At 31.4% G+C, this 72,089-nt stretch overlaps 2 protein-coding genes across 3 annotated transcripts; both read left to right on the top strand.

The window, feature by feature from the left end:
- Positions 1–22,079: 22,079 nt before the first annotated feature.
- LOC148274581 (ATPase family AAA domain-containing protein 2-like) lies at positions 22,080–53,350 on the top strand. Of its 2 annotated transcripts, none has more exons than XM_088236921.1 (26): positions 22,080–22,598; positions 25,552–25,633; positions 26,561–26,645; positions 26,729–26,886; positions 26,981–27,156; positions 27,767–28,026; positions 28,620–28,786; positions 29,930–30,049; positions 30,296–30,382; positions 30,922–31,006; positions 31,099–31,189; positions 31,811–32,089; positions 33,955–34,091; positions 37,890–38,101; positions 38,952–39,058; positions 39,481–39,665; positions 40,517–40,694; positions 41,643–41,840; positions 43,295–43,451; positions 43,542–43,708; positions 44,148–44,296; positions 46,955–47,142; positions 48,637–48,827; positions 50,232–50,503; positions 52,563–52,660; positions 52,912–53,350. In XM_088236921.1, the coding sequence occupies exons 1-26, from the start codon at positions 22,512–22,514 to the stop codon at positions 53,127–53,129; spliced, it is 4,134 nt and encodes a 1,377-aa protein (XP_088093047.1). In that variant the 5' UTR covers positions 22,080–22,511; the 3' UTR covers positions 53,130–53,350. The 2 variants fall into 2 exon arrangements, with proteins under 2 accessions (XP_088093047.1, XP_088093048.1); XM_088236922.1 differs by having other exon boundaries at positions 22,093–22,249.
- A 12,582-nt stretch (positions 53,351–65,932) lies between these two features.
- On the top strand, positions 65,933–71,189 carry LOC148274580 (monocyte to macrophage differentiation factor). Its single transcript, XM_088236939.1, has 5 exons — positions 65,933–66,154; positions 66,253–66,383; positions 68,674–68,864; positions 69,876–70,128; positions 70,542–71,189. Exons 1-5 carry the CDS (start codon positions 66,115–66,117, stop codon positions 70,773–70,775), a joined length of 849 nt encoding a protein of 282 aa, XP_088093065.1. The 5' UTR covers positions 65,933–66,114; the 3' UTR covers positions 70,776–71,189.
- The last annotated feature ends 900 nt before the right edge of the window (positions 71,190–72,089 follow it).

Raw genomic sequence — 72,089 nt, 5'->3', positions numbered from 1 at the left:
ATCACCTATTAATATTTTAAGCAATCTTTACTTTATACTCCAAAACTTAAAGCATACCAATGTAATTGTCCATTCGGTTGCAACAAATAAAAACTTAAATGTATCAAAACTAAACGTAGAAATAAAAAACAAAACTAATCTATTTGAGCATGCTAAATTTATTGGCCCAATATTTAATGACCAAATGAATTCATATTTCATCAACAATGCTTATAAAACAGAAACATACAGAATTATAGATATAATTAAACAAGAATATATATTAAATGTTTTCAGTGATACTAATGAAAATAATACTTTAGACAAAAAAAATTCTAGTGGGTCAAAAAACTTGGAAAAAGAACCGGATCAAAGCCTGAACTAACAAGTTTTATAATAAATAACCACATTAAAAACCTTAAAATACTGTACATAAATATTCGTAGTCTGAAACCCAAAATAGATGAACTAAAAGCACTTATAATAAGTGAATTTAAAAACCCCGATTTCATCATTCTAACTGAAACATGGCTCACTAATAGTGAAGCAGAATTATATGACATCAATAATTACAATGTAATAAACTCCTGCCGGGAAGGTAGAGGAGGAGGTGTAGCAATGTACATAAAGAAAAACTTAAATTACGAAGCAAAAAATATTGAAAATAACAGAGATATGGCAAACATTGTTTTAATAAGTCTCATAAAACAAAAAATAAATTTGTGTGCTATCTACAGACGACCAAATAAAACCGAAGTACATAGTTTCATAAATCTTCTAGAAACCCAAATACTTCCGTATGGAAATAAAGGAAAAACAATAATAGTTGGGGATTTTAATATCAATATATTAGAAAAAGACAATGTACTAACAAATGAATATGTAAATAGCCTAATATCTAATAATTATGTAATTCTTAACGAAATTTCACTTGAAAAATATACAAGATGGAATCACAGAGGAGAAAATTCGATTATTGATCATGTATTAACAAATTTTGTAGAAGCTAAATATACAATAGACTACAAAGATACTCCACTAAGTGATCACAGAGCACTCTATCTAAATATAGATATACCTATCGAAAGACAAAAAATATTTAAACAAAAATACACCTTAGAAATAACAGATTATGTCAAATTAAAAGAAAATCTCGTGGCGAAAATACAAGAAGTTAATAGTTTTAAACAGTTACAAGACATTATCCAAAACGAAATAAAAATGAACACAAAAACCAAGGTGAGAAACTTCACAACATCAATAAAGGAGGGTTGGCTAACTAAAAACATATTTCAAAAAATAAAAAATAAAAATCAAGTATATAAAAAAATGATTAAAGAAAGAAATAACAGTCAACTTGTAACCGAACTAAAAAATATTCAAAAAGATTTAAGAAATGAAATCAGAAAATCAAAAAAACAATATTACCAGAATTATATAAAATCAGCAGAAGGCAGCAGCAATAAACTTTGGAAAATAATAAAAAATATCAAGTCTGGAGAAAAATTGCAGTCAGCTAGTATAAAAGAAATGAATGTAAAAGATGGGATTTTCACAAATGATGAAGAAGAAATATCAAACATTATCAATGAATATTACTCCAATGTAGGCCAAAACCTTGCAAGTAAATTAGATGGACCATGTCTAAACATATCAGAAAAACGAAGAAGAAAAATAAATAGTACCTTTTTTCTTAGACCAACAACGACAAAAGAAGTGTGTAAAATAATTGACAATCTTAAAAAAAATGCATCGCCAGGATATGATAAAATTAAACCTTCACTCGTAAAAAATCTCAAAGATGTTTTAAGCCCGGTCGTATCAAAATTAATTAACATGCATATAAAGTTAGGAATCTACCCGGAAGAACTAAAGACTGCAAGAATAACTCCTATATTTAAAGGTGGAGATCGAACGGAACCTAGTAACTATAGACCTATAGCAAATTTAACTGTATTTAATAAAATCTTTGAAAAATGTATTCATAAACGATTAATGGGACATATTAAAAATCTTAATATAATATGCTTAAACCAACATGGTTTTCAAGAAAAAAAAGGAACCGGAACCGCTCTAGTAAATTTGATTAATTATATTCAAACAAATATGGATGCTAAAATTTCAACCACAGGAGTAATATTAGATTTTAAAAAAGCTTTTGATACGGTTCACATTGAGACCATGATAAAAAAATTAAATGATATAGGAGTAAAATCTCAAGAATACAAACTATTAAAATCATACTTAACTAATCGGAAGCAGTATACCTTTGTAAATGAAAAAAAAAGTAAAATACAAACAGTAAATTTTGGAGTCCCACAAGGATCTATTTTGGGTCCACTGTTATATATTTTATATATTAATGACTTATCACTGTATAATTTTAAAGGGAAAATTATTATGTATGCCGACGACATTGGACTTTTTTATAAAAATCAAACAGACGTATTAACAAACAATGACATAAACGAAGACCTTACTATATTGACTAAATGGACAAACACAAACTTACTTACACTTAATGAAAAAAAATGCAATATTATCCATTTTGAATCTAGAAAAAAATGTCACAAAGTAGATGCTTACATAAATAATGAACGACTAACTGAAATTGAACATGTTAAATATTTAGGACTAACAATAGACAGACAATTGACATGGACAATACATATCAACAATTTAATTAGCAAAGTGGCAACTTTATCGAGTCTATTTTTTAAAATCAAAAACTTTGTTCCAATAAAGGAAAAAATTTTAATGTATGAAGCATATGTTAAAACTAAAATATGTTATATGCAACTACTATGGGGAACAGGATATCAAAATGACATAAACAGACTACAAAGACAGCAAAATAAAATATTAAAGTTAGTATATGACCTTCCCTATCTAACAGCAACTAAAGAACTTTTTGAACAAACTAAACAATTAAACGTAACTGAACTCTTTAAACTAGAATCTTTAAAATTTATTCATAAATTAGCCACTGATGTAATTGTAGACGAAGAATTAAAACTTGAAAAAAATTGTAGTAAACATGAACACAATACGAGAATTTCAGAAAAATATCATATACAATCTTTTAAAACGAGAAAAGGACAATCGAGACTTATAAACCATGGACAGAAATTATACAATAAACTACCAGACAAAACTAAACAAAAGACTCAGGCAACCTTTACAAAAGATGTTAAAAATATTATTATTAACAGTAGAATTTGAATTTTAAAAGTGAAAATATTTTGTTAAATGTATGTAACCCGTAAGGGTTTATCAATAAAATTTAAATAAAAAAAAAAAATAAAAAAAAAAAAAAGTGATTAAAAACAAAACAATACATATATGTAAGTACTCATATACACACATACACATATATGACTACATGCATGTATGTATATATAATTATATAGGATGATTATTGTACTATTGACAAATAAAAAATAACCACTGAACTTCTTCATTATACATAGTCATGTTTTAAAGAACGTTCCTTATCATTCCTCGATCGAGGAGTATGCAAATGATCAGAATAAAGTTTTAATTACTCCTTCAAAACACGTAGTTCTCGTATTGTACCCCTTTCCCCGCTAACTACGGTGAGCAGCGCCATGGCGTCGAAAAGAGACAATAAAACATTTCCCGACAATGTAGGTAATGTACATAAATAATACATCTTCCTATACCTTACTTCATACTCTATTCTATACTCCCACACCCCATTCTTACCTCTTCCTTTTTTACGACCGTTTCACACCTTTGTTTACTGTGGACGTACATTTTACTTTGCGATCCAATCCAATCTTGAGAAAATATTCATCCACAAACATAGATAGATAGATTTTCTATTGTGTATAAATCTGTAAGATTTTATATTTGTTAAGTATAATGTCATCTGTACCAAAATACAGTTACCTATAAAATATTTATAAAATTTCATTAGATTCGTCTAAAAGTCTTTCCTCTACTTGTTTTTAACGGGCATTTAAATACATGTTAGGGTCTTTATTGTTGAACGGGCATACTTTGCTCCATTTTGGGAATTTCCAAACCCTTCAATAAATTCATTACATTAAAGATTCTATACTACTCTTTTGTACGCAGTAATTTAGAGTTTGCATCAGTTGTGTGGAGCCCACAGTACGTAACATACATTGAAAGGATTAAAAATGTACAAGGGAAATTTTAAAAATACCTAGATTCTAGATTATAAAAACAATCAATCGCTTTGCACCTACAGCCAATCTACTAAACAAAATGGATTTTTTACCTTTGAAAATAGACGCACCTTATGTGAAATAATAAAATCGACTTTTTAAACATAGTATCCAAAATTATTTTAAATATCCCCTTTCGCCACGAATTAAATATTTATTCCATTTACCAGTCTGTAGCACTAACTATGCACAACATTATTTCCTCTATTTTTCTTGTTCAAATTTATTTATTTTTTAAATTTATTGATACCCTTAATTTATTTTTAAATAAATTACGGCTCATCGTATCTTGTTGCGATACGCTCCCACTTGCATTTTAATGATGCACACCTGATTACACCCTCTCATACAAATACTTACAAACAAAACCTCTTACATATATCTATATATATAAATATATATACGCACGCGCACATTTAAGAATGTACCATAATTTAATGTGTTTGAATATTATATAAAAACCTCGATGGTCTGTCTTTCAACCTTATCTTTAAAATGTAATTTAATCATTGTTGACTGTACGTTTCCATTTTTCATTAAATAAGTAAAAAATAATAAAAAAAACCACTGTTTAATCGCGTCATCTGGCCAAAAATGATTAAGTAGTCTGGCATATTTTGCGTAAGACTAATCATTTTGCCTTTGTGTAATAAGTGATCGAAATACGGGACTATCAGTGTACTTTTAATAAAACAAATATAGAAATTAGATACTACATGTCATCATAATACACATCAAATTGCTAAAACAATCCATTATAATTTATCAATTCCATTTCCACCTCGCGGCGAACTCGCGTTTGCCTACCATGCAAGAGGTCTCGAGTTCGGTCCCCATATGGTTGACATTAAATTATTATTTTAAAATGTGTTTTTAAAGTATAATATTTCATAGTCCCTGGACAGGCACCTCTGTGAAACGAAAATGATCGATACGCTGCGGTTGGTGTAATGCAGTGCCCTGTGCACTATAGGGTGCGGAAACGAAATGATGATGATTCCATAGATAGATGATAGTATAGTTGTTAAACCTAACCTAAACCTAAACCTTAATATCCTCGAACGAGTGAACTAAAATGTCAGCGTCGCGTCGCGTCGCGTCGCGTCGCGTCGCGTCGCGTCGCGTCCTCGTCGCTCGCCGTCGTGCGCGGGAGGCATTACCTTGCCCCCTCCGCGAAGACGCCTCCTTTTTCTGGTTCTTTCCCACCTTTTCCCACTCTTTCCCCCGCCCGTCCGAAGAATGACATGGCAATGCGCATAATGTAATTAACGGCCCGCACGAGTGCGCCAAAATGTATTCCCTCGGATTACAGAGTGAAGTGGCGGGGGAAGGCTACAGAGTGGGAGATGGTTAGAATGATGCTAAAAGGTATGGAAAACGACTTAACCCTCTGTAAGCTACAAGACCTGGGAAGGTACTCAGCCGGGGTATTTTTTGGCAATTTCTACCTCTGTGCGTACCTGCACGGGTCGCCTAAATAGCCTTATTATTGTGTAGCCGACCGAAAATTGCCCACGGCATTTTTTTAAAAAGATTGTTTTATAATCGTTAGTTATTACTTGAAAGTATTGATTCAATAAATGTATTCTAAAACGTGTACCTAAAATTGAAAATATTTTCGAAAAAATTCAGAAGAATATTCGCTATGCACATTTAAAAACAAAATACGCTTTTCGTTGTGATTTACCCATAAACTTACCTATTCGATGGATTTACCCAAATATTTCCATTTTGGGGCTACTTTCTGTTAGTCGTAGATAACCATGTTAGAAAAATAGGAAACAAGTTGTGGTAGAGCGGGGTTCGAGGCTCGGACCTCCTGATCCAGATTCCGACCACCATCTGAAACCGCTATCTCAAAGATCGTTCTTTAAAAATAAACACTACCTTTTTCATATCCGACTCCAGGAAGAACTTCCTGATGGATTGAGTTATAGAGCAATGAAATAGCCTACCCGGAAAAGTGATTGGTGCGCGCTCGGTTGATGCGTTCAAAAACCACCTGGGCGAACACATAAATTTATAATGTTTTCCGTTTATATTTTCTGTAATAAAAACACAGTGCATTAGCTGCGGACGCATCAGCTCAATAGCTTTAAGTGTAATAATAATAACAATAATAACAACACTCACATACATATACACACGCGAAGAAACATCGTAACTGTTTTATATTTCTGTAGATATATCTCATTAGTATTATTTTCTGTTATTTTGTTTATTATATTTTTAATCTGCGCTACTGCTGAAATTCCTATAAATACATAATAAATAATAATAATACTAACCACAATCTGTCAATTATTCATGTAAATTACATATACATAGGTACATGAAATATTTCCCTTTAAAACACACATTGAAATAAATAGTATTTTGTTTTAGTGATAAAACGACGTAGGAAAAAACGCTTTTTTGTGACGCACTTCATGTTTTTATAATACTGTCAAAACGTCGGGACCCATTATATCGGGATTCTTGTATCACGTTATGTATCATATTGTACAATCTAAATACTTGTAAGCAAGTAAGTAGTTAGTAAAAAGGTGAGGTAAGATAGGTTAATTCGGAAAACCTTCATCATCATTCCCTTTCCGCACCTAATAGTGCAAAGGTCACTGCATAAGTACGAGTATACCAATCGCATCGTATCTTGATCATTTTTGTTTCATGAAGGTAAGATAAGTCTTACGCTTCTCTTGCATGGTAGGCAAACGTGCTGACCATTACATCACGAGACCGGCATCGGAAAACATAACCCACAATGAATTGGAATACTCTTTACAATAAATAGTATCAAACTAAATTTACAATAAATAAATACAGTTCTACTTATCGAACTTGTCGGACACGCATCATAGTGCACAGTAGCTAAACATACACTACATCAAAAACGGACTTAATCTAGTGTTATAAAAACAATATTTTGAATATTTCTAAATCTTTGTATATGGAATAAACCCTTGGGGATCAACAGATGTTACCGAGAAATTATTATTTGAAATCACGCATACTTTGACTATATCTAGAGGTCAATGCAATCACACTCGTAGAAGTGCCATTGCTTAATTTCGGTCACGTTGAGTTATGCGTCATAAAGCACAACAAAAAACATTATTTTATTTATTATCAGAGCACAAGTCAGTCACTTTGAGAAAATTTCTTTAAAATATGTTTATCAATCGTATTTCAAAATAGTGTTTCGGTATATTTTACAGCCAGATGTTGACATAAGCAATAAAGATTTGAGATATTTTGTGAAAAAGGTGCATTAAATCGCATAGGTAATTTGCTATTTTTTTTTATTTTAAAACTGCTATTTTTATTTGTAAATTAAGTGTCATTGAAAAATCACTACAAAAACCAACAATATTGAATTTTAATTAAAAATAAAAACACTTTTGAAATCACTTTTTAAATGTTCGACACGGTGAAAATAAAAAAATAAAATCAGACCAATTAAAAATCATAGATATTAAAAAAGCGATAAATAATAACAAAAAATAAAATTATGTAATCAAATAAATCATTTTTCCCATAGATCGAATTTCAACCCCCCTCACCACAATCACAAAATACTTCTTGACATAAAGACATCTATGATTACTAGATTTATGTACAAACTGTTAAAATTATAAAACAGAATTACATTCATTGTTTAATTATACATTGTAAGTAATAAGTGGTTAGAAATAAATCATTTTTATTTTATTTGTAAAATGGATATAAAGTAGCGCTTCACATACATTTTTTTTTTTGGCATTTCTAACATTAAAATGTGGAAACCGCAAACGTTAGGCAGTGATCACTTAAACTAGTCAATGGCAGGACATGAGTCGTGTGAACACTTACATTTCCACATTCTCTGATAATTTCGTTCGTCTCGTGAAAAATCGATCTCTTATGAAAATTATTTTCTTCCGTCATTTACTATTGAGGGTTATGAAAAGCTCGAATTTCACATCTACAGACATATGCACGGATTGTTCGGTACTAGTACTAGAGAGTGCTAGGCCGAGATATGGATTCGAATGTTTATTGAATGAAAAGGAAATGAGTCTGATTATTCTGCTAATATTGTACGTGGCGGATGGAAAGCTCCTCCGAGGAGCTATGGAGACGGGAGATGAGACACTGTGTGTGCTTCTGGATGATAATTATTAATTAAAATCACACCAGTTTCTCTTAAAGGCTTAATCTTAAAGGAAAAGGGAAAATTTTACTCGCTTCCTTCACAACAATTATACAATGTTTAAAATAATGCAGGTATTTAATGAATTGCGTATTGTGCCGATTATAAATAGCTTATTTAGCTAAATACGTCTTTGAAAACTAGTGATATACACAGTGTTTTTGGGCGAGACCGCAAATTTTCCTCATGCTGAACTTTTTTTTAATCTGATAAAGCTTTTTCAAAATGTCTTGGACAATCATCTCTTCCGCAAATCCCTACCCCTCCCCTACCTAGCTGCTTCTCTACTTCGCATCCGGTGCGTATCGCTTCGTTGTTCAAATACGTTTTTAATCTTTTTTTTTTAAAGGTACATCATGAAAAACGTTCCTCTGAAGTTTCGCGGTATGACCATAAAAAACTGTTTTTATTAAAAAAAAAACTGCTAGTCATGTTGTCATTTTAAATATACATGAACAAAACGAAATATCGATAGTTTTAAGAATTCAACCTATGTTGTTTACTGTACAGCTTATCCACCCCATCCAATATTTACGAAAAATAAAACAGAAGTAATCATAATTTTGTAGAAATGCGTGCAGGTAGAATGCACGTGAATGCATGAGAGCTCCTACCCAGTTGGAAGGCGACATAAGAGAACGATGTTGGGAGTTGATGTGTATTTATTACATGATGAATAAATGGATTAACAAAGAGAGTAACGTTTTATGTTGAATCACTGAGCACTGGACTACATGATGAAACTCATAATATGAACTGCACATCGTAACTGCATGTTGTAACTGAGGATGTTATCACTTATATGTTGTCTAGTGTTAATTTTTCTTCCTGGCGAGATTTTGAGGTCGGATACTAATTCCGCGTTTCTCAGCGATTTTTACATCCGCTCGTATCAGAAGTCTGTTAATAGTCAATTGAATGTTTTTATAATTAATTGTTTACATACAGGAAATGCATAATTCATTTTCTGCATTGTCCTTCATTCGATAGTAGGTGCTGATACTGAAAATTAATTTCTGGGTAAATCCTATAATTTCACTAACTCCATATTTTATAGTACACTGCATTAGTATACCGATTTCAGTATATCTTTATGTTGTAATGAAGTCCCCCTTACGTTTTTTTTATTATTATTGAAAAAGAAATATTAGCGTTCTTATAATTTACCCAAATATTTTAATCTTGGTGACCATTTTCCACGAGTTGTAAATAAGCCATTATTAGAAAATGGAAATCAAGTTAGGGTAGAGTGGGGTTTGAACTTCGGACCTCTGATCCGTGAGTCCACAACACTAGCCACGGGACCACAACCCGATTATATTTACTTTTCTCCACAAATTTGGAAACATCTCAAATAAATTACAATAATCTTCCACCAAGAATTTCCACTAACAAACATGAATGTTTTTATACCTACAGTTCAGGTAGAAATACACAAAAAATATTTACCTGAAAAGTATTTTTAAATAAATAAATATTTCACAATAAATTTGCTGTCAAACATGACAACTGCTACTTACGATGAAAAATAAATACAAATAATAATCATCGTCATTTTTTCCCTATTCGCACTTAGTGGTGCATAGGGGACTTCTCTGGCACTCCAATTGCAACGTATCTAGATCATCTTTGCTACATGGAAGGCAAGGTGTTCAGTCTTACGCATCAGGTACCAGTCCAGGAACATTAAAATATTACAGACTTAACTTAACCTACAGAATATTATGGAACCGACTTTAAAACCAACATTTTTCGTCCATCTTGCCAGAATTCGTACCTAGGACCTCAAGTGTTGTGGGCAAACGCACCAACCACTACACTACGAGGCGGACTTTTCTCCGCTCGATTTATTTTTTCGTGAATTTTACCTAAGAATAGCCATCGAATCAAAACCAATCATCCAGGGTTCCGGTTTCATTTCAAACCCTAAACTGTAATATTTATCCACCCGGACACAGACAAAAAATTTTTTTTTCAATATTAGCGCTTTAACTATCTAAGGTTCATTTTCAATATACTTGTATTTTAAGCGACAATTTCTATTTTGTATTGAATTAAAGGGGGTGTCCATTTTAACGTTAACGTTGTTAACGTTGTTAACTCTAAATAAAGCATAGTTTAATTAAGAAATTGTATTTATCCCAGAATCCTGAACTAGTGTTTTTGACTCGATGGCTGCTCTCAGGTAAAAATCTTGAAACAGTAAATCTTGCGGAGAATTTTCCACCTCGTACTGAAGTGGTTAGCGCGTTCATCTACCATGCTTGAGGTCCTGAGTTAGATTCCTGGGAGACTCAACATGAAATATTTGTTTGTAAGGTGGTGATCAGTGACATATTTCATTGTCACTGGACTGGAAGCTGAAGCATACGACCGATCACCTTAGATTGATCATTTTCATTTAACAAAGCATTGCCCTATGCACCACAGGATGCGGATAAGGGTTCGATGATGATGATGTTTAGTTAATAAACTACCTCAGTACAAATTTGAAAAATATGTTGCTACAATTTGTCCAAATTTTATGCGAATTTAAAGCGGCATTATTCGAGACATGTCGCGGCAAAAAACCCACCACGAACAAAACAAATTATTCCACTCATCAATAAAGAGATGGGGCGGGGGTGGTGCGCGCTAAGACGCGTCTCTATAAATATAAGGGTATAAAGTATAACGTAAGAATAATAAGAATTTTCTGAGCTAGGCTCTGATGAGACTTAGCAAAAGGGGACGCGGAACTCCCGCCCCCGCGCTATCCTCGCCCCACCGTACCTTATCACCTTGTATAAATTAAGCATTCGTTTATTCCAAAACACAATAAAATTCTTCTATTATAAATACTGCTTTCAAATATATTTTTTTGTATAAATTACATATAAATTATTACAAAATACTGAATCGAATCACTGACGCATTGACGTATAAAAAATGTACATGTTTTTTCCTTACCAACCGCGTCTTATATTTATCAAATATTGCGTTGCCCTTAAAAATTCATTTGTGTGAGAAAGAGACGTACATTTTTAAAAGTAATTTTGTTGAACTCATTACCATAGCAATGACACTGTCAGTGTATAATGTATGTACTTTAAAATTATACAAAATGTACTAAAAATATCACTAATTATTTTATTTTTCTATGAATAAATTACCGTCGGGTTAAATAGTACATAAATGACCTTTAATAATATTTATTTAAAAACATAACAAATAAAAATATTCCCTATTTTAAAAACGCAAAAAATAGGAGTATTGTGGACTCACGGACCAAACTACAACTCGATTGCTATTTTTCCAGCCCATGTACAAATTTTGGAAAATGGTCTGAAAATCTTAATATTTGAGTAAATAATAAGAACTCGAGTGTTTCTCTTTTAAAAAAGCTGGCAGTTTTATCTGAACTGTTGATTTGGGATGAGCTTTTAACTTTAAAAGTGCAATATTTCACAACTAGTCAAATGTCAACTAACCAACTTGTGCCAGAAACCCGACGTTATTATCATTCGACCGGGAAAACGTTTACGTTTAGTCGATTCCAACAGCGATGAAGAAAACAGTCAATAAATCAAGATTGAACCAATTATTTATTTCTCTTTGACACACAAACATAATATATTTTTATGAAAAAAACACTATTTTTATTTTTTTGGGAACCTAGCCCCCCTTTTTAAACTGGCTGTGAGTCTCACATAACACGGCATTTTATTAGAACGTATTTACTGTGTTGTAGGAAGGTTACCTGAATTTGTCATTTTTATTTTGGGTCTGTACTCAACAAACATATTCAATTCTAATTTAAATACAAATAGGTAATACAAATTTGTAATACAAAAGTAAACTGACTTCAAAAAGTTTTTATAACTTCTATTATTGAATATTCGCCCATCAAAATATTTTTAGCACTTCGAAGCTGTCAGTTTTTGGGAGTAAACATATTATAACCGATTTTTAGTTATATAAAAAACTGTTTTCTGGTGCTTTTGCTTTTGAGAAAGAAGAAAGTAAAACTTTTTGTTATATGGGTTTGTTAATATTACTGTATTTCACGATATTATTATTTCGATAATTTTATTACTTTTACAGGTGTAAATTAACATTTTCAGTATTTTTCTAACAAACTGCAAGACAACCCAAATAAAGGCTGGTTTAGTACTTGCCAATTATTTCTCGAAAATCAAAGGTAATACTGTCTTCTCCCAGTGAACGTAGTATATAATTCTCACCCCCTCCGCGGAGGCGTGGAGGTGGGTAAGAAACCGGCCCCAGATACTTCTCCCTTCCAATATAAAACATCGCGCGTTTTAAATCTTTCTCGGCAAGGGTTGTGTGGCCGAGTTCTTAATCAATATAAATTATGAACGGGACAGGAAATTGCTGCGAATGGTAAGGCCGACAAAAACCATCGAATCAGAAAGTGGAAATTAAAAAGCTAATTGATATTGAAGGAATTTTACGAACGTAGCTGATTTCGACGCTTTAGAAAATCCTTTAAAAGTGCAAATTTGCGCAGAATTCATTTTATTTATTTAAAAACCCAGATAAAGTTATTAAAACAATGTAAATATTTTCAATGGAATTAATACTCGTTGGTATTTTACCAAATAAGATTTGTACCAAAATCATATAAATAGTAACGTAGGAGAATATCATTACATTCAATCTTAAATACTATTTTAATTTTTAAAAATATCACTAGCATGATGATGAAATATTCATATTTTAATAAATAAAGAATGCGTATCTTTAACGGCTCACATTGATGCATATGGCACTCGTCAAAATATTAATCGCGCACTTATCTAAAATTATGTAAAAGACTTGGATACGAAAATTTTTGTATTTATTGTCATAGCTTTTTTACTATATTATGTAAAATAAGAAATGTTCCTTTTACAACAACATTTTTTTATTGATTTCGAGATGCATTATTTACTTACCGAAAAGATCGTCGATATAATTTTTACGTACTGAACAATATGAAGCATTAATATTTTAATTTTTGAACAATATTCTTATTATTTTGTAAAAATTATAAAAGTAATTAATTCATTTAAAAAAAAATTCAGTGCACTTTTTACTCCGACTTTTGATTTGTTGTTTTAATATTAAAGAATTTGTATCTACGATGTATTTCTTATATATTGTTTTTGATTCTTCTGATCCATATTGAAACATCTCTTGAAAAAAAAATATTTTTTAAAAGTAATTAGAAATAATCATCATAAGTTGATTGAATTTTTTTTTTAAACTTTTTTGACGGGTTTTTAATATTGTCAAACTGGCTTCCGGGTAATATTTAATGCCCTTTATGAACCTTAAACTAATGTAGGATACTTAATTTGTATTACATATAAATAAATAGTTATTTTAAGTGAAATGTGATTTTTGTGAAACTGTAGAACCTTTTAAAATGAATGTAACATGTAAAATTTGAATTTGAATGTACCCTTCTTTCTGAATAATCCATCTTATAAGAAATAATACTCGTTGCCTAATAGGTAGTGGGTAACTTACCCTACAAGATGAACCTACATCTTTTGGGGTTGCAATTCTTGCTTGTTTTATTTAGTTTCCCGACAGAGGATCATTCGTCAATAGCCTCGTTTTATCCATCGCCACAGAGCCGGTTCAAGATAATTTCCTAGGCTGGTGGAACTTTGAAGACTACTAAAATGCTTTAAAAGAAAATAAATTCGTTTTTTACTTAGACATTATTCATCATTATTTTATCTGCACCTAGTGGTGCACAGTGGACTCCAATGAGGTATTTTCACAAATTGGAAATAACGTTGAAAATATGTCAAATATTTTCAACGTTATTTCTGGAGTGGATTTTTACGATTCGAATGTAAAATCAAGTTCGTTTTTATAATTTTCGGGTTTAAAAACAGGATCATATAAAACGGCTCGCAGTTGGTCACGTCACTTTGACGTTACTTTTCATGCCCGCTGAGTGCGCTTCTAACATACATTGCGTACAAGTATGGCGCAGGAACGTAATACGTGCCGTTTATACCATAGGGTGCGAAACTTCTTCTCGGGTTATTCAAAATATGCGTATTTTAAACCTCAGTTCTGTAGTAAAATTATCCACCTACCAGTGTCATTTTTTGCTTTTTAAAAAAAAACAATATTTTTTTTATGTAAACAAAACATATTGTAACTATCAACGATCTTTTTAAATATTATACGCTTTAGGGCTCCGCTTACAATGGAAAGTTAAGAATTTTATATCCGAAAATTTGTATATTTGTACCAAAAATTAATATATCATCGGCGGAAACATGTAATTAAACATGTCTAAAAATACATTTTATATAAATGTTCCATTTTTCATATGGTAAATTCAATTTTACCATATAAACAATTGAAGATAACTCAGGTGGACTAATCCAGGACCTCGATTACAATCCGAACAGAAGGAGGTGTCGAAAATGCTCACTTTCGTTTACTTGACATTCCATTTTGAAGGCTTGTAATCAAATCAAATAATGTATTTAATGTAAAAGCAAACAATATTTTGTAGACCACAAAATTTTGTTTTGAATGACGTATAACTTTTACCATTTTGCTTTATTTTTGGTATTCATTTTTCAATTTCTGAAAAAACTGACACAACTTTTATTAACCTTATCTGTGAAATAAAACAAATGAGTTGTAAATATTATAGATTAGTACAATAAGTACAGGGGTAGGCGCTTGACGTGTTGTCAACTTCACGCTGCTGTAGCAACCAAACAGCTAATGACAGTGCACTCATGTTTTAATACGTGTCAGGCTGTTATATTGTTAATAATTCTACCGAAGCATATCGTTTTACGTCACAGTTAAAAAAGTTATCGAAATGAAATTCAAACTCAACAGTGTTATTGCTCTGTATTCGGCTGGAAAATCGCAACCAGCCAATATTCATGAGCTACTACATTTATATGTGAACAAAATGTTTGTGTATCGGACCATTTCACGTTACAATGATACTGGTAGCATAAAAAACGCCATGGAGGTGGACATCCAAAAACAGCAACATCGACAGAAATGGTGCGAAAGGTGAAGTCCAGAATTCAACGTAATCCACGACAAAGCGCACTTCAATTAGCGAAAAATCTCAATGTGTCTGCTCATAACATGGAGCGCATATTAAAAAATGAACTACAATTTAAAAATGATTTAACGCTTGCACAAAAGACAGTTCGCCTAGCAAGAGCAAAGGTGGTAAAACACTTGCACGTTGGTGGCAAGCTAGAAAATTTGGTCTTTTCTGATGAAAAAAAATTTACGGTTCAGCAATATGTGAACAAACAAAACGATCATGTATGGCTACAGTGCAAATTAAAAGACAAATTGCGAAAGCAAGCGCCTGCATCAGTGAAGGTTTGGGCCGCGGTAACTACCACAGGACGCTCACCACTTGTTTTCATTGAACAGGGCGTAAAGGTAAATCAGCAAATCTACCGCGAAAAGATTTTTAATGATGCGTTGTGACCTTGGGCATGTAAACAATTCAGTAGAAATCATTGGGCGTTCCAACAAGACTCGGCACCATCCCATAAAGCCCGTGAAACCTAAAGTTTTTTACAAGAAAAAGTTTCCAGCTTCATTTCATCACAGCGGTGGACTCCATATTCCTCATTTATTCATTTCGTTTAGATTAAGATGATATGTGTGAAATAGACTATTCTCCGCCGGGTATCACGGGGCTGGTTCGTTTATTTGAAAATATTTATTGTAAGAATGAACAGACTTTAACTGCATTGTTGACGATCTGAGATTTTTCTAAGTTATTATCTGATCTTTATCGCATAATTTTTAGATTTTTAGACGCATGCGATTCAGAAATAAAAATCAATTAATGAAAACATGAACGATGAAAAAACCTTTTAAGCTCTCTACTCTCTATTGCAAAGTATGTAATAGTTTTGCAGATAGAGCACTTTACGTAGTGCACGTCGATATTTTTTGCCATTCCTCGAGCCTGCCCTGGCCTCATCTTCCCATGTTCCGTGTACGATTGTACCTACATACACAAGGACGACAGATCCCGCTTGTCTTAATCGGATTGTACAACGAATGAGAAATGGTGAAAGAAAAGAACTGGGAGACGTTGAGGGGAGGAGTCGGGTGGAGAGACAGGGGGAAAGAAAGACGCGTAAAATAAAAGAGTCATCTACAGGCGCATTTTTATATATATTACGAACCATAGCTATAAGAAAACTACTCCCTATTCAGTAATACGTACACAATTGTTTGTAGCATTTTCTTTTCGCTTACTGATTATGTAATTATTCGACAATAAATGCATATTTTTAATTATTATTTTTAACCACAACAGGCCAATTACAGTAATGAATTACAACACAGAACACGCAGGCTTGAGAAAAGTTTGATTTAATTTATTTATTTATGTATTTCACAGTTTTAAAATGTGCAGAGTTTCTTTGTTTCAGGTCCCGACTAGCTAGGAAATTCCTGTGTTTAGGAAGGACCTCCTTTTAAATATGTGTTTTTTTATTTCATTAAATGATTCTCGATAAATTCAAATAATAATAACACAAAAAAATTCAAAATAAATATAAATTAGAAAATATACCATTAAAAGTTAAGAAATGAGACATAATTATTATAAATTAGAAAACATACCGATAATAATAAAAATTGAAGCATAAATACAAATTATAAAATATAGCAACTTTTAATATGGAAACTTCACTGGTCCATTAGAATTAAGTCCAATTGTGTAAAATATTAAACTTTGTAACTGTACTGTATGTTTCCTGAATAAAAGAAAATAAAAATAAAAATAAATAAATAGCATTAGTAATTAAGAAATAAAACATTAATATAAATTGAAAAACATACCGAAAATAATAAAAATTGAAGAACAAATATAAATTAGAGAATATACCATTTATAATCAAAAAATTAAACATACGCGTAAATACTAGTAATAAAAAGACAATTAAAACAAATGTAAATGAATAAACGGAAAAAGTAAAAATAACATATAAATAAAAACAATATGGAGATATTTCGCAATTGAAAGCAACACAATTTTTAGTCATGAAAATAATTTACAGGATGTAAAAAGATCTACTTCTTATCCACTTGTTCACTATTTAATTATTGTCTTCTTACCGAGAAACATCTTAACCACTACACGGTCATTTTTCTATGTACATATATTTATATACATTTTAATTAATTTATAAACCCTCATGTATTTATTACATTCATTTATCAAAATAAGTTTTCTTCTTTAATTCATACTCTACTGTTAATGAAAATAAGGGAAAACGCCCATTATCCGGATTAATGAGTACCAGACGTTATCCGGATATATTTATTTAATTATTTAAATGCCTTGTAGGCTTTTACATGTTTTACATACATGTATACAAATAAAGACAGACATGTATTTTACACAGAAGTAGCAAAAAATATCTATGATTTTTAGAAGAAAAAGAAAAATATTAAAAGTATTATCTTTACATATTAGTATAAAATACATGTTAAAATACATGAAAATATATAGTACATACATATATTGCAGTGCAAAGAACAGAAGTGCATTTTTAAATATGACGACAGAAATGCATTTTACACAAAAAAGTACCAAAAAATAAAAATGAATTAAGAAGAGTAAGAAAAATAAAAAAATACGATAAAATCATCATCATTACATATTAGTAGAAAATATATGAGTATACATAATAATACACACATATATTGCAGTGGAGAGAACAGGAGAGCATTTTTTCGTATGGGTTATATTAAAATATTTCATATTTCATATTTAAATATACATATAAACATTTTCAATAACTTGTTTACTCCTTTATTAGAAGTCCGTGCAAACCTTCAGGTAATGACTTAATAGAGTCGCCCATATGGAGAAAAACTATACCATGATTATTGACCACGAAGTTAGCTACAGATTACAGTAATACAACGGCCCGTAGGTACTTGTGTTGAAAATTTCAAGGGCAAACCGAAACCGTCCATCACACGTTTTTTATTTAACTAAAAACCTAACTAAAACCTAATCGAAAATGTGAAACGCTTTTGTTCTATGCAATAGAGCTCGCTTAGGGCTTTTCTAGAAAATTATTACTCTGAGGTGCAAACCGCATTACAAATAATTAGTAGGCTGTTTTTCTTTTCTCTCAGTGTTTTGAAAAAGTAAGTTCATTTTCTGAAAATCAGATTTCACGCACCATCTTTCACCCTCTTTACATTTTTTCACTGAAGGGCTCTTTTTTAATTACAATTCTCACAAGTAGAAACGTCACGATGTTTTTCAAGGCTGGTTTTATTCGAATTTTGTTACAAATAAACAAATCATAATGCCGTTTCCCCGTAAGGGTAGACAGAGAGGATAGAACGTCACATCACTCTGTATTTGCATTTCGATATCTTATCATGCACGCATACCGATTATTCCGACTTTGGACACATGAATTTAGTCATGCCATTTCTTTCCCGGTCTTCCTCGGTCAACCAAACACATAACTCCTTTCTCGGTTTTTTTATACTGCTTATCAGCCTTAAGTACATAATTTAAAAACCTCGACATTTGTACACCTATCGTACATACTTTATCACACATTCGCCTAAACGATCGCATTTCAACAGCATTTACCCTAATTTCAATCTTGTTTTTCCAATTCCATACTTCGCTCCTGTAAAACTGCTGATTTTGCCATCTGTGACAAACATTTATTAACAATGTTTTGAGTTTCTCCAAATTTTTGTAGACAAGAACTGGATTCAACCCCCTAGAGGGAACTGTTAATATTAACATATTACAACAAAGATGGGAACATTTTAGAGAAGGGAATATAGAAGTCTAGGCATACAGGGCTTATGACTTGTCGTCGGCTATTTCAAGTAGTCACTTTACACACTGTGTAACATTTACCATTCTTTCTAAATTTAAACATCTATATTCATTCAATTCTTCCATCTGTTATTATTTGTGAAGTTGAAGAGCTGAAACCTTTATTGATGTGTTTGAGATTCATCAGATTAAATTATTCCACCCACATACTAGGTAAATAGCTAAACCAGCCAATCACAGGCCATAAGCCCTGTAGATGCCTAGACTTCTATATTTATTTCTCTAAAATGTTCTCCATCTCTGTTTTAATAATGTTCGGCATTTATTGGTCAAGATTGATTTAAGTGCACCGTTTACCCAGTTCCCGGCACTCATCCTCCTTTCAATATCTTTCTCGGTCATTACATTCCTAGTAAACACACTTCTCAGATATACTAATTCCTCTACCTGTTTCAGTATAACGCCATTCACAGTGATCTCACATTTAGTCATACTTTCATTTCTTTATCACATTCGATTTATCGGCATTCATCAGCAAATCGTTCCTCTTGCATACATCGTAGAATTTTGTTACCAAGAATTGCAGGACGTCTTTGTTGCTAGCAAGAAGCACGGCATCAACAGCATACCCCACATACACATACTCTTAAATCTCCTAGTTCTTTCATACGGTTATCGATAGATACATTGAACTGCCATGGTGACATCACACATCCCTGTTTGACGGCTTTAGGAATGACGAAAACCACGATGTGTATGATCCATTTACCCTAACACATGCTGTGCCGTCCTTATACAGAGAAGCAATAGCCCGTGTCAGATTGCTGTTCACTCCATATTTCGATAACATAATTATTTCTGTCAATTCTATAAAACGCTTTTTGTAGATCGACAAAGGCGCAGAAAAGCTTTTGGTTTTTAGTAAGATTTTTTTCTGTCATGTTGCTTTGTTTTCCATAAGTAACTACATTAGTATACTTTGTCAAAAATATTGCAACGAATATGAATAAATGATTTTAATTAAATTGCGAATAATGCGTTTTATTTGAAATATTGTATTGTTATTGGATGAATTTATATGAACCACTGCCATCGTACCTATGTGGATTCGTCGATTAAGTTATAAAAAACTTCAAGGTAGCCACAATTGATTCATATTGTCGATAAAACAAACTCTTGGGCTGGGTTGTTAGATCATTGGTAATAGTTAAAAATCAAAAGTAATACCTAGTCAAAATTTTGAAAAACTATTCCTTTTCTCATAAAAAAAGGTCTTCACAGCAATAACAAGTGGACTTTACTGCTAAATCTTTATTTTTCTTCGAACATCTTTTCATGGCATGACACCATTTTTTTCGTATTGCCTCGATTTTCGGCACGTTGATAAATATTTTCTCAGGAGTAGTAATAGTCGTATTTTTGCATTTAGGTACAATGCAGTACTTATAGTTGACTATTTTAGCCATGACGATGGAAAAAAACACTTCGAAAGTAAAACAATAACGTATTATTAACAGCCGGTCTTCCTACTACAACGACGGCGCGTACTCGAATGTCGAACTGTCAAACCCAATCGCGGTCAATGACGTCACAGCTCAAAAACCCGGGAAGCGGAGCGTTTGGGACAGATTTTAAAAATTCAAAATGTAAATCATAATAACGAGGTAATTATGGGCTCAAAAAAAAAAAAAATTACTGTGTAAGTTTTCTAATTTTTTGCTGATTTTTTTGGAAGAAAAAAAAAAATTCGTGCACATTGCCTATTATGATCAAACAACGCGGCCTTTTAGGTGTTAAAAAACATTAGTTATTTTGCTAAGGAAAGTCTCAATAAAGGAAAATACTTTTGTTTCTTACAATTTTCATTTGTAAGTTTACTTATATTTGTAATGTCATCTAAACACTTTTTTGGGGGCTACGAGTATATTATTATATATTGGAAAAAGAACTCAATAATATTTTCTAATCTTCGTTGTATGAAAAATGTTGTAATCAGAAAATGTATACAAAAGATGTACTAAAAAAAATACTCTCGCTTATCAATATAAAGAATACCTACGTTTTAAATGGCATTTGCTATTCATTTGCATTTCTAACAGAGCAGAATCAACACCACCTAGATTTTATAAGGGTGTTGATTTAACGTTTCTTTTATAATACTTATAAACATATTTATACCCGTATGCAGAGACAAAACTTAAGGTGAGGAAAGTAAATTCTAATTTCAAATGCTGAGAATAACCCGAAGGTGAAGACAATAGAATGTATTCTCCTCACCTTAAGGTTTGTCTCTGCATACGGGTATTAATCAATTTCTGCACCTCATCGCGATTACATAGATTGAAATAGGATATTCATATATATATAGCCTATTTGTGCATTAATTACGTCAATCACGTAAAGGCACGAGAATCATTGTTTGATTTTTCAAATTTACATATTATAATATGTTCTACAATGATTAAAATACTATTATGTGGACTTGTTTTACTGTTCATTTTGTTAATATGATAATATATTATAATCGTATGATGAAGCACATGTTTGAAAAATATTACATTATTATCAAATGAAAAAACAAAATCGGTTGATGCCTAACTAATGTCTCTTCTTGGGCTAAAAATTTGCGAAGTCAATAATTTAAAAACAATTGAGTAGTATATTTAATTTTAAAAACAAAAAGTTCTTACGATTAGTTGAATTATAATATATATATTATTATTTTAATAAACATCATTATGATAATATTAATATTATTATGTATATTATTGTAACGAAAAAATAACGCTTAAAAAATATTCACAACTATCCCTGATTTTAATGCATACTTTTAAGTACTAATTTTTCGTTCTTTGCAAGCGTCGTCTAAACGTACCTTTTGTTATGAGAATTTTTGACAGTTGTGTTGTGTTATACATTAGTGGAGTTGTGTGGTAGTTTTCGGGTTTTATTACTTGTGTTTATTTAGCCTATTATATCGAACTTTATTTTACCTTTTGATTTAAATTATAAAGGTTAATTATTACTTTGGTGAGTTTGACTTTAAAAAGAATCGTAGACATACTCCATATTTTGGAGAACATGGCGTGCATTCGGGAGAGCACGGCCGTCTACGAAATAAAACGTTAATGCCGTCTTCGGTAATTGTTAAAAACTATGCGTTAGTGGAGAAAAAACTTCTCCGACTCAATTTCTTTTCATACTTATGAATAAATTTTCCTCGTTCTTTCATTATCTTCGACCAAAACTATATTTATGTAAGGAGTGGTTATAGCATTCCTAGGTTGAAACAATGGTTAAAACACGCCGAAGTGTCAACGGCGAGGTTGATGATAGAAAATATATAAAAAGATCACTTTCCAAAGATGAGGACGAACAGGTGAAATTACTAAGATCGTATATTAGCATCAGTAAATATTTTTAGTTGCATACTTCTAAAAGTAATGTTAGTGTCCTTTCGCCTCTTATTGATTTAGCTTTGGATGCATGTTAACACATTTCTTCCTTCACGACCTATTTTATAATACTTTCAATTTTATCAACTCACCTAATGTTTTGTTAAGCCTTCTTCCTACTAATCCTAGTGTATAGAAATGAAAGTGGGTGTGTTATTTGAAAGTATGGCCATAGAAATATATATTTTTTATTTAGATATACATTCCGGACTTTTAATGGTTTTATTTTATCCTTCAAACGCCTTTGATACCCATTGATTAATATCCTCATATTATAAATTATAACATAACCCCGCTCCCCTAGGTATTTTGATTTCTTAATCACATTTTTTCTTTGACTATCAACTGTGCCATACTGTTTCAATTTTTTGTTTCGTATTGACTTATCATGCATTTTGTACCCTAAATAATAAGATGTATTTATAATGTTACAGAGTATGCTTTAAAATTACAAATAACTTGAATTTGGATATTTGGCTTAGTGCATTCGTATAACCTGCAATATTTTATATCCCACTATTACCTATTGCCTATTGTCCATACTCCCTGATACTAAAATGTAATTATGTTTAATCTCTTAAGGACTTACCCATTAGGAATAATCATTTCACTTGAATATTACTTCCCAGAATTCTGGAATAGTATAAAAAATTCACACCTACTAATGCAATATTTAAAAAAATATTAAGTGCCAGTTTCATAAACAGTTCAACAAATTTCAATAAGTACTGTTCAATTGAATTGTCAATTAACTGTTATAATATTAGGTTTACAACTTTGCCTCTGCTGTTTTTTTTTCCGAATTTCGAGGCCTTGTTGTAAAAAACTGATTATACATTTATGATTCAAAATACTGTCCATCGCTGGCCACTACATTCTCCCATCTTTTGGGCAGCGTATGAATCCCGCGTTGAAAAAACTGGTCACCTTTTGAAGCGATCCACGAATCAATCCAATTTTTTACATATTCATAAGACTGGAAGTGCTAATCAGCCAGGCCGTGTGCCATTGATCGAAACAAGAGGTAGCCAGAGGAAGCAATGTCTGGAGAATATGGCGGGTAGGGTAGGATTTCCCATTTCAAAGTTTCCTAGTATGTCTTGACCACTTTTTCAACATGGGATCGAGCATTGTCATGCTGCAAAATCTTTTTATCTTGTCTCGTTGTATTGCGGCATTCTGAATCATTCCCATGGTTTTGAGCCGTTTCGAAATTGCTTGTTGAGTCACTCCCAATGATAGTGCCAACTTGTCTTGACTTTGACACCGGTCTTCATCAAGTAATGCCTCCAATTCTGCATCTTCAAAAATCGTCTCTCTTCCACCGCTATGGCGGTCTTCGGCGTGAAAATCACCAATCCTGAAACATTGAAACCACTCACGACACATTCATTCACTAATAGCGGCCTCACCATAAGTGTTTACGAGCATTTAATGAGCCTCAGCCGCAGATTTCTTCATATTGAAACAGAAAATTAAAATCTCCTACAAACTATGAGAATTTGAAACATTTTCAATCAAGAATAACTTTATGATTCAGACACAACTCGACTAATGTTTCTATGAGGTTATGTTGACAGATGCCCAAGTTTTCGAGTCGTTTTTGTAATTTCAACCACTACTTTCCGCTAAAGCCATCTACAGGAAAACGGCGGAAGCAAAGTTAAAACACCTAATATGCAAAAGATGACTAGGAGAGATAGCAGAAGATTTCGTTTTTATTTATACATGTACTCCATTTTGATATTTAAGTAACGCCTGCTGCCTACCTTTTCACGATTATCATAAAAAGATTGCGAGTCTTTCGGAGTCGTCAATGCAATTAATATCAATATACACTTGACTTGCAATTTGCATAAATTGATTCATAAAGAGACAAAGTATTTTGATTATATCAAGTAAGATAGGCTGTAGGCACTGCTTAAATTGCAATATGCATTGCATGCCCCTGACAGTGCTAAAGTAACTTATAAATAAAACTATTATGATTAAACTACGAGGTATATCTTATTTGTATTTCTTGCCATCGCAGCGCTGTGATTGCAGTTTCGCAGATGCGTGGTACTTACCCTGACATATTGAGAAGGAGTTGACGCCATTATGAGTTAGCTGAGTGTCATTCACGCTTCATGGTGCTTGTTTAAAATGCTGAATAAAGTTGGAAATCAGCCGTTTGTAAAATAAAGTCTGTAATTCATTTTCTTAATACAAGTAACGAGTTCATTTTTAATCAAAGATAGTCGCCCACTTCGCCCGTCGTCATGTACATTAACACGACCTTCATTAAACTGTATTACCCATCCCCTTACCATTAAATCACTTTTCACATATTCTCCGTACACCTCACAGATCTGCTGATAATGTGGACTGGTTTGATGTTCTTCGCATGAAGGAAACAAATTTCAGACCTTATTTCACGAACTGCGGGATTTTCAATTTTAAACAAGCACCACGAAGCGTATACTACACTTTGTTAACTCATAATGACATCAACTCCTTCTCAATATGTCAGGGTAAGTACCACACATGCGTGAAACTGTGATGGCAAGAAATACAAACAGAACTTTCCTGATAAAACCCGCAGTAAAATCACCGCATTAAAGAATGCTTACCTAGTGAACCTTCTCATTTTAAAAGTATTGTGTTTTGTTTATTAAGTATTCTAATTGTTTAGGTCTGTTTCAGAGTTGCTAACCTTGTTATTCTAAACTAAAAAATATTTTTAATTGAAACCGGCCTTAAATTGAACATTTTCAATCAAGTTTGTATCCAAATACTCTGAATTTTTTTTTGACAATGTTCAATATTTAACTATTCAAAAATTAATAGTAGTACTAGAAAAGGTTATTTATTTTGAACTTATTGTTTATGTTGAAGGATGTCCCAGTGGACAGATGGTCTCCGAGAGAGCTTCGCAGTCATTATAGGGTAACTAGGAAGAAACACTGGACTTCGAAGTGTAAGTTAAACCGCTAATACTAATCTATATAATATATACAACTTGCGGTTTAATGGTCAGTGCGTTTTCCTACCATACAAGAGGTCTCAAATTCGATTCCCAACATGGTTGACCTGAAATGTTTATTCGAAAAAGGTACTTTACACTAGAATATTTCATAGTCCGTTGGACTGACACCTGAAGCATAAGACTGATCATCTTACCTCCATATACAAAAATAATCAAGACACACTGAGGTTGATTTACCAATGCAGTACCCTATGCACCATCAGGTATGGGGAAATGATTAATATTGCATTCACATAAACTACACTATTTGACTTGAACTTGACTGTATATCGTCGTTGTGCCTTGGAAATCGGCTTTGTGTTTTTCATAAAAATGTTCTGGAGAAACAAAAAACATCCCAGACTTTAATAGAAATGTCTAGGAACATAGTTTTTTTTTGTGAATACTTAATACTGTAGTTTATTTATAAAAATTGATGCATTATTTTAATTGTGGTTATAAATATTTTTTTGCCATTTTTTGACATAAAAACGTATTAAGTAAAATGAATGCTCATAGCCGGTTTCCAAGGTGCAGCGACGATATGTAAATTGATCTAATTTATTGCAATAGATTTTTCTTGATTATGTGCCGCCTGCCTAACCTCTTTTAAGGCAGATGTTTTCATGTAGAGCCATATATTGTTAGAAAGATAAAACAAATATTAAAATATGTAAGTTTATTTAGCAGTATGTTTAAGTAATTTCTTAGATTTTTTGCCTTTCTAATTACAGTAACTATTTTTTTTTAATATTTTTATTAGGATTCATAATTTTGCAACAAAAAAAGTAGCTTCGGAATCAAAATTACAATGTTCATGAGATTAATTTTTCTGCCTATTTGCAAATATTGAAATTAATTTATTTTTTACGTTTATAGTCAGTGGAAGAATAAAGACAATAAAAATGCCTAGAATTATGTATCCCGAAAGTGAAGATACAGAACCAGAAAAATTTACTAGAAGGTAAGTAAATTTATATACTTTATTGTAGCCTATAAATATACTTTTGAATATGTTCACATTGATTTGAACAATGTATATTTCAGACGCCGTCCATTGAGGGTTTTCTTTGAAGATGGCCAAAGGATTCGCAGAAGATCTGGTCGCTCGAATCATACATCTGTTGCGGATCGCCAACTAAGACCTTTACAACCCAACAATTATATGGAAGACAGTGATAAACCAATTCAAGAAACTGAAAACCGTAATTTAATATTTTATTTCCTAACATTTCCACCTGTAAAAACATAGTATTTTAATTAAATATCATTAATCTGTTTGAATTTATAAACTTATAGATGTCCGTAGAAGTGGCCGGCAAAGGAAACTCCTTCATCATACATTTAATGAAAGCTGGATTACTAATGAACTAAAAGTCAAGGGCTACCCTCGGCTGTTCGGGCGCATCGGTCGCATGACATCATCATCGACTTCTTCCAGTGAAGATGAAAGACTTCAGTCCAAGCGACCATTGGTCTCTATTTTTTAATTCCATATATTTGTGTGATTGCGAAGATAATATTAAGAGCATTGATACTATTTCTTTTTTTTTTCACTCCACCAAATATTTTTTTTATGTCTACTCATATTATGACAACCAACCCATATTTTTTTTTGTTAAAAAATATTTAAAACATCAGAAAAAAGAAAGGTTTCACTTAATTTATAATATTTGAAAACACAAATAGTTTTATTGACATGTAAAATTTATAATACATTATTCCATAACTTAATCAAAACTGGTGTGAGAATTCTGAGAAAGTGTTATTACTTTTATAGATAGTCACTAAATCAGTATCTAATAACAGTTTATTCTGCAGTTTAAATAAAGCTACATATTTATAATTAATAACATTTATAATAATATATTAAGATGTCATATTTATAACTTTGGTAAACTATATATTTATCATGTTGTCTAAAATAAAATAAAGAGTATATAATATTATGCAGGCTATCTTTAGAAAAGGGCAGGATATTATTTAGGTACAAATGTATTTGGTGTATGTGATACCATCCTTCCAATCAAATTTACACTATACAAAATATATTTACACGTGTTTTTTGTATCTTTCTACTTTTAGAAAAAGCAAAATAATGGTCAAGTAGAATTTGAGGAAGATTTCATGGATGATGATAATTCTAGACATGGAAGAAAACTCTTAAATGAAACCACTAAAGCAGTGCCTAAAACCGAACCAAAACCTGACGAAGAAAAGAAAATATGTGAAAATGGGGATCCCAATATGGATTCTGAGAATTCCGATGATCAGAAACTTGGCAGCCTTAAGAAAAATGATATGGAATGCAATGAAAATGAAAACAAATTACAATCGGATGAAAAGTAAGTACAGCAAAACTCCAATTATCCAGATTGATGAGTGCCAGATTTTATTACTTTTAAAATAATACAGCGAGTTGAAATCACATTAAGAACTTAAACATGTCCAGCAAAGTTAATTGCTCAATTAAATTAAAATTAAAAACTATTTTCTGTTTCCTGATATTGATCAGGATCCATAATCCGAATGACTGGAGTTCGGATAAACGGAGCTCTACCATACAATATTTTATAAGGATTTATTTATTCGAGAATGGACAGTGATTTTTTTTTTTTATCCTTAATGATTTTAGAGCTGGCATTTTACTATGTAATGCAAGTGTAATGAATTCATGTTGTCATAGTAATGTTTATCTCTTGATTAGTTTTTATTTTTTGCTGTCCTTGCGTTATTCCAGGATTCTGCTTAAATAGATTATCATACCCAAAATTCATGATCACATGCCTGTAAAAAAATGATCAATTTGGTATGTGTATTTTTGCTTTTTGTTACGTTATGCTCTAGTATTAGTTCAGTCCAATTAGTGAAATTAAGAATACGAAGGGTATTTTCTGTTATTTATTTGTGACTAATAACAAGTATTATGTTTTTATAGTAATGAGACTGAAACTATTGCTCAAACTTCAACTAACCGTAACTTGAGACTGAGACGTGGTCGCAGTGGTGATACGGAAGTACGGGGCAGACCCAACACTAGCCATAGGAGAAGAGCGCCCAAGAAAGAGGATGCTGGAACTAATAGTCATAGCCAAAGGGAATCAGGTTGGTCATTTCTGTTTTAATTATCAATTTATATCACTTTGTTGATCCGGAATATAAAAAAAGATTTTCCCACACTCACAACGCGATGAAAAAAAAAACTAGTGGTTCCTTATTCGTTCCCCGAATTACGAATTACTTCGGAGAACGAACATTGAATTGCGTTATTCCAAGATTTTTCAATAATCTCCCGAAAACCATTATTAACACGGAAGATTTTCAAATGAAAAAAAGGACTGAAAAAATGCCTCCTTAAATGCCTTATAGTAAATGTTAATTTTTTTATGTATATGTGTGTAAAACAAACCTGTTTATAAAAAAATGTGTTCTACTGAAGTCTCTAGACTTAGTTGATAACCAAAATTGTAACATGTAAATAACCTTAAAATTATTTAAAAAAACACTAAACATAACTTATGTGATGTTTCAATAATGCCAAATTATGCTATGTGTTTGACTTTTTTCTGATATTTCAACAACTTATACATACATAATACACAAATAATGTATTCAACTATTTTTTTGCATTATATGACAGACCCCATGGTATAATTTGGCATAGAAGCTTATCACACACATTGCATTCTGAATTTGATTCCCAATGAAAGTAATGATTAAATGCGGTTTTTGTCAGGATGTGATGTTCTGTGCTGTAAATCACCTCTGTATACGAGGAAGTTCAGTGCTATAGGAAATTGAATATAATTTATTTTTTTTGTGAAAAATAAACTACTTTGAAACGTGACTAGTTCTTGTGCACAATAACCAATCAATTATAGAATTGTTATGTATTACGATAGATTTCCGGTTTCAGAGTAGCCATTTTTTTTTCAACGTTTAGTGTTTTTGATAGCTACTGGCTTCTACTTTCAAATGGCAGCACAACTTACCGACAACAACTCATAATGTCACTGGCGGAAAAATCATAGCGATGTTAATACAATATACAATTTATAAAAAAAAAAACAATTTGGCTTAGTTAACAAATAAAACCGTATAAAAAACTACTGAACTCCCTTATTGGGCTTAGCGGCCTTTAGTACTGAGAATTTGAAAAAAAAATCATTACTAATATGTTTCTTTTTTAAAATTTGTTATTTGTTTTATTGCACTTTATAAAATAAATGTATTTTTTTGTATTTTCAGCAAGTGATACAGATAACTCTTCTGATTCAGAAAGCGAAATAGAAGTTAGAAGACAATTGCGGAGATCAAATAGAACTAGAAAACCTAGGAATGCATACATAGAATCTCAGTCATGTGAAGGTATGAACTAGTTCACATTTTAAAATACTATAATTCAATTTAATTTTAAAGTTTATAAGATTTTCTTAGTTGATTTTCCAATAAAATTGAAATCCAGCATTTTTTAATTTGTTGGATAGATCATTGACTTGTCTTTTTGCCATCATGTAATAAGTCAATAAAAATTCCAATGTTTTCAATTAGTTAATTTGAAATACATACCTGCTTTTGTTTCTTATTTTCTAACATTAACATCTCATCTTATAGGGAAACAATACACACTGAGAAAACAGCCTTATACGAGAAAACCATATAGCCTTAGAGAAAGGAAACAACCAAAGATGATTGTAAGATGTAAGTATGAATGCTGATTTCCTTCAACCAAACTCCACACCTAGTCGTTTTAGTTAGTTAATATTATTACTACAAGCCATTCCATAATTATATTTAATTTACTTTGAAACACTTTTATTTCCAGGATTTCCATATTTTACGACAATTTTATTCTTAAAACTGAATACGGTGCGGATTTTAAAATATTTAGCAAAAATATCAAGAAAATATCGAAATTCCGAGTTATCCACGTTTGAAATTATAATATCGAAATAATACCAATATTTAAAAAATTGTGATAATCTACGCTCTAGTTATCTCCCAATATATATTTTTTAGTGGTTTGTCATCAAACGCTTTACTTTACTTAACACCAAAATTAAATTATATAGGAAAATATATTTATATCAAATTAGTATTACAATATGAGAATAAATGAGATTACCTCATAATATTCCTTCTCCCAGCAAATTTTGCATATTTTCTATTTCCTCTGTTATTTGAATATAATTTAATATGAATGTATGTATTATCAACGTAGTATGTTTTTATTTTTGCAGCACAAAGTCCAGCTTCAAGTAGTTCAACATCTTCAGACACTGAAGAGGACTTAAATGTTTCTGTCAAAAACAAAAAAAAAGCCAGGTATGTTATCAAATATGTGAACATCTTAATGTTAATATTCAATTCAATTAAGGTAAACAATCTAGTGCTTAAATTCACTGACTTATTTTCAGACAAAAATCGAAAAATCTAGGAGAACATGCTGACCGTGCCCTGAAAGAGATTCAGCCCATTGAACTGGATGGATCTGTAAGATTTTCATCGGTGAGTACTTTTCTTGCAAATTATGTTGTTTATTGTTACATCTGCTTAACAAACAATACAAATCTGTGTAAAGAGATAAATCGTTGTATTCACAAGATCGGTTGTATTTAAAAACATGACTTTGATAAAATTGGTGATTGATGTCAATAATTTTATGTTGTCTGTCCTCAATATCTCTTCTTAAACCCTCATATAGAATTTGTGGCATTAAGGTAAAGAGGTACAAATCACCATTAACTGATTATGCAGTGGAGTCATTTAAAGTTTCTTACTTATTTTATTCTTTAGCATACAAGTTTGGGTGGCGTCTTAGAATAAACTTTAGAAATACATGAAGCGGTACAAGTCATATTTGCTTTTTTCATGTTGTTAAAGGCGATTTTAATTCAAGTTACATGTACTAGTTCACCTAATAGTACTTTCAAATTATATGACATGAACTAATTTTTCCTAACTTGTATACCTTCACCCAACCTTACGGAACTACATACTTAACTCATTTTCTCAATTTTAAAGACATGTACCTCTTTACCCAAATGCCACAGAAGTTATACTTCCTCTTTCCTGAAAAATTTACATTGTATTGCCACGCTATATTTCAATATCACAAATTCTTCCTAGGTTGGTGGTCTGGAAGGACACATCCGCTGCCTGAGAGAGATGGTGTTATTCCCACTTATGTATCCTCAATTGTTCGAGAAGTTTGGTACGCAACCACCCCGTGGGGTCCTCTTCCACGGACCCCCTGGCACTGGCAAGACTCTCCTGGCTCGGGCCCTGGCCAACGAATGCTCGCTACAGGGCGGTCAAAAAGTCTCCTTCTTCATGAGAAAAGGTGCTGACTGCCTAAAGAAGTATGTTGGCGAGAGTGAACGCAATATCAAACTGCTTTTCCAACAGGTATTTAAAATAATGTAATATTTTGAGTTTGTACAAATGTTTGTAGACAAAAGACTGGATTTCACCCGCATTAGGGAATCATTATGGCTAACAAATCCTCGCTTCAGTTCGTTTTTGTCCAACAGACCAAAACACAAATCTGCAAAAAAAGAGCTTAAAAGTTTTTTTTAGGAAATAGGCCTAAATAATGACCACAACTTAAAACAAAATTCATTAAAAAAAAAAACCCTTAAATATTGTTTTTTAAATATTTTTAAAATTTTATAAATAAAGGCTTTCTCGGAACTCCTGTACGCTTAACTCAATTTTCTTTAAAATGGTCTGTTGGACAAAAACGAACAAAGCGACAAAATTACAGCAGGAATGGAGAACATTTTAGAAAAGGGAATACAGAAGTCCAGCCAATTACAAGTCATAAGCCCTATAAATACCTAGACTTCTATATTTCCTCTTCTAAAATATTATCCATCTGTGCTGTAATTTGTTATTATCTAATATGTCTTGTTTTTCTATAAAATCAATATAAAAATTAGGTGCAGACTCAGAAGTCTGAATTTTGATATCTACATCTATGTAATTTGTTTTTTTAAATATTTTTATTGTAAGATTTTCTAACTCTGTGTCCAGGCGGATAAAAAATACAGTTCTGTGTGTGAAATAGAACCAGAACCCTGGATAAGTGTTTTCAACTCGATGGCTGCTCTCGGGTAAAAATCCTGAATAAGGAAACAGTGGAGATAAGTCAGTCTCGTTATGTTGGCCTCTTAGGTTGGCGCATTCGCCTACCATTCTCGTGGTCCTGGATTTAATTGCCGATAAGGTGGATGTGAAATATATATTTAAAAGGTTGTTTAAACTGCAATATTTCATTGTTCCTGGACTGGCACCTGAAGCGTAAGACTAATCACCTTACCTTTATGCAACAGATGTTTGTAATATGCTCAATTTGGTTTACCAATGCAGTGTCTTGTTAACCACTGGGTGTGGAAAGGTGAATGATAGTGATGAAGATTTTCAAATTGTTTTAAATTTCACTAAAAGTAATGGTGGTTTATGCGTGTTGTGGACTAATTGATTAATTGAAAATTATTTATAATGCCCCGGCATTATGCTACTACTACTACCATCATGCCATTTCTCCATAAGGGTAGGCAGAGAGAATGGACTGCCACACACGTCTATCCTGGCATACATTTCTAGCTGCTTCCACATCTGGCAATGTAATTAATAACTATTTAAACTTTATTATTTATGACAGTGTATGGTCATTATAAACATTAAAGAATTTATGCCATAGCTGAGATACTGAGTTTTTGTTGAGTGATGTTAGTAGACACTACTCTGGGGCGACTTTGTGGTGTTACGAAATTTAACAGTGTAGGTACCCGCTTAATTAAAATAAACATCTGTAGTGAACAACGCTCCTCATGCTTAAAGCATCTAAATTATCGAATTGTGCAACAATCACATGGCAATATTCATAGTTTAAATAGTTATTAATTACGTTTCCAGATTTGACTTGTCTTATAAATAATTCCCTCATTAATAACTTAGTCCACAACATATTATGCACATTTTTTTTTCTTTACTTTGTATTTATGTATATTTGATTTGTGTGCTTTTGCTACCTTCTCATGACATTACAATTTATTTTGAGTCTCCTCCCATTATAAAAAATATTCTAATTTAATAACATGAATTTATTTGTTTGTCTAGTAATGTCTCATGTTGTAAGATTTATGTTTTTTGTCGAAACGCATCAAACTTTCGTTCACAAATTCTTCCGTGATCGGAGGTTTAACTATTTTATTTTCTACTACCTTACTATTTTACCGCTTTAATTAATCTAACAAATCACCTTTCAGGCCACAAAGATGAAACCTAGCATAATATTTTTTGACGAAATAGACGCCTTAGCTCCTGTGAGAAGTGTGAGACAAGAACAAGTTCATACAAGTGTTGTGGGGACATTACTAGCGGAGATGGATGGGATGTGTGACAGGTAAGAATCACCTAATATTTCATCACTGCACTAATATTTTATAGTTATAAGAATTTAAGGTCATACTCTTTTTAAGTACCTGTACTGCATAACTAATATACTGCTTAAGTATATTAGCTATATTATAATATAAATATATTGGGCAGCCCTGAAATTTTGTCACTTATTAATTTTAAAGTACCGGTGTAAGTGACAAGACGTGTATGACTGTATAAGTGCAACATTAACATCAAAATATATTCTAGCAATTCTGTACTGAATGGGCTACATGCGCTGGGCAATAAACATTCCGATTTATGTGACGTTTTTCTAACGAAATTTCCAGCTTATAAACAATTACTCGTTTCAGTGTAAACATTTCAGTGTAGAATCAATCTTTTAACTACATTCTTAGTAAGCATTGAAAATGTTACAGTTCATTAACATAATGTATTTTCCGTATTTATTTATTTATTTATTTTATTTTATTTGGGATTTTCACAGCTATTACATAAACAAAATAATTAGAAAAATCTTAACAATACTAAAGCCAATTAAAAAAATCCACTGTAAATATAATGACACATAATATATAAGAAAAGAAGTTTAGTAATTGTATTTGTGTGACGTTTGTATTCATGTGTATGTGAATGTGTGTATGCGTGAATGAATGAGGGAGAGGATACATGTGCGTGTGGGAATGAATGTATGGGTAATGTATGGGTGCCGAAGTATGAAAATAATATATTTGCTTAAAACTTATAAATTGTATTAAAAATGGTACAATAAAGAGCTTAGTAAAAAGTTAGAAACCTTTTTGTTAAAATTCAAATGACGAAATGATATGAATTATTATATTGTTATTTTTGTTTCTATTTTCTTTTTCTTTCTACAAAGATATGTATTTTGTAATTTTAGGTTTATACAATATTTTGAAATTTTTTCATTTTTATATTAACAGAATTACTATTTTTTATAACTATTTACTATTTTTAATAACTATTATTATTACATTGCTCATTCTGTATAGTAACCACATTGTGTTACGTTTTTTTTATTTTCTCGTTCTTTAAATATACCCATATTTTAGTTTTACATAGTGTTTTGTAAATTAAAGTATATTTTTTATTATCTAGTGTTAAGTTATTAAATTTGTGCACTTTACTCTATAGATATGTGCAAAATACCAATATGTATATAAATATATGTAAGTATGTAAAAGGTACTTTTACCGTTAAATCTCAAAAAAAAAAACCACCATAATATGCATACAACTTTTATGTAAAAATAAACATGCAAATTTTTAGAAGGTTATATTATTAATTCAATTAATAATGTCTTAATTTTAATCCTATTGCTTTATTTTAAACTACAAATCTGGCACTTAACAATGTCTAATAACACATTGGTTGAATTTTATACAAATAGAGTCTGTTTTTCATTTATAATTTCATTTGTGCATTTTTTGTTAAACTTAATCATTATTATTGTTAGGATGAAAGGAATACAATTTTTCATTTAAAGAGTTAGTTTGATAATGTCTTTTTACGTTGAAATGAGTCACAAATGAGTTTCAACTCAACTTCAGTTCAAGGCATCGAAGAATTAACTGATTTTATTTATTAAGTATAATCAATATCACTGGAACCTCATTTTATTCCATTTAAAAATAACACGGTACAAAAATGAAAATTTAACAATGAGTTAACGTATTTCAATATAATACATTCGATTTTAGAATTCCTCATACCGCTTTTTTACTTACTAGGCGCGGAGAGTTATGCGCAAGTAAAGAGTGATAGTGTGATAATCTTTTTTTTGATTTTTAATTTAAGTATTAAATTTATTTATTTTTTTACGCAGTACTGTATAAAACGTAGCCGTTGTGTAAAAATTGGTTATAGTGAAATATAATCTTTGAAAAGGCAATAATGTCTGGCCGAGTTGAAGGTTGAAGAGAAGCCGGGGAAGAATCCCATATAGATGGACTGACCAAATAAAGGTGGCTACGGGGCTAAAATTTAATGAGTCAGTTCGTCGGGCTGAGGATAGACTGGAGTGGAACAGACTAATCAGATGTGTTCATGGTGATCACGACCCTCAGCATTGAGGGACCGACTTGGAAGAAGTAATATAATCATTTTATGATACCGAATGAATCAACTGCGAACTCCACAAATGTATTTGAAATTATTATACATTCCATTGTTTTATTTTATTTTATTTGGGATTTTTACAGCTATTACATAAACAAAATAAGTAGAAAAATCTTAACAATGCTAAAGCCAATTTAAAAAATCCACTGTTAATATAATGACACATAATATATAAGAAAAGAAGTTTAGTAATTGTATTTGTGTGACGTTTGTATTCATGTGTATGTGAATGTGTGTATGCGTGAATGAATGAGGGAGAGGATACATGTGCGTGTGGGAATGAATGGGGGAGAGGGTGCGTGTGTGTGGGTGCGTAAGTATAAAAAAAATAATTGTTTAAAACTTGTAAATTGTATTAAAAATGGTACAATAAAGAGCTGAGTAAAAAGTTAGAAACCTTTTTGATAAAATTCAAATGACGAAATGATATAAATTGTATTTTTTTTTTTTTAAAGTACGTTAAATTTCAAAACCGTATTCTGAAAAAAAGAAAAAAAGATTTTATTTTAAAATTTAATTGATACACATTTATTAAATAATGTGCGACGAGTCCTATATAATACCGTAGGTAACCACAAAATGCAGTAAATACAAAATAATGACAACAATAAAATAAGGTTTAACAAAACGCGAACGTTTATTCAAAACGAACATACAAATGCATATTATATGCACCTACATAATATATAAATAAGAATAACATATAAGTTTAATAGAAATGATTCGGATTATAAAAATCAGGTGTCACAAACAGTTGGCCCGCAGTACGGGGATACATAATGAGGAACTTCAGCCCTACGGGAAATTGGATACAAAAAATGTTTTCTAACGCGGGGTAAAAATTAGAGCATTAAATTGTACGACAAAGTTTCTTGAAAATGTACAGAAAAAATAATAAAAAATACTTTGATAAAAACGCACTACTTTAAATGACGTCACTGGTTCATGTGAATCAACCTCTGATCTGAGAGCTATGGAAGATTTCCGGTCTGCTTGTCGCTTCTGGACCAATAGGAAGAACTGAATGAAAATAAGCGGAAATGAACCTCTGACGTTACACGCGGAGTTATTTCAGAAATACAAAACTTTGAAAAATCGTAGCGCCGATAATACGATATATAAAAAATTTTAAAAAATTTTTTTGACTTAGTTTAACAGTCTATTAACAAATAAAAAATTTAAAAAAAAACACTGAACTTCCTCATTATATTAAAAGATCTTCTCACTATAAAACTTATATTTGTTCAGGGATAGAGAGCGACGGATAGGAGGATGCGGATATAGACAATTTATTACCTATGGCAGTTTTGATAAATTTAATATTTTTGGTAAATATATCTATGTCGTTAAATTTCCTGGTATACGTATCCATAATACGGTTAATCGTAGCGTTTTTTGACGAATTTGTTATGCATTTAGGTATGTGGAAAAGTTGTGTATAACGCGTTTGTCTCTGTGGTACCTTAAGATGAATGCGGGTAACCAATTCGGGGGAATCTATTTTATCAGATAAATATGTTCTACGTTTTCAGTGTTGCCAGTCAATAGCGATCACTGGGTCGTTCTGATCCTCCACAGTATAGTGCATCTGACATGACATATAAGCTGTCCGCATCCTACAAGTCCATCACTAAGGATTTCCTAATCCGTTTGTCTTTTCCAGAGGCTCCGTGGTGGTGATAGGCGCGACCAACCGCCTGGACGCCGTGGACCCCGCGCTGCGGCGCGCCGGACGCCTGGACAGGGAGCTGCACTTCCCGGCTCCCGCTGCCCCCCAAAGGGCGGACATCCTGCGCGTGCACACACGCCACTGGCACCCCGCCCCCCCACCCACCATCATACAACACGTGGCGGACATCACCACTGGCTACGGAGGTATGACATCTACTCTTTCTTTCGTTACACTGAACTTAACGCCAGAGATACAATTTCAATGTAACATTTCTTTACACTGTACTAAACGCCTAAGCTACATTTTTGAAGGAAAGCATTTCATAATTTTAGATTGTGTTTAAATCAGTTACAAAACACATCATTGGTGGGGAATTAAAATGCATTAAGGAACAAAATGTTTCTTGTTTTATTATCACATTGACCCTTAATGTCACACGAGTCTACATCAAAATTTTGAATTAGATTTTTAAATTAAAGTATCTTGTGTTGTACATAAAAAAAGGGCATTTAAAACTGACTAAAATGACAGCACTCTCATCTCTTAAGCTCAATTAGGAGAAAGGCTATGGTGATTTCAAAATATGTCTATTACGTTTTTTGGCAGATTTTGGGAAGCTTTAAATTTCATCAAATTATTAGGTGTCAGGTTTATACCCTGTGTTGATTTGATATGGAATGACCCCTATGTATAAATTTCAAATAATAATTACCCAAATATTTAAATTTCGGGGTCCTTTTAAACTAGTTAAAAATAATTTTGATCGAAAATGGGAATCAAATTTTAGTATCAGTTTCGAACCTTGAACCTCTGATCTGTCAGTTTATACCACGCGAGCACTGCCTGCTAAATAATTTGACAATATTAGTTTGACTTAGTTTAACGCAGTATATACGTATATCATCTATGCTCACACATTTATGATATGTGAACAAACAAAAATGGAAATAAACAACAATTATTGTTGGGAAAACTTTTTTTTTATGCGTATCATGTATTATGAATTTCTATGATTACAATTAATTTGCTTACATTGAAACTCTTTGTTTTCAGGCTCTGATTTAAAAGCTCTCTGTTCTGAAGCTGTTCTCCGGGCTTTGGAGAGAACCTATCCCCAAGTTTACAAGACCCCCTATGCTCTCCTTATTGACCCTTTAAAGGTAAAACAACCAGAAAATTCTTCGAACTCTCTCGAATATTAGATCCTCTTTTGTAATATTTTAGGTACCGATTGGAAAAATAAGATTTTTTCAAATTAATTTTTACCTCTCTTTTGTATTGAATTGTTTTATTTTTTAGTCTTAAAAAACTCTTTACTAACTAAAAATGTACTGTTGAGGAAAATCTTTTTGAAATTCTCTCTATGTTTTGCTTATCTTTTTATTTTCGGGTTCTTTCTAACTTTGTATCCGACGGTAATTACTCTGAAGAGGTCATATTGAGGAATAGGTATAGATTTTTTTTAATGTACACATTCTGTTTATTTTTTTATCGTATGACATATATTGTATGTATTAAAAAAACTAGATTTTGCTAATAAAATCTCTTTTTTTTCTCTTTCTATGTTTGTCTATTCTTATAGGTGGAAGTATTAGTGGAAGATATGGTCGGAGCCATGCGCACTCTGGTGGCAGCCGGCGCTCGTGTCAGTCCACCCCCCGCCCGGGCTCTCCCTCCCCACCTCTCCCCGCTGCTGGCCAACTGTGTGACCCAAGTGTTTTCTACGGCAACACGGCTTTTCCCACTGGCGGATAAGTCATACATCATGTTAGTCCTAAAATCATAATTTTAAAAAAACACTGCATACTTACAAAAAGCTCTTTTTTATATTTCCTCATTTTAAAGAAACAATTCTTTCATCAAAACTGAATGCTAATATTAATTGAGCCCATTCCAGGTGAAGTGAACCAACTGACAAAGTGGTCAAACTTTTGTATTCAAAGTTTTAAATCTGTGAGCTTACTTAATAATGCTCTTTTTATCCTTGAAGTTAATTCAACTATTCTACTATATTGTGGTGTAATAATTCTAAAGCTACTTTTTTCTTTTTTTTTTTTACACTAAAATTTACTGTTCTTGGATTGGCACCACTTCACTTTATCTTCCTGTAACTGATGACCGAGATAGGTTGAATTTTATTTAACAAAACAGTGCCCGATGCACCATTGTGTGTGGATAATGGTCTGATGATAATGATTATTTTAATGTCGTAGAGAATATAATAATATATATTTATTTATTTAAATCTTCAAGGACAAAGAATTAGTGCTTTGACAGACTTATTGCTAAAAGCAACTTACAAGCATACAATGTACAACTTATAACCATATTAATTAATTTGTAATAAAACTCAAACACAAAAATATTAGATCTAAATTTGTTGCAACAAACATTTGGGCATACTCAAAACATTGTTGAATAATTTTTTATTTGGAGACGATTGCAAAAACAAGCTGTGATCTGAACTAGCGAAGAAAAAAAAACAAATGTTTGAGAATTAATTATTTCTGATTTCTTACAAAAATAATATTCCAATCACACAATCCACTCTACTCATTCTGCGTATACTGTGACTAGATTACGTATTCTTCCGAGTGTTTATTCAATATTATTTTCAGGGCAAGTAACCTCTACAATCAGCATATTTCATCAGTATTATTAGTGTCCGGAGAATGTTCCACCTCCCACATAGTCCCCGCCGTCCTCTCCAATATGGAGCACTGTGCTCTCAAGGAGATCAGCCTCTCCACGCTACACCAGGGAATATGTCTCACTCCGGAACAAGCCATTCTCACGGTATGTATCCAGATAAATTCAACTGAACTTCACAAATAGAAATCTGGCAAAACTGTTACGTTTAGGTAATGCTGAGATGTTTGTTTTGTTTAACTTTTGAGTTACTGCAGAAGTGTCTCTAAAATGAAATTTTTATTCATTTGTAAAGTTAATGTTCATCTTATTTTTTTTTTTTAAATCAATTTTTACAACTCTACTGATGATAAATCTTATATTATGAACTCAAAACGTTTTCTATGTGTACAGTACCAAAAATAAACCTTCGTTTGTCTATGATTTAATATATCTAAGGTTTCTGGTTTGAAATTGTCGGCCTCCGTGCTGTAGTGGTTAAGACCCTTGACTCCCGCTTGGAAGGTTCCGGGTTCGATTCCCGGTGAGAACATAATAATTTAATAAGATTTTTGTCAATCCTGGGTGTTCTGTGCTATAATTCACCACTGTAATTGGGCCTCCTGGCCTGATGTGGTGCAAAAAAAAAAAAAAATTTCAACCAATTACGATTTCCCTCTGTTCTTACACTTGTAAATTTAAGCAAAGCTCAGTGTTTTTCAACTTTTTTTGAATAGGAACCAGGACCAAATTCCTTGCTAGGGGATCACAGTCACTTCCTGACCGCTCCTGACGTTACTACGATCTGTGAGGATCTATTGTGACGGGTGCCCATGTTTTAGTTCTCACCCTCCATGCCCAGGTCTTTAAAGAGCCTGGCTACTAAATGGAGGGTGAGTTTTCATTTTGCTAAATCTCCCCCTCCAAGCCCAGATCCATAAAGTATCGAGCTATTAGGTAGGGGAAGAGCTTTTTATCATCCTCAGGTTTAACTAGCGATTCCCTGAGGAAGACATATTATTTTAATTCAACACGAGCTTTACCTGAAGATGCATACTAAAAACAAAACTATGCCGTGTACATGTGTGTTAACATGTAAATAAATCTACCCTGCAGATATTCGCCGAGGTGCGTCGATCCGGAAGCGGTGGACGCGGCTGTGTTGTGTACGTTCCCGGAGTGGATCTGCTATGGAGACAACTGGGAGAAGGCGGGACAGCTTTGTTCCTGCATCAGTGGCAGGAAATATCCGCCAATGCCAACTGTCTTCTGCTCGCCACTTGCGAATGCCAGTACCAGCATCTACCAGACCAGGTAAGATAAACAAAAACAATTATATTATTAGTTGATTGGAAGAAATGGGGTATTTTCACAAATTCAGAATAACATTAAAAATATATTGTATATTTTGATTAGATTTTTACGATTCTAATGATCTAACTATTTATCCATATAAAATAAGTTTTTATTCATAATTTTAAAAAGAGCACAATAAAACGGCTTGAAGTTGACATCACGTCACACATCATGCCCTTGAATCATGCCCAAACATTGAATACTTGGTAACACGTAATACATGCCGTTTGTCCCATAAACAACGAAACGTCTCGTTTTCAGGTAATTCAAAATACATCATCCGACGTCGCAGGGAAAAATTAATAATACCGCTGCCATTATAATGTTTTGCTTATTTTAAAATAATGATAATAAATATAAAAAGTCCTGAAAAGACCCCATTGTCATTAGGCAATAAGCCCGCCAATGCAATTATATTTGTACAAAAAGACAAATAAATCAATTAAATGATCAATAAGCATGTTTATCAATCATAACACTCCTGCATGCATGTGATTTTATGATATGAAGTACGCTACACCAATCACGGAGCTAGTAGTCAATCTTAATACAGTAAAACCTCGTTTTTACTTTCCTCAATTTTACATTTTCCCGCTTTTTACACCGAAATGTTCAGGAACCATTTTTCTTCATACATTCTCATACAAATATTCCCCCCAATTAATGTTTTTTTTTAATTTTTCATCGCCCCGGTTTTATATTTAAAAATTTTCAGAATACATTTGATGTGTCAAAAAGCCCAAAATTACGTTGTAATAATAGTGCCACGTCCGCGCGCCGTTAGTTTTAGTTTTCATTTTAACATAAATGTCATATTGACTTGTGCAAATCATGATACGCAGTTGACAAACGTTTAGGAACAATTAAGTTTTAATATCAATAAATTGCGATGTTTAAAATGTAACAATAGAAATATGGAACAATTTTTCAGCAATCTATATGACAGTTTGTTGTTTTTAGTGATGCCATAGAAAAAAAGTGATACTGTATAAATATAATTTCCCAACATTTAGGGGAAAAAATATTTTACGTTATTTTATGCAAATTCAAAATTTTATTTTCGTTATTTTAACATGCTGTTTTTAAATAAAAAAAACAGATTACATCAAATTGTTTGAAAAAAAAAAAAATTTTTTTTTGACTGAAATCATTGAAAATAATCAAAAAAATATTAACAATCCCCAATTATCACCGTTTTTACAACTTTTCTTGAAGTATATGTACACTATAGTATAGCAAATTAATTTTATTTTTATGTGTTTCCTATTTTTTCCATACATTTTTCGTTTCTTCACTTTACCGTTTTCCTCCTTGAAAAACATAAAAGGGGGGTTTTACTGTATATATAACTCAACTCGGTCTATTAAAATTATTTATGGAATGAAGTCATTAACACTTTGTACAACTTTTAGATCCAGTGCCTATTCCCAACGTATAAAGACTGCATCTACAATGTTAAGGAGCCGAGTGCCGCCGATGTTTCTAACTTCCTCTCCCCTCTCTTCACATCTAAACCATTTGAACCACCCGTTATCACCAAAGAAAAACACTTAGACGATCTTCCAAAAGGTATTTAGAATGGCTCACTTATTATTTTATGTCATTTCTATCCATTGGAATAATTTTCCCTTTAATAACAGGTGTGTTTTGTAATTTTAGCTCCACCCCTTCCCCCACCACAACCCTCGGAAGAAGAGGTACGCAAGTGCGCACGTAGAGAAGCACACTTACTACGGGAACTTCGTATATTCCTGCGGGACGTGTGTCGAAAGCTCGCTGCCAATAGACGCTTTTACAAATTCACAAAACCTGTGGATCTTGAAGAAGTATGTATTTATCATTGTTACTTAACACTCCAGAATAACAACACAATTCATTTTATAATATTTTTTCATACGTTTTCAACTTAGAAACTTTTATCCAACTTATTTTTCATTTTCATCCAACTCGATTGGGTTTGAATCCTTCAACATATCGTTTTCTATATTATCTTTCTCTTAAATGTATAAATAAAAAAGTTCTCATGAATATGGATTACGTATTGAGATTAATTGAAACGGTGTGAATAAATTAGTCCTTAATGTATTTTTACATGTATTGTTTGACCACTCGGTAATCAACTGCATCTCTTTTAATAGAAATGTATAGTAAGAGTACATCCTTCATTTAATTATTTTTTATTGGTAAATTGTACTTCAAAGCTTCGTATTTAATTACAAAAATCACATTGGATTCCGACACCAATGAAGTTTTTTGATTTTTTAGGTTACAGATTATTTAGACATCATCAAACAGCCAATGGATCTCGAGACTATGATGACCAAAGTTGATCTTCATCGATACAACTGTGCGCGGGATTTTTTGGAAGATATTGATCTGATATGTGCCAATGCTTTAGAATACAACCCTGATAGGTAAACATGCAAAAATTATTAAAATATTTAACTTCACAAATGTATTATGAACATCATCTTATTTCATTCTTGCTTTTTTTTCATTTGTTGAAATATGTATAATTGTTTATCTTTTAATTTAGCCTTTTTTCACAATTTTATTTATCATTTCATAATGGTATTGAGAAATAGCAATGTATTCGATATGTCTACATTTTTTATATATAAATATTTGTGTGAATTGTTCGATGCCCAATTACACTAAAACCTCGCTTTTACGTTTCTCAATTTTACGTTTTCCCACTTTTTGTACTGAAATCTTCAGGTCCCATTTGGTGTTATGTGAGGACAAAATACAGAGTTATCTGAGGTTAAAGTTTTGAACATCAGTATAATTATTGATAATAAAACACCTTCCTTCGCTCTCAAAATTGGTTTTCTGCTACTTTTTGATGGCGAAGTTGATTTTATATGAAAGGGCTGTGCATAAAATCTTCATCTATTTAAAAAAAGCACATTTTTTCATATTTCTCTGTTCTAAATACGACAGCGGTCGGCAATTAGTTTTGGTGGCGAGCCGTATGAATATGTTAATTCTTTTTGAGGGCCACGCAGCTGTGGACGTCACTCGTGAGTCAAACACAACTGATTAAAAACCAATGTGCCTAATATACAATTAATGAATTGCTGTGATGAAAGAATACAATGTGCAATAACTTTTTTATATAAAACATGCCTACTACAACACTCATTACCTGAACATTGTGATTTAAGAAAAAATAAAGTGAAATCCTTGATTGACGGCTGGGCTGGATGTACTACCGTGGTCCTTTCAGAAGGGAGTTTGCTGGCCGGATCTTGCCCACGGGCCGCCAATTGCCGATCGCTGGTCAAGAACATTCATTTTGTATTTATGTAATCATGGCATTTTTTTATTCCATAAATGTTCAATTTCCTCAGTTTAACACTATTTTGTTGCTCCCTAGAAAAACGTTAAAAAGGGGTTTTACTGTATTTCAATTTTGAAGTTATGTTCAACTACTACACATGAAGTTGAAATCGCCTTGCTAGAAAATAGAAATGGAATTGCAGTTTTGTGGGGATCAAACCTCGGACCTCCAATTCTGCTTCTGAAACATTACTATAGAACCACAACCCAGCTCTTTTTTACTATGTGTAGTATATTCTAGAACTATGATAATATACATCAATTTGTAATAACTATCCATGTCAAAGTTTGCAAAAACTTTGTGATTTTTTCTACATAATAACAAGTCATCTGCGATACATATTGTTTGACTTTCCTACTTAACAAAAGTACAATATGTATTTATTTAAACTATGTAAATGTATGTAATTTGATGATTTTGGATGACTACATGTTTTTTTTTTAAACTATGTATTGCTATTTTTCAAAATGTTTCCGTCATTTTAAAACATCATTTTTGTCATCCATTCTTCATGCTGTCAATAGAATAAAAGGGAGCAATAGGTATGAATACAAAAATATAGTCTTATTAATTAGGCATCTGCATGTACTAATCCACTATTTTAACAAATAAGTAACATAGGTTAAGTCGTTAAGTATACACTCGATTAGCTGGTGTATCATAGGTTCTGCGTTTTTTTTGTTTTGTTTTTTTATGAAATTTTATTTGTGTTTTACTATGTTACTTGATGATTCTATATGTAACTCGGTCTGTTAGTTATAATGTTAAATTTTTCAATTTAATGTATTATTTAAATTAATCTCCAAACTTTTTCTTGATATTGCTAACGAAAGGAGTTACAGAATAGATATTTAGTCCTTTAATTTAGCTACATTATAATATAGAACTAATGCAAAATACAAATTTCTAACCATTACTAACATTATTTTGATTTAAATACGATGGTTGATTGATATGGTCCACCGACCTGCTTCGAGCTGATCAGTTGAACTGATGCGTATGCATTACGTAGCCTAATATGCCTACCTATAAAGTACCTAGCGACAAGTTGAAATCTGCAACGGTTTAGATACAACAGGCCGTTAGTTCAGGCAGTTCAGTGCTAAAATGTTGGACATTGCTCCAGAATACAAGGTGTTAGTGCCAATGGTTGCTATTCACGAATCTGGGTTTGAATTGGTTAAACCCCTCAATATTCACCTGATCTAGTCAAAACTCGATGAATGTTTGTGTGGAGTAAAATTTTCGGAAGACAGTGAAGTCATGTGCTGTGTAGATTAGTGGTTGAATTGGGTGGGATAAATGTTCTAACAGAAAACTATAGAAGTGCAATGGAAAAGTATGATATAATAACTTTTTCTTATCCACTTTAAAATAGGTCAGAGGTGGAGCATAACAATTAACCCTCGTATGTGTATATAAAATGTAAGCATGAACTTTCATCTATTAGAGGTTTTGAGTGGTTTCCACTAGATTTTATTTTATGTAAATTCCATCAGCAAAAATTATCAGCTCCATTTTCGATTAAATCCACATACTGTTTGCAGTTAGAAAGTATGAATAAAAAACATTCAGTTAAAACTAATGGATAAATAAGTCACACCATTTTTCTTAAGTCGTGTATTTCTAAAATTTTCACTAAACAATTTATTTTTCATCCATTTATTGCTGTATTTTTGTCTGGTTTGTTTTCTTTTGCGCTAGATTTAATTTTCCTTTTTCCACAAAGGACATCCTCGGACAAGCAGATTCGCCATGAGGCTTGCTCGCTGCGCGACCATGCCCACGCTCTGGTGGAGGTGGAGATGGACAGTGACTTTGAGGATGAGTGCCGCGCTATTGCCGCTCGTAGAGTTACCGAAGGATTGCCTCCAGATAAAGATCTTCCTAACTTTATCTACACGGCAAATCTTACAGGTGTGTTATCAAAATTTATATTGTCAATATTTCCAAAATGTATAACTCATTAGGGTGTCACGCTCCCTACAAAAAAATTATCTATTTTTGTTTTTGGTGTAATAGTTTTTTTTTTTTAAAGGAAAAATAAATATTTGCGTTCTTATGATTTGCCCAAATATTTCATTTTGAGGAAATATTTCATTTTAAACGAGTTGTAAATAACTCACTATTAGAAAATGGGAATCAAGTTGGGGTAGAGTGGGATTCGAAACACAGACCTTTGGTCCGTGAGTCCGAGACACTAGCCACCGGACCACAACCTGAGTTGTATTAGGCTTATGGCAATAAGAAAGGCAAAAAAAACTCATCTTTGGCTCGCTAAAATGGATTGAAAATTCTAAAAATAAGATAATTATTGCTCTTAAAGGAAAAAATATTAGAAAAAAATGAAAAAAAAAGTGTTTTTTTTGTTTACATGGTTTGTATTATTATAAACATGGTGTTGGCTAAAAATCATGTAATATTTGCAGAGAAACGTTTTTTTTTTTTAATATTAAAAAAATTTGCAGCATTTTTGCGAGCCAAGGACATTTAAAAAAAAATATAAATGGTGTTCTTATTCTTTTATGTAACTTTTGAGACCTATTACATTTCTAAATGTGAAAGTTGAAAAAAATGACACACCCTAATACCCATATTATTACATTCACCCCGACTGGTTGCACCTTCCCTGAAGGGGCGAATATAAACTCTTATGTTTAAATCATTGCGAAACTCTAAGAGTGAAGTAATGTTTTGTAAAAATCTTAAAACCCGCTCGTTTGGATAAGTGCTAATGACAAAAGAAATATTCAATTAAAATTTCATTTAATGTTGCCTAAATTATCTATTGTATTAGAGGTGGTAAAATAAAATTGAACTGTTGTTTTAAAACAGTTATCCTTCCGAAAACCTCAATATTTAAGAATATAATATATTTGTGTGTTATTGATCAGCTAATTGCAATCTAAATTCAAATACACAGGTTCACCAGGCCTAGACCATATATGTTTCTTTATTGCTTATCATCGTTGCGTAATATCTATTAAGTAATATTTTTCAAATAGTTTTAATTTTATTTAATTTCTTTTGATAATGGATTTTTTTACTGTAAATATTTTTTAATTTATGTGTATTTTGTCAAAATAAAATTACATAAATCCATGAGAAACTAACAATACTTTTACCGAAAAATTACGCATAACAGGTAATACCAGCGCAATGACGTTATTTTGTACAATTTATGGAAACCTGTTGTAGGTTCGTGCCATGAAAATTTCCTAACTAAATTGTATAAATATGTAGACCTGCTGGTTTTCCAAGCAAAATAAAATGCCTTTAAAATATATAATGTAGATTTGTAATTATTGCAAAACAAAAATTTTCCTTGTAAACTTAACCATAATTTTTTTTATTACAGTTTCTTCCATAAATTGCAAAATGTAATTTTTTGTTTTCATTTACATTTAACAGCAGTAGATCATGGCGCCATGTCTGCAACCTCATGCAATACAGTATCACCACAGGCCGGCGAGAGTCTACTGGAGGCTACAGGAGAGGGAGCCGACGAAACTCCTGGGATGGTGAGGAAGAAGAAGAAGCGTAAGTGCTCCCTCTGGTCGAAGGGAATTGCCAAAAAACACAAACCATCAGGTTCTGTCAAGGTAGGGTCTATAATGTAAAAATGTTTGTCAATTGACTATATTATTACCTATACATAATTTCTATTAAATTCTGGACTACCTTAAAGACTGATTTTTTTAATGCTTTTGTTTACTGAATATGGTTCTCTATAAAATTGCCTTATTTTATTTAAAATCTTGAATGCCAAATATGCAATCAATAATTTCCGTTTATCCTAAACGCCAAACACTTGAAATTGTTAATCTAAAATCTAAACTATCCTAAACCCCCAGGATACTCTTGAAATGCAATTATACTTCGATTTCTTCAAAGGATTTTCTTGCTTTTAACAATTTTACAATAACATGGCGCTTACAATTCTCTAGAATGTGCCATCGTGAAGTCCAAAAATCGGCTCTTGTACACATTTTATGTTTTGGCGTTTAGGATAGTAGACGTTAATATGTACATGTTTTTTTAACCAGAAAATAGATTTTTTCATGAAAATAATAACTTTCCTAGAATCAAGTATATGTTTAATTTAAGCTTGGAGCGAAAAATCAGCATTCTGATAAACTGTAAACAATTTGGGAATTTGTGAAATTTATTTATTTATTTATTTCATTTTATTTGGGATTTTTACAGCTATTACATAAACAAAATAATTAGAAAAATCTTAACAATACTAAAGCCAATTACAAAAATCCACTGTAAATATAATGACACATAATATATAAGAAAAGAAGTTTAGTAATTTTATTTGTGTGACGTTTGTATTCATGTGTATGTGAATGTGTGTATGCGTGAATGAATGAGGGAGAGGATACATGTGCGTGTGGGAATGAAAGAGGGAGAGGGTGCGTAAGTATGAAAATAATATATTTGCTTAAAACTTGTAAATTATATTAAAAATGGTACAATAAAGAGCTTAGTAAAAAGTTAGAAACCTTTTTGTTAAAATTCAAATGACGAAATGATATAAATTGTTTTTTTTTAAGTATGTTAAATTTCAAAACCGTATTATGAAGAAAAAAAAAGCATTTTATTTTTTAAATTTAAAATGTGAAATGGCAACTGTTACTGCTACTCTTACCAAAATGTCCATCTTTACTTTATGCATGTACAAGGTAGGCGCGTTCCGTCCTTACATACTGTGGATGCGGTGCATCCCTTGAATATTTGAAAATAATAATATGTATTTTATTATTAAAAATTGTAAATATGAAGAAAAAAAATGCAAATCCTAAAATTATCACAGAAAATGTTCAAGGGCACCCGATTTACAAATTCAAGCAATATTTTATTCCATTACATCTCAGAATGTCCACATAAATTGAAGTCAACTTACTTCCTTATTAAAATTTAGTCGCATTATCATAAAATCCACTTTGTCTCTATGATTTGGACATGTTGATTACAATTACTGATTGCACATATATTTTTAGGATTCAAACAACCCTATTATCACCGATGAAGAATCAAAGGAAAACAAACCCCTTTGTCTTCTCCCAGCTCAAGAGGATGGTAGCTCCGGAAGTGCTGATAAGGTACTGGATCCCACAAGCCGCACCCCCGAGCGGTCGGGAGAAGACCACACCAGTCCTGTTTCTCGGAGTGAATCCAATCAGGGTCCTGTCAAAAAGCTTCACCTCGACGATGTAGAGATGATGTTTGACGGAAACACTGTTGATGTGTCTAATTCCAAGATATCTGATAGGTAACTTTAAAATAATATGTTTATTTCCGTACATTATTATTCAGTATTACTATCCTTCAACTAGGTTAATGTCGCAATGTGTTGTTGCTGTGGCTTGTTAAATGTTCGAACTGACCTTTGACAGTCTTAAAATTATTTATTTATTTATTTATTTATTTATTTACGGACAAAGTCCATTATAAACATTACAATTAAAAGAAATTTTTACAAAGGAATAAAAAAATATAAGGAACAGAAATAAGCAGCAAAGACAGATGATAGATTTTTTAGATTAAGTAAAAAGCATAGGCTAACTATACAGATTCTTTAGCTGATTTGTAAAGAAAGACATCCTTACACCATAATAATCAAGATCTTGATGATCGTTCACCCGCCTGATCATTCTGGGCAAAGGCGACTGTGCACCATAATTGGTCCTGTAGTGACCGAGGAAAAGCATTTCATTATTTCTTAGTCTACGGGTGGGAACGTTAAAAAGAATCTTTTGCAAAATTTCAGGGGCATCAATGAGACAGTTCATAATTTTATACATGCAGATTATATCTGCAATGCATCTGCGTTTTTCAAGACTTGATATGCTTAAAAACCTCTCCATATCAGAATATGAATAGTCTCCTCTTTCCAATCCCATCTTCCATGCAATTTTTCTTATAAAACGATGTTGAACTGATTCAAGGCGCTTGATATGAACAGCATAATGAGGGGACCAGATTACAGATGCACACAATTATGGTATTCATCAGATATTTGAACATGTTCAAATTCAATTCAATCATTAGTTTCGGCTTCTAACTCGAGACAATAGAGATATAGTGTCAATTAGCGATGAGACCACACCGTGTATAGCACGCAAATGTAGTGCTACTGTGTGTTTAAGTGAGCGACAGGCACCCTTTTTATTGTGTGGACACTACAAATGTGTTTTAACACAGTGTGTTATCAACCATACTCGCATCCAAAGGTACCTTGGTGTCATGGTGGTATCACTGATTACCGCGATTAACACCTCACAATAACTTCATACAGTACATTCTAGCTAACACCCTATTTTTTCTAATAATGCTTATTTTAATTTTTGTTTAAATTTTATTAGTTATGTGTTGATTATTACAAATATGTATATACCATTCATTTCATGTTATTCTTGTATATTTGCATTATTTTTATGTTTGTGTACATTTTGTTATTCTTTGTCCTTTCTGTTTTTGTTTTTCATATGCTTATTATTTGTAAATGTATGTAACTTGTCTTAGGCCGACATTATCATGCTTTGGTAAAAGGCCCAAATATTTTTTATTTTTTTAAAAACACCTGAAACTAACTTCACACAATAAAATTTTAATTATTATAACACCCGCTAGGCGGGTCGCTAGGTTCCATGATTAGTAGAAACTAATTTCTAAAAGCTAACTCCCACGCACTGACTCACACACAGTATATTCTAGTTAGTAAAACACCCGCCAGGTAGTTCTGAACATTACAGGTGTAGTACTAAATTGTGGGTTACAAATTAGTGTGTGTGGTGATGTACTTTTCAAATGAGGAAGTTCAGTGGTATTTTTTTATTTGTTGATAGACTGTTAAACTGGGCCAATTTTTTTTTATGTATCGTATTAACAGCACTATGATTTTTTGAAGTTTCGTATTTCTGAAATTACTCCGCATGAGAAATCTCAAGTTCTCTTCCGCTTCTTTGTGGTCAGGTCTGCCGATTGATCCGTAAAATTATCGTAAACCGGAAATATTTCACAACTCTATTATCATTGGTTGATTTATATGAACTAGTGATGTCGTTCAAAGTAGTTAGTTTTTTTTTTAAAAACGTTTTCAAGAAATTTTGCCATACAATTGAATGCTACTGCGTGTAAGAAAAAAAAATTGTATCGAATTTCCCGTAGGACATTATTTATTGGTTTCCTCAGTGCATGATTTCACTTCGCTAGTGTCATTAATGAGTGAAAAACAGTTATTATTGGAACTACCATTTATTTGAATGCCTGGCATCACCAAATTATAGGGTGAATTTTCCCGTTTTAATACATTGTATTTCTCATTTCAGTCACCGATCTCCCGGTCGACATAAGGATCGACGAACTTCCATGCTTACTTCCACACCACATCGGAAAAAATCTTCTAATCTAGAACATTCCAACCACGGTAATACCTCTAAGACTATACTGAAAACATTTATATTTTATACATAATATGTTTACATAATATTTCCTAATCTAGGTCCCCTTTTTGATCAAACATCAAAACTACCAAGCTTTCGGAATATTTACATTGCTTTTGTTTATTTTATTGAGGCTTTTTAGTTCACTGCCTAAAATTATATGAAATAGATTCAGAAACATAGTACCTTTTGTTAATTAGCAGTTATTAATAAAAACATTTATTTTATCTTGCAGATGGCAACAAGGTGATATTGAGTAAAGTGGATTTAGAAAATGTTTTCTCAAAATCTTTGAAGGGGATAAAAGACATAGAACTAAAACCCCTGCTGGAGTTATATTGCCAATTGGAGAGAGTGCTCAGCAAGTACAGTACTCAGTACGACAGGTCCCGTCTTCCGGCCGAACTACAAAGTACTGCGGAGAAATTCATCCGCGTCCTAGCGCAAAATTAGAATACTGAAGGACTGAAATTATCATTCAAAATGCCATCATTTATTTTAGCGTGTGTACTTGATTTAACTCCGAATTTTACTTTTACAGGGATATAGAATGTAATATTATAAGGCGAACGTTGTATATTCATATTTTAATGGTTGGCTGAATGTGTATGGTGATTTATGAAATATGCTAATGTTATCAACACAGCTCAATACAGATAAATAAAACAAACAAACAATGTTTTATTTAAATACTTCATAACTTAAAAATGAAGGGGCGTTGATTCTACCACTTTGTAATTAATGAAATATTGGCATCAGCATTTTTATTTTTAAATATGTTTGTCGTAAAAAATACAAACTGTTCAAAAAATATTTTTAGAGCCCAACTGCTAGTTGGGAGATTTTGGTTGGGCTTCTAAACTTATTTTCCATCAACATCATATGGATAGATATTGAAAAATGGCATGTTATGAGTAGAGGTTAAGCTGTTTTTTACATTCGCCTTTCAAATGAGTGTTTTGTTTAATCAATGAATGTCACTGTTAATGAAAAACATTGTTATACTTCAAAATGATTGATTCTCAGCAGTTTTGAATTTTTATTTTACACCCCACATATATATTTCTTTCTTTACAAACAATTAACACAGGTAATTTTTCCATCTAATTTACGTATAATTATGTGTTACATTAATGTTCTTAAAATGAACAGGATTAATCTTGAGAACAACTGTCGTTCATTTAGGATATATGTATTTAAATGTTCCAATCGACAAAAAATTGTGGCTAAGGGTTAGGGATGCATAATTCATATTATACGTCTAATGTGATTCACTCTTATGAAGGCCGATTAATTTTATTAATAAAAAAAAATATGTTCCCTTCTGGGAATCATTTTAAAATATGTAGGTATTATTTTCATTTAAATATATTTTGATCATGACTTTTTTACGAATAGATGAATGCTAGTAAATCATTCGCTTTTTAAGTTTAATTTTACCATAATTGTTTAAATTTATTTTTACTTACTTTTAATTGTAGGTATACCGCTGAGGGTATTATCTATTTTCTAATTTATTATCAACTTTAGACAATTCATGCTATTTAGGCATAATACGTGTTTAGACTTCCTAAATCAATTTAGTTAATTTTTTTATTATTATAGTTACCAATATCTCAGTCATACATTTTGCGTAAAATAATTCCTTATTTTCCGAAATTTCAAGAATGCATAATGCATGTTTTGTTCAAATTTAGATAGAAATAACAATATTATCAACAAAAACATTTCTTTTATTTATTAATTAGTATCCAGATTTTTTATCCTTATTTCAAATCATACCAACCCCCACCCTTATTTGGATAATCGCCCGATAATTATAATGTTAAATATATTGACATAAAGAAAATTTACAGTTAATATTATAAATGTCATCATTCCCTTTCCGCACCTAATGGTGCATAGGGCGCTGCATTAATACACTAATCGCAGCATATCTTGATCTTTTTTTTTGGTACATGAAGGTAAGAGGTTCCGCTTTACGCTTCAGGTACCAGTCCAGGGATTATGAAATATTCTAGTGTAAAAGCACCCTTTTGAATAAATTTTTCATATCAACTATGTCAGGAATCGAACCGGAGACCTCTTGCATGGTAAGAAAACGCGCTGACCATTATGCTACGAGGCCGACAAATATAAATGTACTCGGGTGGTAACAGTGCACATTGGCATTTGTGAACCAACCAACAGATTAAAGTCTCATTTATATTTTGACAGTTACTTCCCAGAGACTGCCGACCTTAATTTCCACTTTAAAAACACAACAAGTCCTGATATCATTTAATCATATAACAGCCCGTGCACGATGCATAAAATTTGCCATTGTTTTTGTTTGTACTTGCTAACATTGTATGTAACCTTACCTTAGAAGTTCTTACTAAAATTCATTAAGTTTGCATATTCAAAGTGATATGATAAAAATGTGTATTGATTTCCACTTTTGCTGCATGATTCGCTGTTACTAAGCATAGTCTAGTTTTGACACATTTCTTATTTTTCATGTTGATTTGTTTAATCTCAGTAGTAGCATGATTTCAACTATTACTGCCTTTTTTACTAGTTAACAATTGAATACCATCGGAAACAGGAGAAAATTTCAGCTGTTGTTTAGGAAAATTTTAATGGTTTTATTAAAAATCAATCGAAATTGAAACTACAGGAAAACAATTATTGCAAAAAATTATAAAATCTGAAGACTTACATCGCCTTACTTATTTAGTTTAAAAATGTGATCTATGCTCACTATCTATTCCATTCTTATTGATAAGCGTTGCTGCTTAATACTCTTCCGGTGTCACTCCGACCTGTGTCTATGCTCATTCTCAATTGAAATACTAATACATTGAACCACACACCTAGGGCCATAAGGCTTATTAATAGAAAGCTGGGTAAAAAATTCTACCACCCTGGCAATTTTAGCAAAATGTCACTGTACTGCAGAGAGTAAATTATAACTAAAATGTAAAACTACTCATTTATGAGTAGTTTTATCAGCTTCAGTTGGACGTAAGTACGCGGTTTCTGGACTATTATAATTCTATGACTTAAATATTATGTACTTATATGTAGGTACAAATTGATGAACATTTTTTGTAGATTACCTATAAAATAAATCACGGCTCGCCACTGTTTCCAGGTCAGAAAGGGCTGTGAGAGCGAAAGCCGTCCACTGGGCTAACACTCGGTATACCTAACTTGCTCTATTAATTTTCTTTCATATTGTGTATTGGCGCACTCATCACCGGAGTTCCAGATCTAAACTGTCACGAGGTCATTACTATAATTTTGAGAACTCCGTATTCAAAATATAATTTGAATTTGATCTAAAAAGTTCAGTTGATTATGAAGATGCTGTAGTTTCTGTTGGATCAATTAACTTATTCAAAATAATTTGATTATCAAGCTGGTCTTCGTAGCACTATTTAAGTTTTATTGTAATTTGTAATACTTATTCAATTTAATAAATAATTCCTTTATAAATTGAAAAAATATAATTTTCCAAAATCTCCAGGCCTGGAGATTTTAAGTGGTAGCAGCCCTATACACGCCCCAGCAAAATGTATGATTGAGCCAAATGTAGATACAAATATTAAAAATCTGTATTTATTTTTCAAGTGGTATCATGTTTTTTTTTCTTCACTTTTAATTCATGAATTAGCAGTAATAAAATAAGCCATCAGATCATAAAATATAAACTAACCTTCACCAAAAAACTTATCTCTTAAAACTGCAACGCATTTAACTAATTTATTTCAATAACTGATTTTTATTAGTTCAGATACTAAATATTTTACCTATTCCTAGTTGGTCAACATCTGTATTTTATATACATTTGTGTAGAATGAAAACACCCAATCAAAATGTTCTGGTTTTCTGTATGAAAATGTGTTTTAATTATAATAAAGAATGATATGTATTTATTGTATTTCCTTTTAAACATCTATATTATATAATGACCTTTAAGTTTTACATTTTATTATTGTCATTTCCATCTAATCTCAATATTTTATTTTTACTCCTCAATTTTGCGATAGTTTTTAACACATACTTCTTAATTCCTTAAAATATATTGGAACAATCACATAACAATTCATTGAAATTGTGTTTAAAAACATCTACAGTGAAAGAGATATTAATATCATCAAGATCTTTGTAAAAATTAGACTTACAATAAACACATAGTAGCCTTATTTGAAATCAACGAATCTTATAATTTATATAAGCGTTTCTAAACTGTTAGTCAGAAATTACTAATGTATACTATGTATATTACAAGTCAAGACACCGGAGTCACTGACAATGTTATCATATGTGTGACATGGGGTCAAATCTACTTGCAAACCTAAAATATTACATTGATGTTGACTTGAATATATATCTAATTTGTTATATGGTGGGAAAACATGCATAATTAATCATTTCAATCTGTTATTAAAACATGTGTACTTAAGTGTTTTTTTTTAAATTATATTTCTCATTGTTGTACTATGGAAAAATAATACAGCCTTAAATTAAAATTAGAGTGAACACAATGCACATGTTTGAATAAAGCAGTATAATGCCATATTACAGCTTGCTTATCACATACCGCACACTGCATCTAAGGACAAGTCTTCTTGGCGAAGCCCACATACAAAGAAAATATTTTCAAACTAGAAAACCTACCCGAAAGACCTCTAGCTTCGGCGTGTATGTGCAAAACTAAGATAATCCGGTACATATTAAATATGTACTTTATTGCGTTGACATGATCAATTAGCTGAAATTATTACAAAACATTTTAAAAGCCATGTTTTTTTTTAAGCCACCAGATCTGTATGTCCTATAGGACTTATGAAGGGGCCACAGATAGTAGTGATAAATTTCACTTGGTATTTAAAGAGAGAGGGAAAGAGGCATGGAATTCCATGTTACATTTAACTTTGTATATTCAAATAATGCACACTTCATAAATAAGTTTGAAATTTACAAATATGTCAACAAAATTTGGTTTAGTGGATATCCACTCAAATATAAAGTCAATTTATGCCATATTGCGACCTCAACTGTAATGTTAAACTGACAGTACTGTCTCATCTACAATACATACTTGATCCCGAACCTATAATTCCAAATGGCCCGTACTGAATTAAAACTTATCTGATATATATACATTAATAAATCTAAATAATATGTACAGGTTTAATTAAACCAATTATTTGTGCAATGTACTATGAATACTATGTATGTGTGTAATATCAATTCAACTGCAAAAAATAACATAATGCAATTTAAGATGGAAGCTTGTCTATGTTTTAAACACCTTAATGAATTGCTGTCATTATTGATAGCAAAATGTATAGCCATTGTTAAAAAAATAATTATATGGCTCCTTAGATATTTCATAGAATGTTTTTCTTGATTTTTCAATATGTAAATTAAAGATATTAAATTAATTATTCTTGGAACATCTATAGTACGATGAAGAAACTCTTGTACATTAGATTACTAGTTATTGTCCAACTAAATCTATTATTTTATATTAAAAACATGAAACTATATACAACACCATCCTGTTTTTAGACTTCTTAGACATGTATTCTGTTAATATGCTGATTCTCTAAAGATTCTAGGTTCACTTCAATTGATTTAATTTCCAAAGTATAATAATGTAATTACATGTTGCCTTTTCTTGTTTAACTTTGAAACATTTTTCTTATATTCATAATTATATAACCTAAAAGGAAAATATTCTCTACCTCATAGACCAGATTCATATCTACATTAATAGTAATAGTAATTTATTTAATGGGACATGATTTCAGAGTAATAGGCGCCACAGCTGTAGTTGCCCATACGGACAAAAATCATTCTAGGATTATCAAACGCAAAGTTAGCTATAGTTAACAGCAAAACAACATACTGTAGGTAATCAGGTTGAGAATCGCAAGCGCAAACCGAAACCGTTTGTTGTTAAACCAAACTGAAAATTTGCAATGCTTTTGTTCGATGCAATAGAGCGAAATGGCATCTCTACAACTGTGGCGCCTTATTAATCTGAAGACTTGATTGTACTTTAAGTCAATTTTTCAATAGGAAAATTGATGTGTCTCTCGGTGTAAATATATACGCCGAAACACATATAATATTGTGTATATCATTTTTCTTCTCAGTGACAATTCACTATTTTTACATGTATTTTCAATAAAACATAAAACTAATTCTACTCTGGTAGTTATATTACCTGTATAATGTCAACAATATCTTTATTGTCTAAACTTGTGAAGATAACAACACAAATCATCCATTTCATATTGATTTACATCGACCTAACCACTTGGAAGTTTATCTGCTAAATCACTTCCTGAATAATTATTTTAATTACATGTCATCGATGATACTGCAAAACCTGTTTTATCATGAAAATGTTTTGCTACAAGAGCCCTTAGTTTAATTATTGCTATTTTTACTCTAAATAATTATTGTTAACGAAAAGACGGACTGTAAATGAAAAACAAATTTCATTCAGTTTTGTGATAGGGAAATATTTGAAGAAAGGATAGGAACATGGAATGGATACCTGCCTTTAATATGATGTGGATGTTCTTCAATTTCGGGCACTGGATGACAAAATGAACTATAAAATGTAACAATGTTTTCAACGACGCGCGACAAATCCCAGCCACTTTATTTGCAATTCTATGTGAAGTAAAAAATGTTGTTTTGTTTTTGTTCTAAATCCAAATCTTCTAATTTTTTATATCTTCTATCTTGATGTTAGGTAGGTACCATAAGGATGGGTCAAGGGAAGGGTGGGAAAGAAAGGTAATCGGCCAGGAATAGTATTGATAAATGCTGTTATTTAGTTAACAATTATAGTTTTTCTGATACTCTAGAGGTATGTTTGGTTTGTTAAAATCTTAAGTAATATACAAACTAAATGATTTTTATATTGCTCTGCCAAAAAATTCAATTGATAGTTATGTGGTATTGCAGTATCACCGACGATATGTGTATAACATTTAATTTATTGACCACTAGATTATGAGTTACAAATACAGTAACACTTTGTTAAACAAAAATCAGAAACCAATAAATATTTCTCCTGTAATTATTTCAACCAGCTAATAACACTCCAAAAGGTCAATTTAAACAATATTACTTAGTGTAATTTTTTTTTTTTTTAGTCCGATTGTTAACTGTCTATCGTCAAACTAATAATGACAGTTTTTTTTTACATTTGTGCATTGTAACAATACTTAAATAATAATTTAACGCCTTACACCCAAACAACGCTTGTAAATTGTGTAAACTTACTTTCAAAATTAGTGTTCAGTTCACCAAATGTGTAGGGTTCTTCGTGAAACCATGAATTTGCTAGGTGGCAAGTTTCGCAACCACAAAATTCCCAGAAATAGTCCTGTTAATTGGAATCCACAATCTTGTGATTTGACGCCATTTAATTATTTACTATAGAGCTATGTTAAGTCTACGGTCTATGGAAACAAATCATTAATTTTTAAAGAAACCCACCATTTCAGAAATAACTCAAATTTTTTTGGAAAAGTGGCAAAAATTCAACTGAATGTGCTATGTTACTGCTAGGTAGTAGAGGACATTTGTGGGATATCACTTTTAAAAAATTAATATGTGTTTTCATTATTTCAAACGTTTTAAACACAATACAGACAAACTCATTCCAACTAATATTTGCTTTTTTATTTCAATTTTCACTCCTTCCATAATAACTCATTATAATAAATTTCAAAATCACAATAAAAATATAAATCTATTGGCATATATTGCATTAAATTAATATAATTTTTTAAAAACATAAATTAAATGATTGATTCTTATGACTAATTAAATACATAGATGGCAATACTACTGATCCGCGACTTATTATTTTTCTATTAAAACGTAATGTTACTGCACATTGTATGTTCTAATAAGTATGAAAAAAATCTTTGTGAAGATACACCAAGAGTATATAATATCTTCCTTGCTTATTATAACCAAGTTTACGTTAATATTTTCCAAAAATATATGTTCATTGATAACAAAGGATAATTAAGAAAATTATTTTTTTGTAAACGTAAAATGTATAATTAAGATGCTAAACGAATGTTGTGACTATATTATAAGAAACTGTATACTACATATGTACTGAACCTAAATGATGATGTACTGAAATTACTATAAAACCAAGAAGGAATATGCTCTTAAAGAGCAAAGTGCAGTATTGAAATATGCATAAACTATATAGTTGTTTTAATTGCATCTATCTGGTCATGATAATTCTAGCAGCATGTTTTCATTATACTTACTTTGATTGCATTTTATCAAATGGGCAATAGAATATCATAGCACTTTACTTATTTTGTATTAATGTTTTTCTAAACAATTTCTAATTATCGTAATAATATATTTTTAAGTTCTTTACGATTCCATCAGGACTATTTTCTTATCTGTGGAGGATGGAAGTATGTGCATATTTTTGTTTAGTTTGATTTAGCTAACTCTCCAAGATCTTTCCGAAAAAATTCTTCAAGATTTGTTGAAACATTACCATCTGCAATGCCGATCAGAGACTGAAATTAATTGTTATATCATTGAAAACTTAAAATTAATGTTTGTGATAAAGAATAAATACTGAATATGATATGTATGTGTTATTTTATATTTGAAATAATGTATATATGTAAGCACTACTCTCAGGAACATTAGTTTTCAATGTGAATTCTTGTTGTAATGATACATATACGCATGTGTGTGTGTTTATGGGCTATGTAAATAAATTACTTGAAATTTCTTTCATTTATTTTTGAATACATGTTTTTAGTTGTGGAAGCTGTGTTCGTAGAGTGCATATCTCATATCGAAACTACAATGTACCATGATTGCTGTTGTTCAGTATTAACACTTTTCGTCTGTGGCCTTCAATAATGAGGAACTTTAGCCCTACAGGAAATAGGATACAATAAATATTTCCTTACGCGCGGTAAAAATTGGAGCATTAAATTGTAATGCAAAGTTTCCTAAATTATATGAAAAAATAATCAAAAAATATTTTGATATAAACGAACTACTTTGAATGGCGTCACTGGTTCATATGAATCAACTAATGATGGGAGAGTTATGGAAGATTTCCAGTTTGCTTGCCGTGAATGGACCAATGGTCAGAACTGATTGAGAACAAGCGGAAGAAAACCTCTGATGTTACTCGCGGAGTTATTTTAGAAATAAAAAACTTTAAAAAATCATAGCGCTGATAATACGATATATAAAAATTGAAAAAAAAATCTTTGGCTTAGTTCAATAGTCTATTAACAAATAAAAAAACCACTGAACTTCCTCGTTGAATTTCCAAATTTTTTTTTTAACACTGCAAAAACAACAGTATTTAGATGTTTAATATAAATGGAAATATAGACTTCGTGTAAGAAATGGTAATTTATCATTTAACGTAGATTTAAAAACAATTAACTACAATCTTCATATCTCCAAATGCGTTATCAATGGGAAAAAAATACTTCACTCTGATTTACGGCAATAATCAACTCCATTCAATTCAAGTGTAGTAAATTAGATTTAACACTAGAGATAAAAATATTAGTGCCTTATCGTCTCTCCACACGCAACAAAATAGTAATATTGCTTCTAGTTCAATTTCATCATACCCGTATTTGCACCTAATAATGCATAGTGCACTGCATTGGTACACCATATGCTGCATATCTCAATTATCTGTTACAAGGTGATCAGTCTTATACCTTAATTGCCAGTTCATGGACCATGAAATACTGCAGGGTAAAAACACATTTTTATTAGTAAGTCGACCATACCAGGACTCGAACTCGGGACCTTAAGCATGATAGGTGAATGCGCCAACCAATATACTGTAAGATGTACTTATTTCTAATCTAATTATTTTTTCATGATTTTCTGCCAGGGAATGAGTCGAAAACATCCATCTATTTCACACACAGAACTATATTCTTAATACCTCTGTACTCCTGTCATTATCAAATTTGGTTTATGTAAAGATTTATCAGATGCTATTTAGCTTAGGTACTATATCGACCTATTATGTGTAATAATTATTTGTCGATGAGGTAAGCCAAACATTATTTTAATTACAAACTTACCTACGTACTCTATAAATAATAATTATATTTTATCTTAATCAGTCAATTTATACTCTCACTTTTATGCCATGCTCCAATGTAATAAATAATCTCTAGACACTAATCATAACCGTGACAAATTATGTTTATGTAAACAATGACTTGACATTCATGTACATAATGTACTAAAAACATAACAAAAAGTACCTTCGTATAATTACGATAATTATATTAATATATGTATATAATTTCTACTATGTATGTGTTAGGTATACGATATACCTATTTATTTATTTGATCACAACATAGTACAAACATAAATTCAATTAATACAATTACACAACCAGGAAGACCTATACCTATAATATAGGTATGTGAAAAATAATGCATGATAATAATTGCAGGAGTTTTCATACCATACTTCCTTTTGTCCATAAATTATTATTTGATTTCACTCTCTTATATTTAAAAAAATGTATCCCCATCTGACTAATTACAAATCTCTATGACAACAACAAAGTTGTAATCAAGATTGATGACCAAACATTGAGAGATTTTAAAGTCGAGAAAGGAGTCACGACAAGGATGTATTCTCTCTCTCATCTGATATCTTTAATATATTATAATATAGAGAATACATAATACAGAAAGCCTTAGACGGATAGGGCAGCATTCTAATAGCAGGTATAAAAATATCCAATCTGCGTTATGCAGAGGACATCAACCTCTTGTAGGCCAGCGAGGGGGAGATGATGGAATTATTGAAGAGCATGGAAACAGAAAGTAAGAAATTAGGTCTGGATATTAACAAAAGTATAATCAAGCTCATGATTGTGACCAAAAAAAACATATAGAGATAGTAGTATCTTGACTCAACTATTACAAACACTAGTGTATCGAATGTAGAAATTCGTCGCAGAATAGGTACGGGGAAATCAGCTATAACAAATCTTACAATCATATCCAAGTTGATTTAAATCACGTTGATGAAAGCATTGGTCTTCTCCACTTTTCTCTACGAAGTCAAAACTTTTTTTTTTACACTACAACAGGCCAGAGCCAATTACAGTGGCAAATTACAACACAGATCACCCAGAGACTTGGACAATAAGTCAATGGATCGAAATAAAATGGACGCTTTTGAAATATGGTGCTGGAGAAGAATGCTAAGGAGATCATGGACGAAAAGAAAAACTAACTGATCCATACTCCAATAACTCTAAATAAACACAAGATCAACTATATGTTGACAAATAATTCTATGTTTCTTAGGTCATATCTCGAGACAAGAATGTATGAATCTCTAGAAGACTGTCATGCTGGGCAGGGTGTTTGGAAGAAAAGATCAATCAGGTTAAGGAAGGTGCCAATTCTACCCTTGCGGAGGCGGTACACCTTGCTAAAGATAAAGGTGTTAAGAAGTTTGGTGCATCTTTCAACCTTTGGAGATTGCGACCCTCTGTCATGAGGAACCCAACTGCAGAAGAAGAATCTCCATCTGAATAGTCTTAGAATAGAAGAATTCATCCCTATGGCACTTTTCCCAAGGAAAGATGTTGCCAATGCAATGATTCAATAATTAGTTTGGTTAGTTTAATTTGTAATTAACCATGAGATGGGAACGCCAAACCATTAATTATAATGAAAATAAATTTCCATTATGAAAAAATTAAAACTACTCAACCTTTTTGTGATACTATATATTATGTACCTACTTAAAATATTTTTTGTGATGTACCTTCCTTATAAATATGATGGAAAAGTGTTAACCAGTAAAATTACAATGTCTCGTTTTATACAAAACATCAAAAATACTTAGTAACTACTACCATCACGCCATTTTTTGTAATAGTAGAAGTATTTATTAAGTTAGCTTTAATAGCCTTTATAAACATCAATCACAATAAATACCTAATTTCTAAATATAGGCTAAAAGAGCCCCCAAAATTGAAATATTCTGGTCAATCAAAAAAACGGAAATACATTTTTTAATTATTTATTATAGCTGTATTATATGCTTGCCCAAAATACATTTGTGTTAATATTTATAACTATATGCAATTAAAAAATGAAATATTTTTTATTTGTTTTTTATAGTTATTATACTTATTTTAGAAATACATTATTTTAGAAATGCATACTCACAGAAAATTCTATGCCTTTACTATTAGCGGTCAAAGTATATAAGACCTTTTATCCTTTATTTCCTACTGCGGGGAATCTATAATAGGCATGTAGTGTAATTGATGGTTAAAAATGCTGTAGTATTTCGGTAATTAAAAAAACATATTCGCTGATAACAAAAATTGTGATTTGAAAAAGGTTATCATAATATTTTTTTGGAAAAAAATTATCCTTACATGGTTTTTTTATTAGCGTTTCATGTTGGTTTCTATAAAAATGAGGGATTAGCATATCTGCAATATAAATACCCCAAATTTAGGGAAAAAGACGACACAAACAAAACACCCGTGAAATGATAAATATGTTCTTATAATATATCCTCATTTAAGACGACTGTAGGGCGTGTTGATTAAGCTTGTACAAATAAATATGTCACTATCGGTAACAGTATAATATTTTACTTACTAAACAATATTAAGTAAATGTACAATATAGTATAATAATTTATTATTTCTAGGAGTAGCTAGTACTAGATTGTCCAGAGTATAACTACCTTAAATGGAGCACAACATTTTCATTTAATAAATTTCATTGTTAGCCTTAAAAATATAAAAATACTTGAGAAACCCAAAATGTTTATATTTTATATTATATTTTACCCGATACCCAATTATATTTTATTCTACAGCATCAAAAACTATTTTTGTGCCAATATACTGAATTACACTATTACGATTATTTAAGAACAATAAAATACTTTTTATCAAATCAATGAATTTTTTTTTCTCTTCAAATACCTGTACTAATTTTGTCTAACCTTATCTTTTACAAAAAAAACTTTTTTGATTCGTCAGATTTTTCGATGGATAAACTTAAATTATCAATGGAATTATTTTTATTCGTATAATATGAGGTTTGTAGAAAATTATTTGAATTATTTTTACGTTGCTTTAAATTTCTGGGAATATTAATCTTTCTGCGGTTATAACACCGATTATAATGACGTAAGGAACGTATAAGTTTGCCAGTGCGTTCACTTGGCGTTTCTGACGCTTGCGTGCGCTCGCATTGGTCGCTGGAACTAAAAAAATATCAGTGAAAACCGCGAAGTGTCAAAATCCAAGTGTCAATTACTTTTTCTCCACGGTGTGCGAATCCGTCCTGTGTGTATATTTATTTAAGTGTATGGTTTGTCCATAACTTAATTAATGAACTGGATTGACTGGCGCGATCAGCGTGCAGACATCTGTAATATTTCATAATATATTTTGTATCTTAATATTATTCACTGTACTTGTATAATGTCTAACACTAGCGAATAGAAAGTTATCTTCCCTCTTTTGTAGGTATGAGATTGGAATCAAAGATCGAAAAATGTCGAACGATTATGAGATACCGCATACCGTGGGAGAAACTAAAGGACCTCAAACTAATGAACAACAAGCCGTCACATAATCAAGCTTATGTTCCCACCGAGGTTCGTACACCAGCTAATTATAAGTGCCGTAAGCTTGTAGGTATGTATTCATTTATAAATAAAAACATTTCACCTTGGGATACTTCGTTGGCGCGTTATTTAATATCTTACCCTGCAAAGTATGATATCTTATGTCAGGAAAACTACGATTTTCATTCATATTTTTTCTAAACCTTTTTTCTCCATAAAAAAACACTTCTCAGATAGCAATTCTAGATTATTGATTCTAAATCATTTATAATAATATATAGCTTTTGTTTATAGGGGAGGTTTCACTTTGAAATAATTTTTAAATAAAAAGAGAAAAACATTTATTTTTTTAAAAAACAAACACCATGACTTTATTTTGTCACATGTAGGTATACTGCCGTCATAACCAAAACAGCAATTTCGCAAAAGTTGTATTTTGAGATACGGCACTTTTTAGTGTTTATCAACTTTACCCAAATTTAAATTGTTATTTTTTATATTTTTTATTTAATCGGAAAAATAAATATTTGAGATCTTATGATTTACCCAAATATTTCATTTTGAGGGCCATTTTCAACGAGTTGTAAATAATTCACTATTAGAAAATGGTATTCAAGTTGGGGTAGAGTGGGATTTGAACCACGGACCTTTGATCAGAGGTGGTTCCTTAGTATGTGCATAAATGCAGTGCACTGCCAAGTAAAAATTTGTGTAAATAAATTAGTAATTTTATTGATAGTAAAACTATGTTATAGGTACAAAGAAACTGGGATTCGTTGCAATATTATACTCGTAAACATCATAATATTCAATACTAGCGCCAAAAGATCTAGCGAAATCGACTCTCGCGCACGATTTTCTCATCTTGTCTACGCACGCGCACGTCATTTGAGGGACACAGACCACTTCATACCGATGAATTCTGCATTAAAGAGAGAAGATAATATATATATTCCGGGCATTGCCAACGCACGCCCAGTTTTGAATTTTGAAGTTCGTTTGTAATGTCACTTTGAACATGCGTAATGACATAATATTAGTACGAATTTAGTTACCTATAACGTGCGTATCATGTTGGGCGCATTTAGCGTTTCTGGTTCCGATGCGCAGGCTATCATACTATTGCTCGTTTATCCCGTCAGACCTTACATATAAATATAATATTATAAAACTTAATATATATGTTGAAAAAATGTAAAGAAATGCACTGCCAATGTTTTCGATTAGGAGCCGCCAGTGCCTTTGATTCTTGAGTCCGAGACACTAGCCACGGGACCACAACCCGATTCAAATCTTAATCATATGTGAATTTTTTCCAAAGCATATAACCTGTGTGTGTCATAAACACACTAAGTTTTTGCTTATGACTCTCTGGATATTTTGTTTTTGCTTCAAAAACATATAGTCTTTCATACTGAAATATTTTTTTCTACTCATTACCGTACATCGAATGGTTTGAAATTTCTTGTAGAACATTACCTCATATTTAACTAATTTTGTGATTTTTGACAAAAAGCTGTTTTTTTTGTTGCTATGACGGCAGCTAAATAATAATTTTATCTTTAAAAAATACTTTTTGTAACTTCTTTCCCACCTTGACGTATGACTATATTTTTTTAATTAAAAAATAATATATTTCATTTCTCCATTTTCTTAATTTGTTTCCCCTTTAGAAAGTGAAGTATAAAAATAATACAGATAGGCGCCGTGGCGCAGTTGGCTAGACGGCTAACTGTGAAACTGGCATCGCTGATTCGATTCCCGCCAGTTGCAAGAGAAAAATTCAAAAAAAGATTTTTATTTCTCAATTGGTCTAGGTGTTGTGTATTTTTCCTTATCTCCTTTCATATCCCCTCTATCCCACATGCTGACAAGCCTCCAAATAGAGGCTTATCGGATTATTCCTAAGAAAAAAAAACTAGAAAAAGGTTTTGTTTTCTTTAAGAGAATGAGAGTGAAAGAGATTAGCAGAATTAACAAGATTTTTTTGCAAAATGAATAGAGCGGACAAATATATAAAATTTTATAAGTTGAGCATACTTCAAATTTATAATTTTGCATTTAAATTAAAGTTATTTATGACTAGTTGAAAATTTCTAGAAAATAATATGTATAAATGTTTTTCGTAAATAATAAGAATGAAGAAATGTATCTTGTAAAACAAATAAAAAACTTGCTGTCTCAAAACTATGTTTTTTGAGGATTCATAATTTGAGCTGACAATTTCTGTTTTTATAATGTATGTTTGTTTTTCAGTCAATGGCGGATTGTAAGCTCTGTGAAAATTTCTTTCCTTTCCTTACCTGTTGTGTTTTTTTAGATGGAACATGTGGCCAACGTGATGACTCATGGAGTATGTATGATGCCGAGTGTGCTGGCAGCTTGCGAGCTCATCCGACGCAGTGGAGACATCTCCCAGGTCGTGGCTGCAGGGGTGTACGGAGCAGCACTCAGTATGCTGTTTGCCGTCTCCACTAGTTTCCATTCTGTTTTTTACTGCCGGAGTAATTGGTAAGGTTCTATGATCCCTTATTACAGAAACATTAAAAATATGACATTACCAAATACCCTTGTGTAGCGGCTTATAACAAATACGGTTATGATTAAGATCTGTTTAATACGTCCCTGTCCTCAAGTCAAGTCCTATATTCTAATAAATAATTAAGAACTTAATGAGTAATTAGATATTTACTGCCGTAATATTGATGGTTTTTGTTGATATTTAATGATAAAACTCCATAGTTAATGATTTTGATAAAAATATTAGTAAAATTTCTTTGTTTAGTTTTATTATTATGTTTATTTGACCAATGAGCGCTTTCGTCTTAGTAGGCATCTTCGAGTCTGAAAGATTTAAATTTAAAGATTAATCAAAATCATTTACTGCCACGTTTTGTATTTATATTTGCATATATGTGCATTGTTTGTGTATGTGATGATTTATCCATGAAAAAGCCCCATGAGCGTTTATAAAAATAAAATAAACTCTCAATATTTTGAGATAAACATACATTATATAAAATATAAAATTGAAACAAGTTGTGGTCCCAAGGTAGTATCACGGGCTCTAAATCAGGAGGTCCAAAGTTCAAACCCCGCTTGACCACAATTTTTTTTACAGGGTTACCTATAACTAATAGGAATTGGCTCCAAAATTAAAATATTTGAGCAAATCATAAGAACGCAAACATTAAATAAACAATCAACACTTAAATTATATTATTCAACTATAGTGTTCTTTAGAAGAAGAATAAAATTTTTTGAAAATATTTGGTACATTTTTTACTTAAACTTATATTATGGGTATTTAAATATTTTTATTTCCAAACTCGCAATACTGGAAACCCAGTGCCATTGACACAACTAATAATAAATTAGTTTGAATAGTGAGTTAAATATAAGCGCAAATTTCCAAGATTCCCAAATTCTGTTATGTTTTGGTTTTGCTGTTATGATTAAAAATTCAGTATGCTTAATAATTTGAACACTTAATATTCTATTTTATTTGTTTGATACTTTCAGCCAAATGAGACACGTACTACACCGCTGTGACCGCGCTATGATCTATGTCTTTATTGCCGGTTCTTATTTTCCCTGGTTAACTATTGGTTCACCCAAAGGTTCCCTATTGGAAGAAATGCGATGGATTATATGGCTACTGGCTACACTAGGCATAGCCTACCAACAAATGTTCCATGAGAGATACAAAAACTTGGAGACCTTTTTTTACTTAATAACTGGAATTGGCCCGTCGATAGCAATACTTATGTCTGACGTATGTAAAAGATTATATTTTGCCTTTTTTTCAATATACATTAATTTATTTCACGGTCGTAGATTTATAATGTTTTGTTATTTTTTAATTATTCAAAAATAATGCTTACAAAAAAAATAAATTATTATGAATCGTAACGTAGGTTTACAAAAAAAATATTTTACTACGTTATTCCATCTTTTCGTGATTCAGATGATGTTTTTATTGTTTTCATAGATCTTCCGATTTTATTTGTTATCATTAACTTATTTCTATTAAGAAATTTATTCATGGTAGATGAAAAGCATTTTAGAAATTAGGTCGCATACAAATGATACCAAAAAAATAGCCAAAGTAAATAATTTAAAAATGCAACTTTTTACGTTGATTGTATTTGAAATGACTAATAACATCCTATAAATGAACTTTTCTAGCACGATTTTGCTGGAATGGGGGAACTGAAGCTCGGAGGATTATTATACATAGTGGGTGTATTCTTCTTCAAGTCTGATGGTATCGTACCCTTTGCCCACGCAATTTGGCACATATTTGTCGCAATAGCAGCCTCCATACACTACATGGCGATACTAAATAATCTATATCCGTATAATGAAGAAATAAATGACAATGATACATCACCAACTCTCGAACTTATGCAAAATCTCTGAGAGGAATTTATGATCAATGTAACATTGAATCTCAATTGATATGATATGATAGATAATCTTGGTGTTCTGGAGTTTCAATAGTAACCTAATTTTTTGACGTAGACTCCTTTACAATAGTATATTAGTATTCTATAACATATTCCTTTTGTTGTTTAGTACATTAGTTATAAAGACACATGTTTTCATCCACATGTTTAGTATAGGATATTATTGAATTCTGACATTCAAATCATTAGTTCAAATCCCAGGCATGACTGACAGCCTTAATTAATATTCAAATTCTATATTTTAATTTTCATTGTAGTTTTATATAGAAATCGGCTTATGAATACAATTAATCACGTGCTTTTCATTTTTATTAAGGATATTTTGTTCAGTTCCCAGTACAATTTAGAATACATTTATTTTTTTAAATTATGAGTTCAAATTAATTTTACTGTACATAATACATAATCTCACAATACATGATCTGATTAACATAAAATGTGTATTAGAAATTAGTTTTACCATTATTTTGAGTGCAATTATGAAGATGCTTAATCCTTGTTATAGAAATTGGCGCTAAGAGATTTTTGATGATATTTTTATAAAACAGTTTTTTTAGAAATGTAGATTTTCAACTAGAATCCTTAACTAAAATTATTTACTCTTCAGCATGATAATATTATCTTTGATAACCAGAATACTCACTATAAAAAGTATAATCCATACCTTTTTTAAAATTATATTTTGAGTGTAAGTTTATGTTATAAATACCGTATGTTGGTGTCCAATTTGTTTTTTATATATATCTTTAATTTTTATATACACTTGTAGATCTATTACTTAAAATCAACCAATGAAGATGTTCAGTGCTTCGGGAAGTTGGATATAAAAAATGTTTTTTTTTTTTTGTCAAATGGTAAAAATTAGACCATTCAATTGTATGGCGAAGTTTCTCAAAAATGAATAATAAAATGAACTAAATCACGAATTATTGCTAATCAATTAAACAACTACAGCATTGGATAGATTTCCGGTTTCTGGGAAGCCAACTCACCAGTCAAGACAATTCACGAGCGAAGTAATTTTAAAATTACAAAACTTTAAAAAATCATGGCGATGATAACGATTCATAAAAATAATATTTTTTCAGCTTAGTTTGTTAGTCTATTAACAAAAATATATTTTTTAAAAACACTGAACTTCTTCATTGAATGACGATTACTGTTTTTTTTTTTGTACATATGGTCGAACTTGGTTATAACGATCACGGAAATAGCGAGATCTCGGATGTAACGTTTTCTCCATACATTTATTTACTTTTATAACGAG

Source organism: Micrasema longulum, unplaced genomic scaffold, assembly GCF_059751315.1.
Source record: "Micrasema longulum isolate JH-2025_06_02 unplaced genomic scaffold, ASM5975131v1 h1tg001620l, whole genome shotgun sequence".
Taxonomy (NCBI): Eukaryota; Metazoa; Arthropoda; class Insecta; order Trichoptera; family Brachycentridae; genus Micrasema; species Micrasema longulum.
This window is presented reverse-complemented; position numbering and strand designations above follow the sequence as displayed.

Excerpts from the sequence above, each read along its gene's own strand:
- LOC148274581 (XM_088236921.1), top strand. The coding sequence starts at position 22,512 with ATGGTTAAAACACGCCGAAGTGTCAACGGCGAGGTTGATGATAGAAAA. Across the intron at positions 27,157-27,766 it reads TTCAGTCCAAGCGACCATTG|AAAAAGCAAAATAATGGTCA; the intron begins GTCTCTATTTTT and ends TTCTACTTTTAG. Across the intron at positions 43,452-43,541 it reads CTTAGACGATCTTCCAAAAG|CTCCACCCCTTCCCCCACCA; the intron begins GTATTTAGAATG and ends TTGTAATTTTAG.
- LOC148274580 (XM_088236939.1), top strand. The coding sequence starts at position 66,115 with ATGAACTGGATTGACTGGCGCGATCAGCGTGCAGACATCT. Across the intron at positions 66,155-66,252 it reads CGATCAGCGTGCAGACATCT|GTATGAGATTGGAATCAAAG; the intron begins GTAATATTTCAT and ends CCTCTTTTGTAG. Across the intron at positions 66,384-68,673 it reads AAGCTTATGTTCCCACCGAG|ATGGAACATGTGGCCAACGT; the intron begins GTTCGTACACCA and ends GTGTTTTTTTAG.